General features: G+C 44.5%; 11 protein-coding genes across 11 annotated transcripts; 9 read left to right on the top strand and 2 right to left on the bottom strand.

Moving 5' to 3' along the window:
- The first annotated feature begins 9,231 nt into the window (after positions 1-9,231).
- Positions 9,232-12,443, top strand: LOC128718744 (uncharacterized). Its single transcript, XM_053812364.1, has 4 exons — positions 9,232-9,360; positions 11,142-11,429; positions 11,500-11,969; positions 12,053-12,443. The coding sequence occupies exons 1-4, from the start codon at positions 9,232-9,234 to the stop codon at positions 12,441-12,443; spliced, it is 1,278 nt and encodes a 425-aa protein (XP_053668339.1).
- A 2,846-nt stretch (positions 12,444-15,289) lies between these two features.
- Positions 15,290-16,675, bottom strand: LOC128710164 (protein 60A-like). Its single transcript, XM_053805206.1, has 2 exons — positions 16,461-16,675; positions 15,290-16,388 (listed from the first exon to the last, which is right to left on the bottom strand). Exons 1-2 carry the CDS (start codon positions 16,673-16,675, stop codon positions 15,290-15,292), a joined length of 1,314 nt encoding a protein of 437 aa, XP_053661181.1.
- Positions 16,676-18,948: 2,273 nt separating this feature from the next.
- LOC128710163 (mRNA (2'-O-methyladenosine-N(6)-)-methyltransferase) lies at positions 18,949-21,584 on the top strand. Its single transcript, XM_053805205.1, has 3 exons — positions 18,949-20,843; positions 20,911-21,054; positions 21,296-21,584. The coding sequence occupies exons 1-3, from the start codon at positions 18,949-18,951 to the stop codon at positions 21,582-21,584; spliced, it is 2,328 nt and encodes a 775-aa protein (XP_053661180.1).
- Positions 21,585-25,194: 3,610 nt separating this feature from the next.
- On the top strand, positions 25,195-31,233 carry LOC128710063 (E3 ubiquitin-protein ligase mind-bomb). Its single transcript, XM_053805101.1, has 7 exons — positions 25,195-25,275; positions 26,767-27,759; positions 28,542-28,649; positions 28,718-29,782; positions 29,880-30,234; positions 30,316-31,013; positions 31,093-31,233. The coding sequence occupies exons 1-7, from the start codon at positions 25,219-25,221 to the stop codon at positions 31,231-31,233; spliced, it is 3,417 nt and encodes a 1,138-aa protein (XP_053661076.1). The 5' UTR covers positions 25,195-25,218.
- A 613-nt stretch (positions 31,234-31,846) lies between these two features.
- LOC128710064 (28S ribosomal protein S31, mitochondrial) lies at positions 31,847-33,109 on the bottom strand. Its single transcript, XM_053805102.1, has 2 exons — positions 33,078-33,109; positions 31,847-32,987 (listed from the first exon to the last, which is right to left on the bottom strand). Exons 1-2 carry the CDS (start codon positions 33,107-33,109, stop codon positions 31,847-31,849), a joined length of 1,173 nt encoding a protein of 390 aa, XP_053661077.1.
- Positions 33,110-33,909: 800 nt separating this feature from the next.
- On the top strand, positions 33,910-36,187 carry LOC128708915 (dynein regulatory complex subunit 6-like). The gene is made up of 4 exons (XM_053803895.1): positions 33,910-34,125; positions 34,193-35,689; positions 35,769-35,975; positions 36,095-36,187. The coding sequence occupies exons 1-4, from the start codon at positions 33,910-33,912 to the stop codon at positions 36,185-36,187; spliced, it is 2,013 nt and encodes a 670-aa protein (XP_053659870.1).
- A 499-nt stretch (positions 36,188-36,686) lies between these two features.
- On the top strand, positions 36,687-38,825 carry LOC128709169 (uncharacterized). The gene is made up of 4 exons (XM_053804154.1): positions 36,687-36,914; positions 36,984-38,180; positions 38,257-38,460; positions 38,526-38,825. The coding sequence occupies exons 1-4, from the start codon at positions 36,687-36,689 to the stop codon at positions 38,823-38,825; spliced, it is 1,929 nt and encodes a 642-aa protein (XP_053660129.1).
- A 1,382-nt stretch (positions 38,826-40,207) lies between these two features.
- LOC128718743 (dynein regulatory complex subunit 6-like) lies at positions 40,208-42,008 on the top strand. The gene is made up of 2 exons (XM_053812363.1): positions 40,208-41,836; positions 41,940-42,008. The coding sequence occupies exons 1-2, from the start codon at positions 40,208-40,210 to the stop codon at positions 42,006-42,008; spliced, it is 1,698 nt and encodes a 565-aa protein (XP_053668338.1).
- Positions 42,009-42,337: 329 nt separating this feature from the next.
- On the top strand, positions 42,338-44,521 carry LOC128718742 (dynein regulatory complex subunit 6-like). The gene is made up of 5 exons (XM_053812362.1): positions 42,338-42,400; positions 42,491-43,696; positions 43,865-44,068; positions 44,143-44,349; positions 44,429-44,521. Exons 1-5 carry the CDS (start codon positions 42,338-42,340, stop codon positions 44,519-44,521), a joined length of 1,773 nt encoding a protein of 590 aa, XP_053668337.1.
- Positions 44,522-45,386: 865 nt separating this feature from the next.
- LOC128708980 (uncharacterized) lies at positions 45,387-49,029 on the top strand. The gene is made up of 3 exons (XM_053803962.1): positions 45,387-45,494; positions 45,561-46,763; positions 48,511-49,029. The coding sequence occupies exons 1-3, from the start codon at positions 45,387-45,389 to the stop codon at positions 49,027-49,029; spliced, it is 1,830 nt and encodes a 609-aa protein (XP_053659937.1).
- A 13,547-nt stretch (positions 49,030-62,576) lies between these two features.
- Positions 62,577-66,977, top strand: LOC128719556 (T-related protein). The gene is made up of 5 exons (XM_053813183.1): positions 62,577-62,875; positions 64,653-64,773; positions 65,352-66,254; positions 66,320-66,504; positions 66,578-66,977. Exons 1-5 carry the CDS (start codon positions 62,577-62,579, stop codon positions 66,975-66,977), a joined length of 1,908 nt encoding a protein of 635 aa, XP_053669158.1.
- The last annotated feature ends 1,673 nt before the right edge of the window (positions 66,978-68,650 follow it).

The raw sequence follows: 68,650 nt of genomic DNA, 5'->3' as shown, positions 1-68,650 counted from the left end.
AAGCCATGATATGGTTAAGAACTGAGCTAAAGTGTATTGTTAAAATGTTGCAGCTAGCTTGTAATGTGTCATCAAAATCTTGCTCCATTTTGTAAGTGTTCCAATATTTGGTTAGTTAGAATAGTTAAAATGGAATTTGTTCGCAAATTTATGCAACAAACCACATCGGTCAATATTTGTTTGAAACTAGTTGCACAAAATGCGGTCCCACCCGGAAGACCATCTTCAACCTTTACTTACCAGCATGACATTTGTACACCACGACAGTACAGTTCTCAGTTTTCCCATCTTCTTTAAACCACAAAGAAAAAGCTTTTCGCCTGGCAAAAGTTGTACATCAGAACAGATATCGTTTCAAACTAATTTGGCAAAAAAAAAAACAAACCAAAACTGTTGCAAACCACTTTTGTTTCCCACCCGTTTGGGGAGTGTAGTGATTTTCGTCTCAACATCAGCATGATCATTCACCATCATCATATTTCGCTGCTGGTCGGGTGGCCAAGAAAAGTGGACTTTTATGCAATCTTTGCTCTTAACTTTTGCTACACTTACGCTCGCAGCTGGTTTTTCTTCTTGTCGCATGAAAAGTGTGTCCCGTAGAGCGAAGAAAAACATCCCGATATGAAATATGAACGCATTCTACGGGACACACACACAAATCGTTCCTAGAGCTGCACAAACAATGAGTGTTCCTGTTTGGCCAACATTTTAAGCTATTCGGCGAGGGGGAAGGAACGGGGACCGGGTTGAAGAGAATGCTCCAACTCCATCTAGCTGACATATCCGTAGTGGAAATAGAAGCGACAATCCATCGCCGGAGTGGAGTGGAGTAACACGTTGGCAGCGGTTTGTGCCAACGGAACACTTGCGAAAACTAGATAAATAATTCAGATGCCATTCCGGAGCCACTCTTTTTCCCGGGATTTCCTCGGCATTCGTGGTTTCCCCGGTAAAGGCCACCGAGCGTCAGTGGGATCGCGTACGATCTGCTAAATTTGAAGTTATGTTTCTTAGTCCCCTTGCTCCTTCTGCCACTTTCGCCCTGGTAGCTGTCACATAACTGTCTCGCTCTCTGTGCAGCTGATAAATCACACCGATATCGAACCGGCAATATGCGTGCGAGTGTGGGTGTGTGTGTTCATGGTTTTTACTCATGCCGACAGCAGGTCAAGGGTAAATCAAGTCTGATGAAGACGATATCCTGCCCATGTGGTTAATATACACCCGTCCTTCTAGCAACGGATACTATTCACGCACACACACACATATAAAACATTAAGCCGATGCTGATGGAAATTAAATTACAAAATAATCACGGTTGCCAGACTTTTTCTCGACCTAACCCCGGAAGCGCTAACAACTTGAACCCGTCCATTTACCTTCCATCAAGAAGCAAAGGGTTGGGTGAATGAAAAAGTTTGTTGCTTTATTTAGTTATAGGTATCTGATAATTTAAATCTGTTTCTTTTACGTTTAGGCTTTAGACTGCTTATTTCTATACTATTATTCCTTCAGGTGGCAAATTGAATTCTTATTTCGTGGAATTGCGTGATACTCTCGTGAAGCTATGTTGACGTTTTTCCAATTTTTGTAATATCAAACGTACATTGAAATGTATAAAAAAAGAATTTTCGTATACACCCAACGATAAAAGCCTACACAGCAACAATACAACAACCATGTAGAACGAACGAAAGCTGCGCACCGAACAGTGGACGGATGTTGTTAAGCGCACTAACTGCAACAAAGCACGGATTTAGTTTTTCGCTACCAAGCAATAAACAACGCAAAATGGCAATCGGAAATAAAGCACACTTATAGCACCCGTGATCATTTGTGCAAACGGGCCGTGCAGAAAAAAACCCCTGATAACCGAACGAGCCTTACGCTGGTATGCGGAACCATTGCCTACCGATTTGTTTGGGGAATATTGAAGCTATTTTTGGGAATTCTGCAACGAACAGAACTACGGCGAACGCTGCAGTTACTAGTACCGCTAGCGAACCAGCCAATGCTGATGCAGAAGTGATTGAATTTTCAAAACTCAATCATCATTAGCGTTCAATCGTAACGGCACCAAGCAGCAAGGGAAATAATTCGTAATTAATTCATAAGCCTGATCGGTGGTATGAACACATCAGGCTATGTGTATGTATGTGTGGTTGTTCGATGATGGCGCCTGACTTGATTAGAGTCATGCTCATGTATGGAACGCCGCTGGATGCAGCAGGAGAATTGCAAAATGTTGGATGCAGGAAAGATTGATGACAGGAATCACTCATACCGGGGCAGGACTTGCAAACATCGTTTTTCTCCCTTCTTAGCCGAGTAGGAAATCAAAATTCAATTTTTAATGTTTGCCTTTCATGGCGCGGAAAGGATCGATCAACCAAGTAGCGACGAACATAAATTGTAGCATATTCTATCAAAAGCTACATTGCCGCAGGGGTTTTGTTTACTTGAAACAGTTCGCCACAAACAGGGTATTGTAATTCTATTTCTATTCTTACATTTTCTATTTCTTCCATTGGATTTTTGTTGTCTATGGAATCGTTTGTTTACATGAGAAAACAAAAAATTGCTTTATAAATTCGATTTTCTCTAAGTGGCCGACCTAGGTGTTTTTGATAAGTGTATTAATCACATTACAATCATTATAAGACTTGCTTACATCAAACCTAGTTTAATTTTATTTGTATGTCTTGACGCACGACTAGCACTTATTTTAAACTGCGCCCCAGATATGGTAAATTGCTAAACATATGTCATTTGTTTCATCGCTAATTAGGGATGGTGTTCACTGGGTACGTCGCTACCAATTATCGTTTTCTTTCAAAATGACATCCAAATGCGTTGCTTTACACAAAACAATCAAATACTTTCATTTCCGCAAACGTTTATGGCTGGTTCATGCACAGTTTACCCAACCGTTCCTAAAAACAAACGCCATTGTCATTAGCATTATGAACCCATTGTCCAATTATACGTACGAACGCGTTTCACAGTCCACTGCACGTTTGCAGGCAGATAAAGTTCAAAGTATGCTCACCAGGGGGCGTCCTGTTTTACCGCGCCGCCCGTTTCGCAGCGGAGAAATTAATTTAATTTCAACTGTTAAATACCTTAATTTATTTACTCGCTCAACAGTTGGTGTGAATCGGATACGCCGCTTACAATGTTTCGCCCCTGCACTGCACTGCAATTGCATTAAACGAATCTGTTCATTAGCCTACGGTTTTAAAGCGTTGCAACTCCACCGAGCACACCCGACTGCGCTGCCAACCATCGGTTCATTGTGTGACTTTTCCATTCATGTCACCGATTGAGCACATCCAACAAATGGTCCTTGAACAAAGTTGTCGCTTTTGAACGTGGACTGGAGAGAGGAAGCGGAAGAAGGAAAAAAAAACACATCAAACACTGCTGCAGCTGCTGGTGTGCGGACAAATCGTAGAACAAACGGCTGGAAAGAGACCGGTGAATCATTGGGAAATGCATTACGGAAAACTATATCCGCATTGCAATGCGAGTGGATGCATATTTGCTGGAAAACCACTGCCGGGTGGTTCATATTTCAACGGCAATTAGTCCACCGGGACCGGAAGTGGTGACAAGAGCCCGTCAGGTAATGGATCCGTGCACAAGCAGCACTGCTGCAGTTGCAATCGAATGCAGTTCATTAACTAACTATAACTGACACGGCCACGATGGAAGCGGACTTTTGGACTTGCGGGCCACACGTGAATGGATATGTAAATACCGGGTGCTCGGTTGATACCACGCCGGTGATGTGGTTGCAATTATCTGCTGCGTTATTATGCGGTTATAAGTAGCACGTGCTGGATTATTGTCAGCTTAGAAAGAGTAATTCGATACGGTAGACAATTTCATGACCAAAACCTATTTCCAAGGATTTCCAATTTGCTCCATGGGAGCGTACAACGTACCGGGGGAAACGCTATTGTCGGCGAAAAACAAAAGGCGTTCACTTCTTTTTCCCATTCGTGCGGTTATCGTAAGTGGCGGCGCACAGGTACAAGGACAAAGATATTGCTAAGCACCCTTCGCCAGCCCTTCGCGGGCCCTTCCACATCCGATTAACCGTTACCGACCACTCCTTGGGTTCGTATTAAGCGCAAATAATCGTGATAATCATCTACCATGCTGCCAATATTCCCAATACCCGCGTGGCTACCGTTTACCGGAATTAATTTCCCAAGCGACACATATTTTCACTTTCATTTTCTCCCGCGCCCAGCCACAATTTGTAGCGAACCGGAGATCCTATTCCCGGTACGATACCGTCCAACCGTGGAGGAAACGGAAACACTTCTCCGATCGCCGCGTTGTGCGAATGGAAAGACTAAAACATGGGCAGCGGGCCCATGTGGTGATGTGGGGCCGGGTGGTTCGTAAAATGAAACCGTGTCGATTAGAAAAGCAAAAATGGAAAAAAATGAAAAACCTACCGGAATACGGGCCGGACAAGGCTGGTTTGGAAGGAGATCGCGCGCCAGTACTGCGATAGATATTGCAAGAGGATGGCTTTTCATTTCTCGTTCAATTGCAGTTGGAACTGTAGCTCTAATGGGCCGTTAGGACGCTTTTGAAACTGTTGGAATGGTGTGGAATGAAAGGGAATGGAGAGAAGAAATAAAATTTTCTACTTTATGTGTATGCAATTTTTTCTTTCGGCAATGAAGAGGGGGTTTGGAAAAACATAAAACATTCAAAATATTTAAAGGTTAAAAACCCCATACTTTCAGCACATTATATTACAGGAGACACCATTTTGAATTATTAAATTTAATAGCATAACAACATCATGAATAGTCCAATACATAATTCGAGAGATACCTAGCATAAATTCTCAGGTCCTTCAAACGTTCCGCTGTCCCAGAGGATAGGACCTTAACACTGAGAGTCTGTGAACCATGCCATATGTCCATACATATGCATATAACAGCTATACATATAACAGCCTAGAAAGTTGGTAAACCGTTACCAAGTAATTTCAGTAATTTCTTTGAAATTGTTTTACTAATATAGGCAAACCAATATCATCAAACTCAAATCCAACATTAAAGGCACCGGAACGTTGTATGTAACGTAGTTTAAGTTTGAAGTTTGAAGATAAGCGAATAAATTCACGTAAAAATAATGACTCTTAGAAAAGAACAAAACTCTTAAGCACGTGGACTAATTATGCGTTACTTTCCCAAGTAGTCACACTGCCGAAAGAGTATTCATTTCACTTCGATAATAGTAATGATATTTACAATTTCATTGGTGACTAGAGGGCCTGGTTCGCTATTGAATCATTAAGCTATCTACAACCGCGGAGCTAGACAACGACATCGGTGGCACGATCTTCTACCGGTCTCTACAATTTCTAGGCTTCGCGAATGAATTTGACATCATTGCCAAGAGGACAGTGAAGGTGTGTGAGGCGTACACCAGACTTGAACATACAGCAGCAAGAATTACATACAGATTCAATGCGACGAAGATGAAATACCTACTCGTCGGAAGCTCAGCCCATCATAGGACGCAATTGGGAGGCAGCGTATCAGTTGACGGCGACCACCTCGAGGTGGTAGCGGAGTTCTGCTATCTTGGGACGTTAGTCTCCTGGGACAACATCAGCAGCAGCGGAATCCACAGACGCAGGAGATTCGTGTATACTACGGACTTCACCGGTTGCTGAGATTCATAAAACTTTTATACGGCAGGAAATGTGATATATATCGCACATTGATTCGCCCGGTGGTCTTCAATAGACAAGAGTTATGGAGTCATCCAAGTGGAGGATGCAAAAGCTCTGGGCATGTTTGAGCGACACATTCTCCGGACCATCTGTGGCGTTGTTTCCATGCATGTAGTGTGGAGAAGAAGGATGAACCACGAGCTTGATGAGCAGCGATCCAGACATCCTGACGGTGTCGAAGCTCACCCAGATACGATGGCCGTGGTATTTTAAGAGGACTCATGGCCCACCAAGAAGATGTTGGACAGCGATCCCCAATTCGACACGTTCATTAGCTGGGTTTGAAGCAGCAGCCAGGGACTGATCATCCTGGAGATTAATGGTTGACCGGGTCATGTCACGACGACGTGCTCGATCGTAAGCAGGCTAACAAGAGATCTTCCTTCGACCATCAGTTGAGATTACAAATATATTACTGATAGAGCCTAAATGTTGCGATTATTATGTGAATGTTAAACTCATACGGCACAAACTTGTTTCTGGGAGATTAAAACTGGACTATCACGTATATCGATGGATTTTCAGAAGTTCGAGCATAATTTAGGTAAAATATTATTAATAAATATTGATGAAGATATAAAAGTAACCAGATTTTTATTAAATTTATTGATCTAACAAAGAATTACATTTCACAAACTGAATAAATCAAGAAGTCCAATTCCACCTAAATTGAAAATTATTTAAAAGAGGTTCAAACAACAAGAGTTTAGTTCTTTTATTTAAAAATAAAACTTAAAAAAGTAATAAAAGTTTAAAGTAAAATGGAATGAAAATAATACAGCAAGACACTCATGTTTCTCATCAGTTTTCAGAATGTGCAACATTTTAATTAATATGTACTAAGAACGATCGCCACATGCGTTCCCACGCAGGCAGGTCAGCTTCACCATTCATCCCACGTACTGCAGTAGCAAAAAGGGAAAACAAAACTGTTGCATGCACCCACATTGACCAGCGAACAGGTATCGATGGGAAAAGCGCCCATGAAACGCACACTGCAGCTGGAATGCTCCACGTCCAGCGCGGCTCTGATGGATAATAGAGTTATTTATAAGAGAAGAAACGCCTACGCTGAACTGCTAGCAACCAACGCATGTCGCTATTATCGTTGCAATTCTTCCACAAGAGCGCCTCGGCATGAGCCGTGAACCATGAGGGAGCAGGCGAAAAAAAAAGTCGTCGACAGGAATGCAACTCCCGCCAGCCAGATACTATCTTGACCTCGGCCTCGTGCCGTGTTACCATTTTTATACTACACGCTAGGATGTACACCTTTGGGTTCGTTAGCGAGGCAATTCATAATTCATAATCAAAGCGCACGGTCGGCCCGGCCCGGGTCGCCGGTTTCAATGCCCCCTGGAGCGAATTTCTCAAACGCTTCTCGGTGTCCTACTGCTGCAATCCACAGGAGGATTTGTGTTTTTTTTTTTAGCTGTGCAGCCTCTTGACGGATTTTCGCAGCGATGCATTAAAAATTCTGGATGAAAATTTCACCCTTGGCCAACAGGTGATGATGGGATGCGCGGTGTGGACGGTTGGGTTTGCGTTGTCATTCCCGTTGATTCGCCAGGTTTTTGCTCAAACAAACCGAAAGCGAACTAAGCTTTCTCTTTTGTAGATGGTTTGATAACATGCTAGATAAACGAAAGATAGAAGGAAAAAAAAGGAAAATGCATGAACATCCATCACAGTACAGTACGGCAACAGCAAAAAAGGAAAAATCGTGCAATAGATGAAAGATACATTTTCCGTACCCATGTGGACTGTATCCGAGCGAGAAAGTGCTCCGGATTCAGGTGAAAGCTTAGGCGCTTTGACGTCACCACTTAGCAGACTGACAGCATCGGCTATGGGAATACGTCCGGCGGGTTGGGTAAATTTGTTTCTTTTTCACCGCCGAAGCTTCTCCAACCCAACCTCTTGTACCGTGGGAGAGTTTTTTTTTATATCCTACGGCAATAAAATATTTTGCTTGCAGTTTTTATTCTTGTACGCTTTGTTCGCTGCGGACCCCGATCCGGTGCGATCCCCGGGAGAAATAAAAGTTGCACCGGCACACGTTGGCGTATCATAATGTATCATCGTCACATGCCTCCCAATTTTGTACCAAAGTCGCGCAGTGTGTTACACATTTTGTGCCAAATGGTTTTCGGTGGTTAATCAAAATTTAGAAAATTAGACTCGAGTGTTAAAATAATAAATAAAAAGGAAGGTGTGAATAATGTGCATAAATTTGCTGCTTAGCTTCCAAGCAAATTTAGTATTTTCTTAGCTGGAACACTAGTCCACTAGTAGTAGGTACACGGGAACAAGGGTGGACTGTGTCAGACAATGTGTGATTATTGTTGAGCTTAATGAATCTTTTGAGAAGAGTCATTAATATGAATCTATGAGTACTTGTCAATCTTCGGAGATCCATGAATCTTTGATCAATTACTTTGAAGATTCTTGTGTGTCTAATATTTCATGAATCGTTGATGATTCATAAATCATACAGGTCTTTGAGGGTTCCTGTATCTTTGAAGATTAATTAATCTGTAAGAATTCATGAATCTTTAATTAATCGAGTTTGCTTGAGGATTCATGAATCTTTGGGGGATGAGATTCAGATCCATTCATGCAGCTCAAAGAATAATACAGATTCATGCATTCTGCTCAAATTCAAGGCGCAGCCTCCCGAAACTGATTCAGATTTACCCAACATTAGATTTGATCAATCACCAGTATCGAATATGGTTATAAGTGTCGAATTGAAATTAATTAAAAATGCCAGTACTGTTGTAATATTAGCGAAATGTTTTTAGACTTATTGGTGATAGCAAAAAGTTATGATAATAATTACTTTAATAATAATAATTTTATTTTCAATAAAAGACAGTTCAAAATATGGTTTACGAACTTATAATGGCTTTGGTTTCTGTTTATATGTTTTATTTGTTAGGCGTTCTCATTTTTAATAACATACTTAAGCATTTGTAAATACGATAAGCATAAAATATTACCTAATCGTTGTAATAAAAATAAAATAAACCATATGTATATGAAATATGAGGAAATAATCTTCGGAATTCATTCATTTCTACTCATGATTTGGATATTCTTTTGAACAACATTTTATGATCCGTACATTTATGCATTAACTCAGACGTTCCATCATCAATAGAGTTTCTTTAATTGGACAATTCTGAACATCGACAAACCGATCCCATAATTTTCACTCAAGCTCAATTGGTTAAGGCAACACGTACATATGTCTATCCGGTAGACGATTGTAGGTTAATTCTACTGCATTGCACCGAGCAAACTGCAATTGCAATCCACCGCGCCACACTGGCACACACGAACGATCCCCATGGAGTATGAAGAGAAACGGCATGGAAGACGTTGCATTCAATATTAATTAAATTTAATACTTTATGCAAATCGTTCCTGCTACGGTCCGATGTGAATCAGAACCCGTCCATATGTCGGATGACTTTGCATGCATGCATGCTTCCAATCGGTTCAGTTCCGTGGAAGCACCAACAGCGTTAGTCTTGTTGCCGATCGCCGACCTAACACCACCGTTGCCGGAACTGACGGCATTAATGCCGGTGAGCCGGATACAATCGGATCAGTACGGTGTGGAAAATGGGATAAAAATTAAAAACATATTTCCGTTAAATCTACCACCGTATCGACGGGTGCCGTCACCAATCGTGTTTGTTATTTACTTTCAGCGGTGTCGCTTCACTTCCCGGGGTTTTCGTAACGATTAATTATTGGGATATCCTTTCACAGTTCCTATATAAAAAAAAGGATATAGCTTTAAAAAATAAACAACAACAAACACACCTTTTCCGTGTACTTTTAAATAATCTGCGCGGAAAAGGTCAAGCACAGTGGATGAAGATTTATTATGATGAGCTTTGGCACTCGGCTGTCCCAAACCGTTAGGATATTTGCGTAATTTTTTTTGGAGGGATTCACCTGATTTTTTTAACATTCTACGCTTTTACTCGCGGTCCCTTTTACGAGGACGATTACCTTTCGCACATTGATGACCGCTGTGAAGGGAAGCTTTAACCACTGACGTCAGAATTGGAGCCCCAGCATCGTATGGGAGATGGTCCTAAGATGCGGTGGATTATACTATGAGCGGAGAAAGAAAATCCGGTAACCATCCTCTCCGCGGTCGTAAACATTCATCCTACCATTTCGGTTACGGACGTTTTCCACTGAAAAATCGTCGCTGTTTGCCATGAATTTCGTGCTCGGTTTGCTTCGCGCTTGCAACGGTTCGGGCCGGGGGCCAATTTTAGACCGCCGACTAAAGTTTAAGTCCCAGCAGAACCATTTTGTGATGAGCTTTGCAGGGTTGCAGTGGATGTAAAGATGCATTAAGTACGTACAGTACGGAGCGGTGCCGGCAGTTCAGCAACGCTGTATTGACACATACTCTTTGGGTGAGCTTAAAATTTGAAGTGCTTTCTTTGATTCAAATTTTATGGCATGATTTGGTTTGTTTAAACATTTTGAATAGCATTTTGCAAAATCCATGAAAGTTGGAAAACAATTTAAAGCTTTTAATTCGTCGTAGTTATTGTGCAAAATATTCTGTAAATATGCAAGTCTCTTTAAACATATTTAAAATACTCTGAAATCTTAAATAATATAAACTGAATTTGTGGAAATGGTTTTTTGATTTCAGTACTCATTGATCATCAGTCATTGATGAAGTCCCTGGTTCAGTTCGTTCAGTTCAGTCAGGACGCGCAGTTTTGTAGACCAAATGTCGTGGATTTAAACTTTTCTAAACTAGATTTTTGTGAACAGACTGTACTAAATGACCGGGCTACGTGTTATAAATAAGTCTATTGAGCCATTGTATGTCCGTCATGTCTTGGTGGGACGTTAAGGCAAATAAAAGAGAAGAACTCTTCGCGGTTTTGTTTAAGAGCCAGTTACTTACTAACTTATCAATCGCTACAACTGCTTCGCAACAAGATTTCTCTATACCGCTGACGGTCGAGTGCCATCATCAGCCAATCCATTATCCATTCTGACAGACGCATTAACGTCATCACTCCATTTCGATTTAGGTCCACCACGCCTACTATATTTATGGTTATTCATTACAACTCGAGTTATAAAAAGCTTACGTTTTTTACACTAATTTTCATTACTTTGTATCTTTACTGTTTTTGTCTCAAATTTCAATCCTTCTCTTTTATCTGTCAGTACTATATCACTATATATAATATATAATATATATCACAGTATATGTATTATATAATAATTATCAATCTTGTTCATCATTTCTGTAGAAATTTCATTTGATTTTACCAATGAATGACCAACAATTCTTGATTTTCTCTTTTAATTTCGCAAACAGCAACAGGAAAAGCGACGAGAGCTGCGTTTGAAACGATTCTGGCGCACCACAACCAAACCGCCGACGTCCTCCGAGGAGTCCGGCGGCTGCGAAAGTCCTACAAAACTCGGACGAAAGGCGTTCCAGCAGCCGTCCGGGACGGGTACGACCGCCAGCAGCAGCAGCGATAGTCCACCGAAACATCCGGCCTGTTCGCTACCGCTCCTACAAGTTTGGCCAAGCCAGGACTCACCTCGGGGCGAAGCGGACGGACAGAGTTTTGTCTTTCCCATCGTAGCAGACGATCAGGTTGGTAGTGGAATGATGCAATTACCAAGAACCTCGTATGTAACCTCCCTCCCGTTTCGAATTCCTCCAGCAACAAAGCTCCAATGGGCGGCGGAACTCGTTGTTTGTGGATCAGTTGCAGGCGGGTGACTCTGGAATTGACTCCGTACAGGCGTCACCGTCGCCGATCGCAATGCCGTGCCATCCGCTCGTCGTATCCAATGCCATCTCACCAAGTGCATCACCTACGGCCGGTTCACCGACGCCCTCAGTAGACCGCACCACGAGACGTCCGTCGACTTCGCTGCTCCATCCGGACCATGCGAGAATATTCGCGCTTCGAGCACCTTCCTCCCCAGACCAAGTGAGCCTGGCCAGCCTGCCGTTGTTCGACAATCATAGAACCTCTTCCACGCCACCCCATCCATTGCACACCTCGCTCGAAGACAGTACCGAGTTCAATGGGGCCACTACCAGCAATCATCTCTGCACTGCGAGCTCCAGCACGACCTCCTCCCTTACTTCGGTAGCCGTAGCGACACTTGGACATCATCCGCAGCGGTAAGCATTAAAGAAATACGATCGAGATCGCGTGATCTACACGTTTCTCTGTGATCCTCACATCTGTTCTATGTCGTACTTAGATCCTCCGACCCATGGCTACGTCCGGAACGCGACAAAGACAACCCAGAGCTGGACCAACGGCGTGCCTCCACGATGACGGCCCGGTTGTCCCTGTTCGATGCGCTCGATCTAGAGTACGCCTTGCTAAGGGCAGCGGCACGCGGTTCTGTTGGTCCGTACTCCCTCAGTGAGTCGCTGCACAAGCTCACCTTCACGCAGTCGCTTGCATTTCCTGCGCTGGCTCGTGGTCTCGCGACCAAGCGACGCAACTCGACCGAACAGAGCTCGTCCCGGCCGCTGAACCCGAACGAATCGGGACTGAACACATTCGCTAAAGTTGTGACCGCGTGCGTGCTAGTGATGGTGAGCTTTCTCGTGTTTCTGGTAGTGTACAAGTACGTGCGGACGTGAGGTTTGCTCCTGGCCCCGACAGAGGTTGCCACCGTACAGGCGACCACAACCATCGCCACGACGTTCCACCAGCACGTCGCGAACAAAACGATGGTGTCGGGGTTCAGGAAGCTTTTCAACATTGAAACGTAACGCCAGCTAGTGATGATCGACAAAGTTAATGCTATGTTGGTGTGTGCAAGTGTGTCTGTATCTGAAACTGTGCGCTGTGCATTCCCATGTTCTTATGGCATCCGCCAACATGGCACGTGGACCCGAATTCCAATCATTTTCCCCTAGCGATAAATACTCGAATCGGAACAAGTGCATTCAAAATGCTTCAAACTCGAACCGTATATCTTACACATTCTATCAAATGTTTAAAGCTAAGACCAGTGTGAGTGATGTGGGGGAGGGCTGTGTTTAAAAAGAAAATGGTAAATCGGTTTCTGTAGTGCAAAACGAGGTGTGACGCATTCGCTATAGGCAGTGCGCGTGATGTTTGACTCGTCTCGTTCCGTAGATTTTTGGCGATTTCTTTCATCAAACAATCAAAGATCCTCGAAAAGATCGCACTGCATCTAGAGGCATATCATTCGTTGATGAGTTGTCACGGTGTTAATTGTAGGAAAGTGTAGTGTTACGCACCAGCATTCGATTTCAAACATAAAATAAATATTCATGCGTGTGTTTTTGTTATTACCAACGGACGACAATAATCTACTGATTTGCAGATTTTTGCAAAGATTTTAGCTATTTCATGAAACTTAGTTTTTGAATTAATTGAACCCGATTGTTCACCAATGCGCTGTACAAAGCGAGAAACACAGTAACACAGTTGGTGCATTGATATTGCCTAACTTTAGGCGCTTTCATCTCAAAGTGCATACTTTTCCGGTGTTGTAGTCAAAAAGGTGCCTAAAAGTATGCAATTTGAATGTAAAATCCTCTTTGTATTTATAATTACAACACATATGAATTTTATTATAATTATTTAAGTTTTTTTAAAGCATTCTTGACGAGATATAACACTTTTTATTTTATTTTATATATTATTCCAAAATTACGGCCTTTGCGGTATTTTCAACTTTTTAAAAAGTTAAATGTTGAATATTGAAAAAATGTGTAGAACTATTTGATTTAATCTTGTTAAAAAATCAAATGTATGGGTTGGTCTTTCTATTGCTAAATTAATTGTTGTGAGAAAAAAAATTTTTAAATAATTGATATTTCAATTTTTATATCAATGTTGACAATATAATTTTATAAGTAATTTAAACATAAAATCTTGGCTTTATGGTTTGTCTATTGCTACAATTTGCTCTCATTATTACATTTTAAAACCATATCCACCATACTGTTGAATCATCCTGTAGCCAAAGATCCCTCAACTACCCTTAGACAAGACTAAGTCAGAGGAGAATATGAAGCTACGTTCGTGATGCGCTTGCTGTAAATAGTATTTTAGAGGATATTGAATAGAATTTAACATAAAATAAGCAAATCATAACGATAACGTTAGGACATATAAACATATTCTAAGCGGGACTGTGCGTGTGTGTGGTAACGCTCCCAGGCGAAGCCAACGCTCAGTTACACGCGAAAAGCAACTCTACTCTGTGATCAATACACGCTAAAACATGGGAGGGAAAAGAAAGGAACAAATTATTAAATTAAAAAATCGCCCTACAACGGATACACTACACAAACAACACCCTCCATGGTCCATGGAACCAACGTTCTTTAGCGTATAGTGGCAAACGGATATCGATTCCAATTTCTTACCATTGTAAGTCCTAAGTACCAACCCTAAAAATTACTCAACACAATAAGCAAGGAAAGTTGTTAACATTTCCTTTAATTTTTTGCATAAAACTTACATAAATTAACCATTTCTCATCCGCTTACTTCCCGTACTAGCAGCATTTTTCCACCCGGAGTGATGAAAGCTTTCCCATAAAGAAAAGCGCATTGAGATTCGTACAAGTAACGAACGAAGCATGTAGGATTTTTTGCTATTTCGTTAAACGAAACCATCCAAAGGAAGCTCCATTATATGCTTTAAAGGATTTAAGGAGAGAGAGAGAGAGAGAGAGAGAGAGAGCGGAAGGGAGAGTTCGAGTAGAAAATTATTCAATTCCCCATACCATACCAACATTGCTGTACATTTGATTCGCTAACGAAACGAACCCGGCCATGTTCCGAGCACACGTTTCAGTTTTGTCCATTCGTAATCCAACACTACTTTCGATACTTTTAATACAAATTTTATCCAATCAACACTACAATAATGCGGCGGGGGAAGGAAAGCGAACGAATCAAGCGTGTATATAGGAGAGGAAAACATGAATAAAAACCCCCCAATGGAAATGCCATGTAAAAAAAAAAAAAGGCGGCTCAAGAAAGCGACACACACGGCAAAGCGGTTACACATTTATCAGCTTTAAACATGTACAACAAGAACAAATCATAAGGAGTGATGTAACTGGAGGGCCAGCAAAAGCAAGAAAAAGCCTACCAAAAGTGCACCGTAAGCGTAGAATGCAATGGAAAATCGTGTCGTACGTGTGCGGAATGGCTAACAGCAACAAATGAACAAGTCGGGTTGTGGTTGCCGTGTGTGACTTTACGGTGTATTTCCCATGGCAAAGAGGGGGGCTCCAGGTAGATGGGCCGGTTTAAGCGAAGAACGAAAATAAAAGTTACAAAATCAACTACCTACACGGTGTATTAATGTCTAGTTTAAAAAAGAAACGAACTTAATTTATTCCCATTTACACGCCCGTTCGATGCATCACTGGAAAACCTTCACGAAATACCTTTCCGTTGTAAAATCTCTCTATCCCTCTGTCTCCAATTTCCCTTGCTTACAAACATCCGCAACTTTTGACGACCATATTTTTGTACTTTTTCAAATTAATGTTCGCATCGTCGATGTGGTACAGTACCGAGATCGGGTTCAGCTTGGTGGGCGCACAGCACGGTTTCGGCACACGGGTCGGATGCATCAGATGTACGAGCGTCTGTATGAGCGCATGGTTGGTCGCGTTCATGTGCGTGTTGAGCGGGAAGTTACACTCGCCAAAGCAAAAGAACGCCCCGAACCCGTCCGGTGCGATGATCCAGTCCTGCCAGTTGAGATCGCGGAAGCTCACGTACAGCGTTTGAATTTGGCAGCTCTTTTCCCGCTCCGTCGCACCGGCGAACCGTTCGAGGAAGGGATTGCGGATCCGCTCGGTACGCTTACCGGCGGTGCGCCGAATGCTACGCTTCGAACGTCCACCGGTGCCGGTACCGCCGGAAATGGATGCCGTGGGTTGCACCAGCTCCGGTCCCTTACAGTAGCCCACGAGAAATGGCTGATAGCGTCCGAAACGGTTCGATAGGATTAGGCCCACCTCGTCCGGTAGCAACTCCTTGCGAGGACTCTCCGCATAGTACACCTCCACGAATATGCCCTTGTTACCGACCCGATCGACAACCCACCGTTGCATGGCCTGGGTGGCATTAAGCTCAACCCATCCTTCGTAGTTGTAAGGCACCGACTGCTCACCAATGTACTCCAACCGGTGGCCATCTTTAATCGCGTCGTACCCACCGATCAGTGAAGCCCGCACCACTATCTGACGACCGCGTACGATCGCATCCCAGGGCCGGTCGGTGCTTCGGTTCTTGTACATGCGCAGGCTCGCGTACAGCAGCTGATTGGTGTCCCCACCGGCACCGATCTCTGTCGTGTCGAACCAGAGCCGATGTCCATCGCGGTGATGCCGAATCTTGGGCAGATGGCGGTTGGCTTTGTTCAGGAAGGACATGATCACGTCACTCTCGCCGATCGCCCGCTCGTCGGCGATCGTGAACAGATTGCTACCGTCTGCGTACCGCTTTCGGCGCGTTCGGTGTCCGCCGTTCGATTCCTCCGTGAACTTGTGGTAGATGTTCAACAAGAACTGTGGCGCTGACTTCCTGCAAGTAAAAATAGAACAATAAACGGTTAGTTTAATCGTGATCATATCACAAACGGACGGTATCCATTACCTTAACGAAGGATGCACGTGCTTTTTATTAGGCCGATCTGGAAGTCCGAGCAGTTCGAGAATTTCATGTTCAATTTCCTGACGTTCGTGCAGCTCGACGCTCTTCTCCCGGACGGTCTGATCGACACCGTTGTCGATGTAGAACCCGGTCGACTGCACCATTCCGATTAATACGTACAACGGAACCACCACGCTGCACAGTTTGAATTTAATCATTGTTTTCCGTGCGTACTTGCTAGCCTTCGAACAGATCACCGTGCGGTTTAGATCTTGTTTGATCTCCGTTTGCAGTGTAACTGACTACGAGCAGTGCATGTTTGGAATGTTTTTATAACAAATCCATAAATTTGTTTTGCGTACCCCGGTAAGGTGAGGCGCAGAAAAATGGACGTGGGTAAAGGCGAGAAGAACACCCACCGTTTAAAAAATTAACCATGGCGCCATAAGCAAGAGACGAAATCGAGGTAAGAATGGGTAGAAAATCCTGTAAAAAACGCCCCGCTTTCAAGAAGGATGAATTGTTCCAACTGAATTAAGGGTAGATTGTTATGCCTTTTATTTTTTATACCCGCTGTGACACGTGCGTCTGGTAGAAAGGAAAAAGTACAGATGTATTTGTTAAAACATTAACTAGAAGATTTCGATTGAAAAAAAAACTTGTTTTTAAGATTTAAAACTTATTTTATTTTATAATAAAAAAATATTAAAACGACTCGTTTCGTGAGACAGCATTTTATTTAAAAAACAAACATTTTCTTCAAAGTTGTTTTTGATAACTTAAGAAATATCACATTTCATTACAGAAAAAAATATTTAGAACAATCTTACGTACAATTAATTCCAGCACTGTAGCCTAGTGAAAATGCTATTGCAAATGTTTGACAAACAGAATATTTTTTTCCTTTGCATACGTTTTTAGTACAACTTCGTTGCAGTGCAATATGTAAGAATTTCTCTAGTCATTTTTATATACAATGTACAATAAAATTTGGATATTTAATGTACTTGATTGTTCAAGGTAATAAAGTAATTTTGTAAATCATAAAAATCTCATCAAATGTACAATAATTGCCATCAATGCCACACGCACACAGTTTTTCCAGCACCGAACCAACCGCTGTAAACGGAACGCATCATCGCGTTTGGCGTAGATTTTTCACTTCCAAATGTTTACCGTATTCAGAGAGAAAACGACAGAAAAAAAATGCAAATGGCGTACGAAGGAGGGCTGTAGTGAATTTTTCTTCGTCATCCGTTTCTCGTGTTGTGCGATATTTTACGTGATGTTTTGGCGGTCGAATTGTGCACGAAACTAAAGTACAATCGATGACGAAGCGGAGCACACTGGAGTACGCCGATTCGGATGCGGTTTTGTGTGAAAATTCGCTGGTGCATCTTTTTACCGTGCATTCGCATCGTAGTGGTGTAGCTGCCGTTGCAGCCAGCGTGAAGCTGGTGGGCAAGCTCGCAAACAGTAGGTGCGTCGTCGCATCAAAACAATCCGTGACGCGTGTGACCCGTGTGTGTGATCGGTTGGTGGTGGTTATACGCTGGCTGCGCAGTAAACAGATGTACGGCATGTGGTGGGGGAAAGAATTGCAGTCATTGCTAACAGCTTGAAACTGCGTGCAAACAAGTGCCATATCGAACCGACACCGACGGAATCGGTGGGTGGGCCTCGGTAGCGGCCTAGCGCGTTCGACGACGGCGACAAACCGTTTGCAAAGTGAGCAATTTTTTCGCGGGTTTTTGTTTTTTGTTTTCCTGTGCATGCGGCCAACCAAGACGACGATAAGGGCCTGTATTCACGACTACTACATTGCAGGAAAACGATCGCAGTGAGCAAAAAGAAATAAAGCGCGCCTTTTTAAAACGATCTCGTTGCCGAACAGAAGTGAGTACTGAAGTGGCAATAGTTCATGCGTGCTCATGTTACGTTTTCAGGTGATTTTAGCAAACGAAGTAATTTCGATGTGTGTCATAGTGAATTACAAATTAATTAGGCAAAATCGGTTTATGATTGAAACGATACAAATGGAATGCTTTTTGTTGCAATCAGTTGCAAAAACACGGCCACCATGTGACATCTCGGCATGCATCGCGTATCGCCGAATGCGCACGAACCTACTAACAGGTTGTGAGAGGATTATCAAAAACCCATTACAATACGGGCCAAAATAGCTATTATTGTTTATTGATTCGAAGATCTACTTCCGCCGGACAGGTGTTGAGTGAGACAATGCATAATGGAATGAGCCCTTTGAACTAATAATTTTGCTGTAAGCAGATCAAGTGTGGTAATTTTTAGTTTGAATTAAATTGCTATAACCATTAATAAATATGTGTTCATAATGAATTTAACAATGGAGGAAGTGCATGGTGATTAGATGTAATAACCTACAAATTAGATGTATATCGTAATTATCTAAAACAAAGCCTCTAAACGCATTCTTTTTTAACGCCATTGCAGAACATAGCAGGCCACCAATATGAATGACGTTGGTATGAACAGTAAAACCGAGAACATACTTTCGGCGGCCCCATCCGCATGGGATCAGTTGACGAACCCTTCGCTGGCCGAGCAACACCAGGCACAACAGCAACAGCAGCTGCCGCAGCACCAACAACAGGCACAATCGCCACAAATGCAGGCATCCAGTCCCACCACGGTCAGTGCACCTTTGCTAACACCCACGAAAACGACACCACCCGATGTGGCTCACATACCATCGGGTGTAGCGCCCGGTGCCGTTCCCGGTGCGGCGATCGGAGCCAACTTCAACGAAGAGCTTTCCCCCGAGCTTACACAGCAAGGTTGGCGCAAATTTTGGTCGAAACGCGAAGGACGACCATACTTCTGGAACAAACTGACCGGTGAATCGCTGTGGGAACCGCCCGGTCTAAACCGTGGACCGCAGCAGTTCGATCCGTTAACGGATCCGCTCGGTATCTGCAGCAACGGACCGCTTCCGCATCCGCACAACAGTTACAACAATTCACACCCATCGCCTCACAACCACAATACGCTGAAACGACGTGCCTCGGAGGATGCCCAGCATTCCGGCCACCTGCCACCGGGTGGTGGTGGAACTGGTGGGCCACCACCGCTGAAAAAGTACGTCCTGCCCGGTCCCTGGGATCTGGAGGTGCCCACGAACGTGCTCATCTACGAACGGTTGCCCACCACCTTTCCGCAGCCCTACCCGGAGGTGGAAGCGCTCCGTGGTTCACTCACGCTCCGGCTGGCCAAAACGTACGAGGATCTGTGCAATAAGCGGGAATCGATCGCACCGCCGAAAGATTCCTTCCAGCGGTGGCTGATCGAGCGGCGAATCATCGACCAGGGCGTGGATCCGCTGCTGCCGAGCCAGTGCCAACCGGAAATCTCACAACAGATGTATCGCGAAATACTGCGCGACATTCCGATCAAGATCGTGAAGCCGAAGTTTACCGGTGACGCACGGAAGCAGCTGTCGCGGTACTGTGATGCAGCGAAAAAGATCGTCGAGCGGCGGGGCGCCAGCGAGGAGAGCAAAAAGATCGTCAAGTGGAACGCGGACGAAGCGTACGAGTGGTTGCGGCGAACGGTGGGCGCCAGCTACGAAGACTTCCAGGATCGGCTCGCACACCTGCAGCGCCAATGCGAACCGCACATCATCGCAACGGTGCGCGTCAGTGTGGAGCAGCTGTGTGCCAAGCTGTACCACCTTTCGGTGCAGCACGCGCGCAACATCCGCGAACGGCACGCACACATCCTGAAGGAGCACGGCATCCCGGAACTGACGGCACCGTTACAGCCGCCCGTCACGCGCAAGGTTTGGTGCTACCCGGTGCAGTTTGCGCTTCCTTCACCGCGTATGCCCCAGATCGATTACATTAACGACCGCGATCACATGGTCATCAAGTACACGAACTCCGCGGTAATGGCAGCACCCGATACGCACGTGGTAAACATATCGCACCTCCAGAAGCTGGAGCAACTGTACCGGTACAACTGTTTCGATGATAAAAAGTTCGATTTCTTCATCGGGCGGGCGTACTGTATGTTGAAACGATACGCCACCTTTCTGGGGAACAATGCGAACCCGAACCAGCAGGAACCGGAACTGACGCAGGCCGCCCTACCGGCGGTTGTGTTCGAGTGTTTGCACCATCACTTCAACGTGACGTTTGAATGTTTTGCAAGCCCGCTGAACTGCTACTTTCGGCAGTACTGTTCGGTGTTCGGGGATACGGATTCATTTTTCGGCTCGAGAGGTTCGTTTCTGGATTTCAAACCAGTGTCCGGTTCGTTTCAGGTGAATCCACCGTACTGCGAGGAATTGATCGACGCCAGCCTGCAGCATATTGACCGCTTGCTAACCGATTCGGTCGAACCGTTAAGGTAGACACGTTAATTGAAAAAAACGGTTGATAGTAATTCTAATCAAGGACGCTTCAATCCCTTTCAGCTTCATCGTGTTCCTACAGGAATGGAAAGATCCGCCGTTAAAATGCCTCTCGAAAGTCGAGGACAGCCCGTACAAACGCAAACAGGTGGTCGTGATGGGTATGGAGCATGAGTATCGCCATGGGCTGCAGCATTGTATACCAAAGTAAGAACCTTAGCTATACAGTAACGCGCTCACACGCTTATAAATTGGAACCAAAGACTTAAAATTGGAACATTAATTTCTGTTTTGGTTTGGATACATCTTGAGTTATTTTGTAACTTTGTTAATTAATTATTGAGGAAATGTTATACAACTGTTGCGAGTAATACAACGTACACGTGGAAGGATGCGAAAGCTTCGAATAAAATCTATACTCTAAACAAGCAAACAATCCTTTCCTCAGATCGGAGGTGAACTTTAAAAGCATCGTCGGTACGATGGTGGTGTGGTTACAAAATGCAGCCGGGTACGCACGATGGGCCCCGACCGAGACACGTGTCGACGCACTGCTGGAAGCATTCCGTCCGGGTCGCGAACGAGATCGGGACAAGGCGACCGCTACCACCGTACCTGTACAGCCGAGCTGTTCTGCCAGCGCGAGCTCACCCGACGTCGTACCGCCCGGTAACAGTAGTGCCGGCGACATCCCGGCCACCGGGCCCGGTAAACCATCGACCCCGGCCACTGTTTGAATGGATGGTGCTAAGCTACAGCTGTGGTAGGATAAACAGGACGCATCAGCTTCAGATTAATAGCAGCGGATGAATGCAAACATCCAACCAACTACCAGTAACTTACCAACAGCAATCATTCACAACCATGCAGACAATGTTTACGTAATGTTTCGTTTGGAAGTACACAAATAGCCTATAGACACGTTAGCCGCTGGCACGTTCTTGTGTCGCGATCACAAATGCTTCCTTTCTTAGCTTTTAAATGCAACACACAGACCAATACTACAACTTTACAGCAATCATACCATGAGCAAATGCACGTTTTAACCGAGGACCTTTTAACAGTTGCCTAGAGCGCAGATGGGAGTTGTGTGAGTGGAAATAGTTTGATGTGTCCTGTTTATTATTATTATTAAAAATATTGCTTTTCTTAGGACCGCTCGTCGACCGAGCAGGATCGGATGGAGTTCAGAATTTAATATAAGTAAACCAATCATAAATGTACGTCATAATGTAGAAACCCATTTTCTAGAACAAAAAAGAAACAAAACAATACAAGCAGCAAGTAGAAGCAAGATCTTGGTAGGCCACATGTGTAGAGGATTCGCGGCATTGAGGCACACCATCCCCGGGCCGAAACTATCACCCGATCTCTATTGACTCTACTCTCCGTCAGGCGGATAGTGTCGCGTTTTGGGGCAAAGCTCCAATCGGGCCATATTCAAATAATTGTACAGTGCAAAGTATATTATCTTAAATTAATGGTACGTACAGCGATTCATTAGCAAATTGTGGACACTAATTCTCATGCAAACTGCACCAAGCGGACAAGAATTCGGATCCAAGTGGAATACAGATTCGTGGGTGGATTCAAATTGAAATTACGTATTGGGTTTTAGTTAAAATTATACACGCTCAATTATATTTGAAAGTAAATAATCAATTTATACATTTGACACACGAACTAGATACTTTCATTATATATTTTATCATTTTAAATCAACCAAATTCTTCTAAAAGCTTAATGTTTAAATCCGTTGTTCTAACGCCATTCAAATTTGAACATCCTTGCAGTTGCTCGGGAGTGCATGAAAATTAGGGCCAGGCAATGGTACATCGCATAACAATAATACTTTGAGCACAGGGAAAAATAACGGAAAATCCGAAAAAAAAAACATAAAAGTTAATGTAAAAAAATGTTGTTGAAGCAAATTAATCTTATTTACTGAAATCGAAAGGAGAGGGGCTCTGTTGTTCAAATTGCTCTCCCGTTTTCGTTATTCAGTATGTGGTCAACCTATGCAATATGCATATGACATAGGAAAATGTAGTGTTCAATTAAGGGACAGTTACATGTATAAGTATATACATATATATATATATTTATTACAGTATCGTTCGTTCGTTCGATTAATGCTTAGTTGTTTGCTTAGTAAAACATCCACAAACAGGAATACACGTGTTGTGCGTGTAATGTGTACGTAATTACTGGGTATATATTAGAGTAACGGGGTGTCGGATACGGGACAGCAGCGTAATTAGGCATACAGACAGTACAGTACTGAGCTGTGTAACGGTGGCAATTTTATGTTTAAATAATATTACTAAGATTCAATCGGATCATGTGAGATTACACCCTAGATCTTATCAAACCTTCCCTCGCTGGCCTAGTGTGTGTGTTTGTGTGTGTGTATAGCATTATTACTTCCAACTATTTAATTTTTGCAATTAAATGGTTAGTTCAGGCAGCGCATATAGACGAGAAGGATGTGTAGCGTAAGCAAGCAGCGGTTTTATTAAGCGAGGTAGACCGAACTGGCGAACAGTGTTAAGGTCAAATCTATGGTCTTGATAAGGGTGCAAGAAGAAGAGTAAAATTTTGTTATTTAAATAGTTTAAACAATTAAATATTACATCGTTTATAGTCGAATAAGCTTGTACCAGCTCGTACCGATATCAAAAGGCACCATCGTTTTAAGATCTATTGCATACGTACGTACAACAACACACACGTCCTAATGTCTATTTCAGTAGGCAATTGATGGAACTAGTTCAACATAAAAAAAAACGGGAATCTACGGCACGTCGACCAAGGGGAAGGCGTTATTTTGCCCGTTGTCTGTTCAATGAAACAATGTACAAATTAAAAATTGCACCCTCTTCTCTTAGAAATCGAAATCTAAAAGCAAAAGTCCAGCTTTACGGGACACTGGATTACGAAACGGTCACATAGCGTCGTAATAAGCTTATTATTACATATTATAAACTCAGTTTTTAGATCGGGCCCCAATGTTACAGATTGAACCAATAAACAACAAAACCCTATTTGAAGATTCGGTATACAATGTTTGAGTGTGGAGAAAGGGATTAGTGTGTGATGTGGTTTGTGAGTAATATTAATTCTTCCACCTTCTTAAGGTAGGCCCAAATCGAGATGGAGTGATGGATTTGATACGTCCGTCAGATGGATTGGCCGTATCACTGGCGCTTTACCATGATCGATCTTGAGGACTCCTGCAGCACAACCGCGAACCAGTTATTCCAGCGTCGAATAAATAGCTAAGCAATATTGGACCAATTATTTCCTCTTGATTGATCTAAAATTTAAGCTCATATTTTCCTCCTCTCTTTTGTAGAAAAATGTTATGTTAAGATTCTAAAATATGTTAAAAAATATACTTTCTTACACTGAAATTCGAATTTTCTTAGGTACATTAGTCTAAGATAATGGTCTAATGTGTTTTATAAACTACAAAGTTTATATATTTAAGAAGCAACACAATTAATAAAGAGATGGCAGAGAATTAACAGACAAATAATTTGAATTTCACAACAAACCGTTTTGCACCTAGCGATTTGACGTTTTGCGCAGTGTTGTCAAACTTCGGCATGTTGAAACTTCGGTCAGCTTCGTGGATTTTTTTTTTTCATTAAAATCTCTCCCGCTCACTCGCTGTCGCTCGCTCGTTCCTGCTCATTCCAACCGTGTTCGAAATATGCTTTACAAAGTGCAGGTCATTTCTGTGAAACTTTAAATGAAATAACACTCAAACTCCTCCGGATATGGGGTAAAAAGTGCACTGTTTCATTGTAAAACTAGTGCAATATAGTGAAAGGGTCAACATATCGGTGCAGTGCACGATATTGGCGTGAATGATAGTTTGTGCGTTTGCGTTCCTTTCTACGTTGCAGAGACCACCCTTCGCACAATTCAAGTTCCATTGGTGTTGCTTTGACACTATTTTCCCAACGCACATACACACACGTAGCACACGCAGTAAAGGTAGGGAAAAGTGGACTGCATTAGAGAAATACGGGAAAAGTTGTGTAAAAAGTATAAACATTTGGCAAAACGCTGTTCTAAAAAGCAATAGTAGTAAACGTGTAGCAAGGTGCAAGTGAGACCACATAGCAGCAACATACGCAGGAAAGGAAAACCATTCCCTGCTTTACTGCCCTTGTTCGCTCGATCTGCATTGAGTGTATCGAAAGGTGGAAAAAGAGGCTGCAGCATCCGGATTGCGTCCATAAATTCCGATGCACACTGGACACGACGATGGCCTGTGGTAGTACGTCCTCGACAACCAGCATGGAATTGGTCCCGGCGGGTCCAATGAATGTCGCAGCCGCAGCACGACCTTCACGCTTTACGATGGAAGGTGTCGGATCACGGGTCATCCGTGGACCGGATTGGAAATGGGGCAAGCAGGTGAGTAAGCGACAGTGACACATCTATGCGAGAACATTCCGACAGACATCCGAGGTGTATCTTGATCCGGCGGGACAACTGAATGATTTCCAGCGATAGGTTCCGTTTTGTTTGGAATAAATCATAGTTCCGAAACGCGCACGGGAACATCGATTTGAGTCGTAAAATAGCGCCAGGCTGGAAGATCCAAACATATGCGTATCCCACCCATGTGTATGTATGTGCGCGCCTATGGAAAAAGGGAAATGCTGCTTTACCGTAGACGTATGCCCCTTGTGAACTGCACAGGTAGCGACATTAAATCCGATTTTGTACGTTTTAGCTTGAAAGCCTGCAAGTACGGCAGCACGGTATGGTGGGTTTCATTGCATCCTCCGTACGAAGGGCAACGAGAGAATCATCTTTCTCACATCCTGGAAGAAGCAGAATCCGCTCGGGGATTTATGAAGAAGGCCACCAACAAAAGGGAAGAAAAACATAATGTACAAGATAAACGGCAGATTTCGTCAGCTACAAAGCGAAACAAGCGCACGAAGAACGATGTAGCAAAGAAGGCCACGAGAAAACTTCAACACATAGTGGTGTTGGTGTGCGTCCGGCTGTTGTGTTGGGCCGTGAGTGAAGTGTGTGTTAATTTAAAATTTATTATTTCATCAATCAACAACAACGATTGCACGGAAAACAATTCGCTGTGCTACGTCGGAGGGAACCTTTTGCGACATTGAGCGTTTCGGCAGACTGATGAGATTCGTCTACTAAACGGCAAGCTAATTAGAAGTGCAATTGCCGGGCCCTCTCAAGTGAGGCCAATTTTCTCATGCCCTCATCACGCGGCATCAGACTTGCTGTCTGTACTACCAACCAGCTCGTAACTCTTTAATGATTTTTTTTAATTACGGTAAAATGGTGCTTTGATTATTGTACACCAATAAACTGTGGACGGGGATTGTCCTAAGCCGCACTTCTCAATCTGATCCAAATGCACAAAGACAGCAATTCAAAAATTTGTGATTAGCTTCCCCCGTTACAACCCACTTGGGCTCCATTCCAGCACCAAATGTGACTTTATAAATGGAACGTGATTCTTACTTACGCAAATGCCGGTTTCGTTGCCGTTTGATGTCTAATCGATCGTCTAGCGACTGGGAAATGAAAACAACAATCCATTGCCGACGTGCATCTCGTCGCCGGCATAAATGATGCAGTGTTTGCTTACAACTCGAATCACATACCGTCACACACAAACACACACTCACACATCGATCGTACCATCCCGGCCTCCTTCTGCCGCGTGGTTTTTGTTTAGATCGCGTACAAGATCATGCTTTGCTGGTGATAAGAATGAAGCGGAGTAAATATTTCCGCCTTGCAGTTTGATTGGGTTTTGCAGCAGCTGACAGGTTTACGTACACTCTTCTATCGGGTGTTCCCTTCCGGCATTGGATTATTATTAGTAACGCTGTTTTCATCACTTACTTTCACTCATTGCAGGACGGTGGCGAGGGGCATGTCGGTACGGTGCGCAATTTTGAGTCCCAGGAAGAGGTGGTCGTCGTTTGGGATAATGGAACCGCGGCCAACTACCGATGTGCCGGTGCGTACGATCTGCGCATTCTGGACAGTGCACCGACGGGCATTAAGCACGAGGGTACGATGTGTGATACGTGCCGGCAGCAACCCATATTCGGTATCCGTTGGAAGTGTGCCGAATGTAACAACTACGATCTGTGTTCGATCTGTTATCACAGCGACAAGCACCATTTACGGCACCGGTTCCACCGTATCACCACACCGGGTGGTGAGAAAACGTTGCTGGAACCGCGTCGAAAGTCGAAGAAGATTGCAGTCCGAGGAATATTTCCGAGCTCGCGCGTTGTGCGCGGCGTAGACTGGCAGTGGGAGGACCAGGACGGAGGCAACGGACGGCGCGGCAAGGTGAACGAAATCCAAGACTGGTCGTCGGCTTCACCCCGGTCGGCCGCGTACGTTGTGTGGGACAATGGGGCGAAGAATTTGTACCGTGTCGGATTCGAAGGTATGGCCGATCTGAAGGTAATGAACGATGCAAAGGGTATGACCGTGTACCGGGATCATCTGCCGCTGTTGGGCGAGTACGGGCCGGGCCGGGCACCGAACAACTTCCAGATCGGCGATCAGGTGACGGTGGATCTGGACATTGAGATCGTACAATCGCTACAGCACGGACACGGCGGATGGACGGATGGAATGTTCGAGTGTCTCAGCACCACCGGTACGGTGGTGGGCATTGACGAGGACCATGACATAGTGGTCGCCTATCCTAGCTCCCACCGTTGGACGTTCAATCCGACCGTGCTGACGATCGTGTCCTCGCCAATGATGATGCTCACCGACAATCAGCCGCAACAGTTTGCGGTTGGTGATTTCGTTAAGATTTGTAGCGATCTGGAACGTATTAAGATTCTGCAGCGCGGACATGGCGAATGGGCGGAGGCGATGGTGCCGGTAAGTTTAGTTTCTTTTCAATTAAACCTCAGATAAAATGTTATTGCTGAATTTTATCACTGATCTTCAGAGGGTCTTGAAACATATATAAGCTTTAAAATATTGAACTCTTGAACTAATTATGACGGTTTTATGGATTATGTTCGAATATTTTTTGGGTGGGCTATATAATGGGTATGTGCATGGTTCAGGCATGGTACAATTGTTAAGGCAAAAAAAAACAATGTAATTTAAGGAAAGCATTCCAGTCAAAATAATTGATCTGCTAGTACTAGTGTTAACGCCACCCTTACTACCAGTTATGATGTCTGATCTGGGACCGAATTATTTTGCTCTATCAGAGGCCCGATTTCAATTTCTCTTGCCGTTTCAAGTTCCAACTTCCCATTCACTATTCAAAATTCTTTTTTATTTCGCCTGATAAAGGTGAACCCCAAGCGCAAAGGAACGGATTCGCTTTATGAAGGTGATCTCAAAGAGCCGGGATCGCCTTACAAAGGTGATCCCGGTGCGCTATTGACGTGAGACACCAGGGAGAAAATTGATAATTGTTTGACATTGTTTGGTAATGAAAATATGTTTAGATGAACGTCTGATCCCATGTTATTGGATCGATTAAGATTTTTAATGCCGTTCCACACCTTCAACATTTACTTCACTAGCTACTACTGCGCTATCAGCTGCTATAATTCCCTGAGATCTGTTTGCATAGCTGTAGGCGTCAATAGCATCCAAAAGAATTTGGGATGATTAATTTAAAACATGCTCTATTCCTAATACAGACACTTGGTAAAGTGGGCCGCGTGCAACAGGTGTATCATGACAACGATCTGAAGGTGGAAGTTTGCAACACATCCTGGACCTATAATCCCCTTGCCGTGACGAAAGTTGTAAGTTTTCTGAGTACATTTCAAAAGTTCCTTGTTGCAATCCTGATCTAATTTCTATGTTTTGCTAGGCTTCCTCCTCCGATGGTGCTACTGCTGTGACAACGAACGGCGAACGGCTGTCAGCGATATTGAAGAAACTTTTCGAACCTCACACATCGGGCGATACCACCGAAGAGCTGGTAAAAGCCGCCGCCAACGGTGACAAAGCGAAGGTGGAGAAGTTTCTTACCGGTACGACTGCCGAGCAGAATGTGACACCATCGTCCTCCAGCATGGGCGACACACAGCCGGTCGTGAAGGTCGATGTGAACGGTGTCTTTGCGGGACATACTGCGCTGCAAGCAGCTAGCCAGAACGGGCACCTCGAGGTGATCGAGATACTGCTCCGTCACAGCGCCGATGTAGAGATTGAAGATAAGGACGGCGATAGAGCCGTTCATCATGCAGCGTTCGGCGATGAACCGGGTGTTATGGGAATGCTAGCGAAGGCCGGTGCTGATTTGAACGCACGCAACAAACGTCGTCAAACGGCGCTTCACATTGCTGTGAACAAGGGACATTTTAACGTGGTAAAGACACTGCTGGAGCTAAATTGTCATCCGAGTTTGCAGGACTCGGAGGGCGATACGCCACTGCACGATGCGATCTCGAAGGAGCACGACAATATGCTCGCGCTGTTGCTTGATAACGGTGCGGACATAACGCTGACCAATAATAATGGCTTCAATGCTTTGCACCATGCAGCGCTGAAGGGAAACCCCAGCGCGATGAAGGTTTTGCTTACGAAAACGAACCGCCTGTGGATCGTGGAGGAGAAAAAGGACGACGGATACACGGCACTGCATCTGGCTGCGTTGAACAATCACGTGGAGATCGCGGAACTGCTCGTCCGCATGGGCAAAGCAAACATGGACTGCCAGAACGTGAACCTACAGACGGCGCTGCATCTAGCGGTCGAGCGGCAGCACGTGCAGATCGTGAAGCTGCTTGTGCGCGAAGGCGCCAATCTTAACATTCTGGACAAGGACGGTGACACGCCGCTGCATGAGGCGCTGCGCCATCACACCCTGTCCCAATTGCGCCAACTGCAAGATGTTGAAGGATTTGGAAAAATACTGATGGGATTGAGGAATGTAAGTTTTTTTTCTCTCTAATCGGGGTGATTTGTAACACGAGAGATTAATTCAATGTTCCATAATTTAATGCTTTAATTAAATTTTTACATTCCAGAATACGGACAAGAAAGCGTCGGCATCGATCGCCTGTTTCCTAGCAGCGAACGGAGCTGATTTGACGGTGAAGAATCGCAAGCTGCAAACACCGTTGGATTTGTGTCCCGATCCGAATCTCTGCAAAACGTTAATCAAGTGTTACAACGAGCGTAAAACGGACGATATGGACATGATAGCGGCAAGCGGTGTTGGTGTCGGCACTAGCATGCCGCCGAATGTGATACGAGCTGGTCTCCGAACGAACGCTGGCGAACCGACCGCTTCGACGTCAGGCTCGTCTTGCAATCCTGGCACGAGTGGTCTCAGTACCGGCGGATTGAATCATGCACAGATCGATGCTACGCTGCTTATGGGTTTGAGCAAAATGTCAATCCAACCGAGCGCGGCCGGCGAAGCGAATACAAACATGAGCGTTAATCACAGCGCTAGTGGAGGTGGTGCTGTCGGTGGCAGCAGTGGACCGCTGGACGAATGTCTGCTCTGTTCCGACCAGAAACGTGACACGGTGTTTAAACCGTGCGGGCACGTCGTGTGCTGCGAGAACTGTGGACCACGGATCAAGAAGTGTTTGATTTGTCGCGAGTCGGTGCTGTCGCGGGAAAAGATCGACGAGTGTCTCGTTTGCTCCGACCGGAAGGCGTCGGTGTTCTTTAAACCGTGCGGTCATATGGTTGCGTGTGAGCATTGTGCACCGATTATGAAGAAATGCGTCCAGTGTCGTACGCAGCTCGAACAGATGGTACCGTTGTCGGTGTGCAGTGGCGGGCAGGGCAGTGTCATCAACATTCAGCATCACGTGGATGACGGCAAGAAGGATCTGCTGCACAATCATAACGCATCGCAGCAGCAGCAGCAGCAGCTGTTGCAGGGTACGAACAAGGCAGGCCTTGGCGTTGCCATGAACAACACAATGTCACCGAACGCCAGCTCAATGACGGGTGTGTCAGCAGGTGTGCTGGGTAATAATGGACTGTTGACGGGTGGAGGAGGTGGTTCTTCTAGCAGCAACAACGCAACGCCACTGACCACCACCAACAATACCTCGGTTGCGTCCGGTGTTGCACCGAACAATCTCAATCTGGTGGACGATTTTCAGAAGCTACAACAGCAACTGCAGGACATTAAGGAACAGGTTCGTATTGCTTCTACGGGAGGTCCTATTGTCGCGCTAGAAACACTAACATTTAATCCGTTGCTTCTCCTCACAACAGACAATGTGCCCGGTTTGTTTCGATCGTATCAAAAATATGGTTTTCCTGTGCGGCCATGGTACGTGTCAGATGTGTGGCGATCAGATCGACGGCTGTCCGATCTGTAGGAAGACGGTGGAGAAACGTATTCTTCTATTCTAAGCCGGAATGTTGCGGGAAAGATTCCATTCCACGTAGAATTTAATTAACGGCAGTACTCCTTAGTTCTAAGCTTACCGTTACTGTTGAAGAGTTAGAGTTAGTTAGCTATATGCACATCAGTTTACATTCATTCTTATGTTTTAGTCTTCCTCTGCACAAAAAAGGCCCCTGGCACTTATTGCAGGTTTGGTGTGCCACAAACAAGGATATTTATTTGTGCTTGTGAGGCAATGCGACACGAAAAGCTTTAGTGTGTTATATAGGCTGCATTTTACTTCCATTTTATCGCACATTGCACGTTCCGTGGTTTCTTTTTAATTTAAAGTGCTTTCTACTGCTACGCACCTTATGTAGAATCGTTAATTATAAACAGAACAAAAGACACGCGATCGCATGTGATCGATGAAGCATGTTACGGCGGACGCATTTACTATATGTTGAACGTATATTGCTTAGCGTACTCACTGGCTGTACCCGTGTTCCACGTAGACGAAGAAAAAGCGATAGAAATACAACAGAATAAATCGTTGTAGTTACAACTTTCGGAGAAAAAGTAACACAAACATTGTGTGTTAGTATGTGTTTCAAATGTTACGCTGCTACTTAGTTAGATTTATTGTTCAATCTCCTTCGTTTTACCACCACTCTCCGTTACGATAATGTCCTTCAGTATTTCCTTCTTCTGCTCGAAATAATCCCGGAACCAGCAGATGTGGTCACGCTTTTCCTGTGCCGTGATGTAATGATTTTTCGACAGCCCAACACACACCAGCTCCATAAAGTGTCGAATCGGACCCTTCTTCGGGCACCACGGTTCCAGATGTTCCTCCAGGAAGACGTGCTCGGTAAATGCAACCTTCGCCTCCTCCTCCCGGTCCTGCTCGTTGTTAATAGGGAACTTCCATAGTTTTCCCTGTTCGGTCCAGAGTGCCATCTTTTGGAAGTAATTTGATGGTGGATGCGTCACGGCTAACCGTAGCTCTCGTTCGCTAAGCTTTTCCCAGGTACGGAGCTTGTCCGGACTTTCGTTCAGCGAAGCAAGGTCCGTGAAAATACCCAACGGTTCCTCCTCGAACAGTTTCACACTTCCCGGTCCGCCGGGCGCTTGTGGGGGTTGTTTCGGGCTGGGACGCTTACGTTCGTACCGTTCTTTTGGTGAGGCAGCACTGCGTGACTGTTCCCCATCATCCGTGGGACGATATTGCTTTGCTCGCTTTGAATCGATCGATTTCTTCACCAAGGTGCTTCGCGTCGGATCACTTTCAGTGTGTTGCATCTTTTTGTTTTTATCAACGATCATGCCCGTAATGATGTCCGTAAGATTGCTCTCGCCAGGGGCGGATGCTGAGGTCGTCCCAAGCAGCTTTGAAAGCAGTTCCGATTCTGTGCGCTTGGCATCACCTCCAAGAGCGGTGGCTACGTTGCGCGTTGCCTGTGCGAGATCTTTGGGACGCTCCTCATCGTCAGAGTCCGAGTCCGAGTCGGCTTTTTTCTCCTTCGATTTCTTCGATTTTGGGCGCGGCAGATCTACCTTCTTGACGAGCTTCAACTCACTCTCGGTGTTCATCATGGCGAGCAGTTCGTTCAGCCGGTTAAGGGCAGCAGATGATTTTTTTCCTTCATCTTTACTCTTTTCGGTTCGGCGTACCGGAGCTGGTGACTTTGGTTTATCGCTACCATCTCCCGGTGCGTTTGAATCGGACGAAAACCCATTGCAGGACAACAAAAGCCGGATGCTTTGTGTCTTATGTAATCTGACCAAACAAAATACACGACACCAACATCCAAAAGAAAGGGAAACGATTAGTTAACGATATGAGTGAAACAGAATAGATAACCCTTACCTAAATAAAGGCGCACGTGCTATTTGGAACATTGTTCTAAAGTTTAGTTTTTAAAGATACTATTCTCCCACAGTACCAACACCGGCCGCGCGATGGTCAACAACTCGTGGGTTTGTTTACAATTTTCACCACTTTTGCTGATTGGTGTCAATGCGTGCTGTCAAATTCAAAATTGACAATTCGTTCCATTTTTTGACCGTTGTTCTGTAAGGAAGGAAAAACTAAACATAACATAACAAAGTTTTCTTTTACAATGACTAATGAAACAAATGCTACTCGAAAATTGGTTCCAATTTAGACCAACAATTTCAGATATTTGGCTATCTAAAATTATACTTTTCACTACTTCGTTCAATAAACCCTGTTCAACGAATATCACGCACCATTTAAGCTCGTACAAAGAGAGGGAAGGAAGCTATTTGCTAATTGTTACCGCCCAGTGTAACATTCTAACTGAAATGTAATCGACAAGAACAAGGTGTTATTTTCACTACACGCCACGTCGTTCCGCACGTACAATAGCCATGTAATGTGCGAACGACGCAAACACCCCGGCAAGCCGGTCCCCTATCGGTCGGAGCTTTTACATTCGTTAGATTTCGCTTTTTTGGCAGCGTACCACGCAAACAACAAATCACCGTCTTCGCCTGTTCCGTTTAACCGGTTTATTTTTAATTGTACACCGTACAACTCGCCGCGGAAACTTGGGATGCCTTCCGATGGTTACAGTTTGCGGGCGAATGCGGCCTGCCTAGAGCCAGTTAATTGAGTGAGTTCCAACGATTAGGACGTTGCCCAACAATCTCTGTAGTGTATCACAGTTGAAGCAGAAATGATGGATTTCTTCATTGCAAAAAACCACAACACTCCTGTCGAACCTCCGGCACCGGTAGTTGAAATGCTCACATTACCCTTTCCAAAGCAAAACATTGAGCCGATCCATACAAATGGTATCGAGGAGGTTACCAAGGAGTTGCCCAAAATTGCACCAAAAGAACCGACTCCCGAGCCAGAAATTTTCACCGGCTTCAACTATCTGCCCATGGAGGTAAGTTGTGTTTTTGCTCAGATTATGTGCGGTGAAGTTGTAAAATAATTGTTATGATACCCTGCAGCTGCTGTTAAAAGTAATGAAACAAATCTCCGTCGATGATCGGCTAGCCTGTGGTCAAACGTGTCACCGGTGGATGGAAGCGGCTCACTATTACCTTCCATTTAGCCAGCGTATCATCTACAAGTTTACCAACGTCAACTTCACCGACTACGAGCCCCCGATCAAGAGCTTTCTCGGTGCGTTCCGCATTTTCCCGCGGATCGCCATCAAGTCGTGTACCTTCTACGGCAACAGCCAGTTCTGGCCACTGTTTGGAGATCATGTGATCGAGCTCACGATAAAGAACTGTCTGATCAAGGATACGGAGCTGCTGTACATCTTGGAGAACGTGCCAAATCTGCGCCTGCTCAAAATAGAGCAGTGCGACGAACTGTTTCGCTCGTGGTATTTCGAGAAGCGCAACAGCTGCTGCGAATCTCACTTTGTTCTGCCGGACCTGCTAGATGTGTCGCTTACGAACAATGACTTCTTGGACGAGCTGCACTTTAACAAGCTGATGACGCTCGCTCCGAATATTGCGCATTTGGACCTTTCGAACTGCTTCAAGATGATCGCTTCCCATCGGCGGGTCGCGATGGTGGAGCATATAATGCGCTTCATCAACATGCACCAGTTCCAGCTGCAGACGCTAAAGTTCAATGGGACGCTAGCGATTGATGACATCTGTCTCAGCACACTGTCCATGATCGATGGGTTGAATCTGGAAACGTTCAGCATGACGTTCTGCGATAAGATTCCGGCCGCGATCATCGATCTGCTGCGCCGCCAGCCGGATCTGAACATCACACAAGACCTCGAGTGGAAGGTCGGCCGGCATCCGATAAAGGCGCCCGGATTTATTAGCTTCCTCGTGCGACAGACCAACATGGTGCATCTGGATCTGACCTCGTCGCTCGGTATTACCGATGAGGTAATGGAGCTGATCACGACCTGCCTGCCGAAGCTAAAAACACTCAAACTTCGACGGTGCATTCTGGTGACGGATGAAGGTATTATGAACATTGTTAACCTCGAGCATCTGGAGGTGCTGGATCTATCGAACTGCTACCGCATCTCCGACCGTGCCATGTACCATGGGGTAATTGGGCGGAAGGTGAAAAATCTGAAGGAGCTGTACCTGTGCGAACTGCCCACGCTGAGCGATTACTCGTTGATCCAGGTGACGCTAAATTATGAGATGCTGCAGGTGCTCGATTTAAGCAACAGTCCGAACGCGGCAACGGACGCCACCATGCAGTACATCAACTATTATTTGGTGTCACTGAAACAGCTGCATCTGTACTGCTGCACGAAGCTAACCGATTCCGGCCTGACCGGGATTGATCTGCCCGTCAAACCGATGATCACCTGGGATCACGAAGAAACGTTCCCGCTCGATCGTCTGTTCAAGCTGCGCGTCCTCAACCTGATCGGTTGCTATCGCATATCGGATCTCTCGCTACAGAACGCCTTCAAGTTGGCCGAACTGAAGGAACTCCATATGGCACGGTGTTATCAGGTTAAGAAGCTTGTTTCTTTTTCCTTTAGGCGCTTTTTGCGGAATGATTGAGTTTGTTACTTTATTCTTCACATTGCAGATATCGGAAAACGGCATCGCCGTTCTTAGCCAAAATGCAAGGGCACTGGAGTTCATCGACATCAGCGAGTGTCCGCTAGTGAACGATAACTGCATCGAGATGCTAACGTCTAACCTGAAGCGACTACGTAACCTGAAGGTGAACAAGTGTCCCCTGCTAACGAACGCCTGCCTGGAGATAATCGGACGAAACTGTAGCTACTTGAAGGTAAGCTTCGTACCCGTAGTGTAGCGTACTAGTGCGCCGTTTCGTCCGTATCCGTGTGTATGGCTGCTTACAGCCGCTCTGGCCACAAATTTCCTCATGCGCTTGAAGTTTTCCTACAGTTTCTGCACGTAAGCGGTTGTCGCCGGCTGAAAAAACCTCGTGAGCGCCTCGCGCACCTTCCATCGCTGAAAGCGGTCTATGTTGAGTGGTAGAGCGTAAGAACGTACTATTTTACTGCTAAGCACAACAACAATAAAAACCCAGGATCAAGCGAATCCTATTTTAAAACCATAACAATGAATGTTGCATTAGTAAGCCGCACCGTGAAGCTTGTTACGAAATTCGTCACCACATTCCGCATGAATGCATGCGGCGGAGATGGATGTTGATCGTCCACCGACAGGGTAGGTGTATTGTTTGTAAACAAATTCTATCCTTACGCAAAATGCTGATCAGAGGCGGTGCTTTCGCGCATGCGCTTCTTCCACCACCGCAGTGTCAATGTCTCGGACAAGTAAAAGCCCGCCCGGTCGGGATCCTGAGGTGTGATCGTCGTGTGTGGTACAATAATAGACACCGATCGATCGTTAGTCCGTACGATGACCGCAGGCGGAAATGATTGGCAGAACGGTTGTGACTTTCATCCGAACAAGCTGCACACTCGCCTAATCGCGATCTCGTAAGAACAATTTCCTGTTTTCGTGGCAAAGGATGGAGATGTCTATAGAGAGTTGGTTCAACCTGCACTACTACGGGTTCGGGCATGGTGAGGAATTCGACTACTACGATGAGGAGGAGGAAAGCGAAGAGGATGAGATTGAGGTGCAGGAACCGATCGTGGAGGTAGACGATCGCGAGTTTCCCTTTCATGATGATGTGTTTTACATCAACCTGAAGGGACCTCGCGTTCGCACCGGATTTGACAATCTTCCAATGGAGGTAAGAGAACATGCGAACTTTCGCCCGATCTGGTCTGGCTTGTAGCAATGAAATTCTCTCCCGTTGCAGATCCTGCTGAACATATTTCGCTTTCTCAACTCGGTAGATCGCGACTCGGCGGCCCTCGCCTGTAAACGTTGGTTCGATGCGATGGGCTATCGGGAGTTTCTCGATGAGGTGTGCTTCCACTTTGAGGAAGTGAGCATCTGCGATGGTACACATCCGATCGCTCTGTTCTTGCGCAGCTTCCGGCACTTTTCCAACATCAAGCTCACACGGGTCCATTTCAACGGGTACAGCGAGTTCTGGGATGTGTTCGGGGAGTACATCCGCGAGATCACGTTCTGCAACTGCATCACGCTGACGAAGTCCAAGCTGACGATGATACTGAAACGATTGCCCTTCCTGGAGTGTCTAGCGCTGGAGGAAGCGGACGAGTTCTTCAAAACGTGGACACCGGTCGAGATGAAGCGGATCGAGCCGGTGTGTCGTTGTTTGCGCAAGCTGGCACTGCGCAAGAGCAACGCGTTCACGGTGGAACATCTCCACTATCTTGTCGCGATGGGACCCAACATAAGTGCGCTGGAAATATCCAAATGTCTCAAGCAGATTGATGCACCGACGCGGGTGAAAATACTCACCACCATACTGGCGATCATGAAGATGCGCAAAAAGAAGCTACAGTCGGTCGACTTCAGCTACACTATGTACGACGATCTATTTCTGAAGCAGTTTGCGGAGATCGACAACATGTCGCTAAGCCAGATGAGCTTGTCGTTTTTTGAACGGGCACCGATTAAGGATCCGGGCATCATTGACATACTGCGCTGCCAGTCGGCCATCGTCCATCTGGATCTGTCCTCGTTCCTGAACCTCACCGATTTTGCGCTGATCGAAATTTCCACCTCACTCCGGTTGCTGAAAACGCTCAAGCTGAACGGATGCTGGCTACTGACCGACTTTGGTGTCGAATCGATCTACCAGCTGGACCGGTTGCAGGTGCTCGATCTTTCCGACTGTGATAAGATCAGTGATCGCGGTTTCATGAAGGCAATCGTAGACCGACGGCGGGATGGTATGAGCCAACTGTATCTGAGTATGCTGCCCGGGTTGACGGACAGTGTGATTCTGAAGATTTGCCTAACGCTGCTCAATCTCACCGTGATCGATTTCTGCGGTTCGGATTGCATGAACGACACATCGGTACAGTTTCTCTTCTGCTACCTTAAGTGTCTACGAACTCTGCGACTAAACGGATGCGTTAAGGTTAGTTCCCGTAAACTGACATTAGCTTGCATCAGAAGTAGAGAATTTAAGATGTCTTATCTGGTATCGCAAACAGATATCTGATGCAGGCCTAACCGGGGAGGATCTTCCAGTGGCGGTGATCGAAATCTGGGACACACAGTCGACGTTCTCGATCAGCGAACTGCGCAGTCTGCAGGAGCTTCAGCTGTCCGGGTGCTTCAAAGTGACCAACTTCACGCTGACACATTCATTCCGATTTCGAGAGTTGCGTGAACTTAACCTAGCCCACTGCGTGCAGGTAAGCAGTACGTCATTGAGGTCGTCTAGTATTGATAAGTATATGTGTTTGGTTTTGTTTTCTAGATTTCTGAGCCAGGTATCGAAGCAATGTCCCTCAATTGTCCTGCACTGGAGCAAATAGATTTGAGTGACTGCTTCCACGTTAATGACCGCTGTGTAGAGGCGCTTGCGAAAAATCTTTTAAGGCTTCGTTCGTTGAAGCTTGTCCGACTGCCTCTAATAACGGGTGCGAGCGTGGATGCGCTTGTGCAGTATGCGAAAGTGATCCGATATTTGTACATACGCAGCTGCAACAAAATACCGAAGGATGCACCGGAACGGTTGAGGAAAATAGCCACCTTACGTAATATACCCAAGTGTTAGTCGATGTTGTCCTGTGGTGAATCTGTCTGGTGTGGAACAGCAAATGTCGAATGTTCACGTGTCCAGTGTTTAGTGTACTTTATGGTGTGTTGTGCGTGCTCTGCAGTATATGAAATGCTGTTCCATTACTCTCATTTGCAGGCATGTCGGAATGAGGCATATCAAAATCCCGGAAGCCAATCCGCTCTATCTCCCAATCGTCCCAATTATGGATGGTTGAGCAATCCAATTTCCAGGAAATGTAAGGAAAATGTGTTTCAAATTAAAAATAAAGCACGGTATCTAAGCAGAATCCTTCAGTCTACAATGTAATACCAAATCATGGTTCCATCCATACTTCATATTCTTACCAATTTGTAAGCCGCATATCACTGTAAAGTCCCAAGAGAACATTTAAAGACACTATGCAGTCTTTTCGGCGGCCTTTTTTGTCACTATCACACGACAAGACTGGTCCGAAATCCCATTTGCGCTAATACGCCGTATGCAGGACAAACTATCCAGCTACGGGTAAATGAAATCAAAGAAAATCAGAAATTGCAGACCACCTGAGGTTGTTGTTCCGGTAAAGAAAAAGAAGAATGACTTTTTTCAGGTCAACCTTCAGGACAACTTGACAAAGCTTGTAAATTTGATTTCAATCGGGACAAAGACCCTTTACCACCACTAACGAACTGCTCTATAGGAAGCAACTCGACGTTTCCTTTTTCCTCTGGAGACATCTTCGGGTACTATTTATGGGGGTTTATTGAGGAAATTTTAAATTTCATGTTGAGCCAGCGCCGGAAGCACAAATCAATAAAATTTAAATGAAATTTAATTTAGAAATGGTGGTTTTTACTGCGACATTAATTTACTTGCGTTATTAGATAAATGAAAACAAATGAAAATATAAAATCCGAGTATAAATCATAAATTTCAATTAAAATTTGAACATTTCACGCCTGCGTACAATTCTCTTCTTTAAACATTTGAACCCCTTTCGATTACTTGTTTTCATTACAAAAAAAAAAATCTATCAACCTCAGGGGACCCTGGCCATTTATTTCCCCGAGCGTATGCAATCGCGCGACTAACCCTTAAAGGCAGCACTGCAATGGGTGGTGCGAAACAAAACCATCAGTTTCGACCCGATTCAGCATCGTTCGCAAACACTTTTGCTTTCCTTTCGGCACCGCACATTATCACGATAGCAGCGCAAAAGCAGTTGCATAATTCGCTTACCGATCCGATCGGCAAAATGTTCGGTTCGATCCGAACGGAATCGGGGGTGGGCACAAAAAAAAGGATCTTCAATAATAGCAAACCGCTGGCCGGAGCGTTGGGCAATTCGGTACAACGCAGTACATCGATACCATCTCGTCCGCATGCATCAAGACGCGATGGATTTTGTGTGTCCCGTGAGTGTGTTCCTGCCCGCGCGTAAAGCTCCTGCGAAGGGAAAACCGGACAGGGTGCTGTCTCGATCAAAATCGCTCGATCAACCGATGCCGAGCGGGGCGGAAAGGAACGTTGGGACGGGCGAGGGAAAACCGAGCTTGAGTGATCGAAAATCCAGCACCGGCAGTGGCGCGAAATCGAGCGCCTCATCTTCCGGATCGTCCAAAAAGAAACCCGACCCGAAGGTGGAAATGGTGGTGGAAAAGCGTAAAAGAGACAGTGTTTTCACGCTCTTCCCGAGCGTGCAGTGGAAACCGACGGTGGAAGAGAACGTACAGCTGCCGGTACAGTACTGCGACTGGATGGAATCGTTCAGCTGCGATGGTCGGTTTACGGCACGGTACGATCTGCTGCCCATGGAGTTGATACTGAAAATCTTCAAGCAGATCAACGCTAGCGACCGACTGGCGGCGAGCGAAACCTGCCGTCGATGGTTCGAAGCCGCACACTACTACGAACCGTTCCAGCGCCGGATGTACTTCAACTTCGATCGGATCGAGTTTAACGATGAGGACGGGCCGATAAAATATTTCTCCAATCCGATCCGCACCTACCCGTACCTGACGTTCACGTTCGTCGAGTTTACCAAGCACAGCGATTTTTGGTTGAATAATGGGATGTACATACGCGAACTGACGCTGCGCTGTTGCCTGATACGGAAGAAGAAATTCATCACGATCATGAAGAATTTGCCCATGCTCGAGCGGCTCGAGCTGATGCAGTGCGATGAGCTGTTCAAGCACTGGACGCTCGACTACAGCACGGATGAACCGATGTTCCCTTTCACGCTGCCCCACCTCAAGCATCTTTCGCTGGCTGCGTGCGACTACTACAACGAGTATCATTTCGAGCGATTTATTGAGGCCGCCCCGGCACTGGAGTCGATCGATGTGTCGAACTGCTTCATCAACCTGTACCTGGCGCGCCGCATGACCATGATATCGCGCGTTATGCGTTTGGTCAGCAAGAACCGGAACATTATGAAGGCACTTAACATCAGCGACATTCCCTGCTTCGATGACGTTGCGTGGCATCTGCTGGCGGAGATGAACGGTCTGTACCTGACGCACTTCACCGTCACGTACACCGACCGTATACCGTTGAAGGATCCGGGAATTTTGAAGTTTTTCAGCGTACAAACGCGCCTCACCCATCTCGACCTGACCTCGTCGATCGGTGTGAACGATGTGTGCCTGCAGCTGATCGTGGAGAGCTGTCCACTGCTGCAGGTGCTGAAGTTGCGCCGGTGCTGGTTACTCTCGGACGAAGGCGTGCAGGATCTGCACACCCTGAAGCACCTGCGGGTGCTGGACGTGTCGAGCTGCGAGCGGATCTCCGACTACGGTATGCGGGTGGGCATTATTGGGAAGCGTGCACGCCCGGTGGACGAAGCGTACTTTTCGCTGCTGAGCACGCTGAGCGACTACACCATGTACTATCTGGTGCTGATGTTCAAAAACCTGCAAGTGCTCGATCTGGACAGCAATGCGACCATTACGGACACCTCGCTGCAGTATCTGTGCTGCTACTCGCAGGAGCTCCGCAACTTGAATCTCCAGTCCTGTGCCAAGGTAAGCGAGTGTATCACAGTTGTTTGTATGTTTGCGTTCTTTAATTCCTTGTTTGGTGTAACGCTACTTAAAATACTTCACGCGATGGGATTTGCTTGAAAAGGGAAAGCCACAACACCACATTACGGCATCGCATCCGCACTGTCACTGCCAAGGTGGATCCTCAAAATAGGCGCCGCGGTGCAACGAAAACAAAGATAGTTCGCTTTCTTTGCCCGCCGCCCACCGGCATCTCAGCACGCAAATGGCAATTTCAAACATGCCATCAGTTCATTTGCATGCGGGGATGCTCTTGCGAGGTAGTGCTTTCCTCGATTGGATGTCTGTTTTATTTATTTTTTATTTTGGGGTGTCCCCAATCGTACGGCATCGGCCCATGACGGCCTGTTGGTTTCCTTGTTCGATCCGAGCCGACCGAACCTCGGCGACCACGAGACAGATGTTATTTAACCGATGATCGCACTCACTGTTCAGTACCCGCCAAACGGAGCGTGATCAAGGATGCGCTACCACAGAAAACCGTTGCCAATATTTCGGCCCCAGTTTGAACTGCTGCCGGTTGAAGTAAGTTGAAGCATTGTTTTCGCGGTGGACTACTGCGGTGCACAGTGTTGGAGAGTAATAAACGTATTGCTTGGACATCTCACCCTCTAGCTGGTCGTACAGATATTTAAGTATCTCTCCCCAAGCGATCGACGATCGGCGAGTTTCGTGTGCAGCCGCTGGTACGAAGCGTCCAAGTACTGCCGGTTCGCTGAGCAGATGGTTCTGCATCTCGTCGGCGTTGATTTCGATGACTTCAAACCGCCGGTCATGAATCTCATCCTTGCCGACCGGAAATACCCGCTGATCAAGCTGTCCCGGGTGAAGCTGAACGTGCAGAGCAAATTCTGGCAGAACTATGGACCGTTTGTGCGCGAGATCACGTTCGAGAAGTGCATGATCTGGAGGGAGCGTGTGATCTCGCTGTTCAAGCAAATGCCCAATCTGCGTGTCGCACGCTTTGTCGAGTGCGATCTGCTGAGGGACGATCTGTTCCGTACGTGGAAGTTCTTCGACAACGGTCTGTACACGATCGATTTCCCGGGCGTGGAGTCACTCTCGCTGGCCAAGAACAACTTCAGCCAGCTGCAGTTCGAATCGATGGTGGAAATGATGCCGAACCTGACGCGGGTCGACTTTTCGAACTGCTTCCGGCAGGTGGAAACCGGTCGGAAGATGTTTCTGCTTGGCTGCATCCAGAAGTTCATCGTGCGCAGACAGTATGTGTTGCGTTCGGTCAATATCAGTGGCATTCCGGTGGATGACATTTTTCTCCGAGGGCTAGCAGATGCAGCGGGTTTGCTGCTGGACGAACTAAGTCTGACGTACCTCGAGAAGATGCCTACCCGCGAACCGGCCATCATCGATCTAGTTCGCAAGCAGACGAATCTTCGCTGTCTGGACGTGACCAGCTCGACGGGGATAACGGACTTCTGTCTGGAGCAGATCGTGCGACACATGCACGGGTTGCGGGCGCTTGTCATGACCGGTTGCTGGGGCATCTCGGACTACGGCATCAAGCAAATCTTCAAGCTCCAGCACCTGGAAACCCTCAACCTTTCCAACTGCATTCGGATGTCAAAACACGGCATCATCGATGGGGCCGCCTTCAGCAATCGGGCCATCTTGAGGGAACTCCACCTGGAGCTGTTGGACACGCTGGACGAGGAGTGTGTGGTGAAGATTGGTGCCAACTTTCCCAACCTCACCGTGCTGAACATCGGTGGATCGTCGACCTGCATGACCGACTGGTCAGCGCAGTACATCTTCTGCAATCTTGTTAATCTGGAGCATTTAAACATTGAGCGTAGCACGAAGGTACTCACTAACTTACTAAACGCGTTGTGCATGTAATTAACACCTCAAGCAGCCTGGGGAGAAGATACGGAAGGGCGGGATTTTCGAACGAAACGTGACGTTTCTAAACGTGTTTTCTTCCTTCTCCTCTCGTTTCACTCTCTTCGTGCGTGCCTCTCCAAACTGAAGCTAACTGATGCTGGGTTTACCGGGATCGATCTGCCCGAGAAAACGTTCTCAATCTGGGACGTGGAGGAAACGTTCGCGATCGATCGTTTGAAGAAGCTGCGCGTACTGAAGGTGTCCGGTTGCTATCGCATGACAGATTTTGCGCTACGCTACGGATTCCGGTTTACCGAGCTGAAGGAGCTTAGCCTATCGCGGTGTCACCAGGTGAGTCGGCTGCATGGTCCATGGTAGATGGTACTGACAGGTGATCTAACTCGATTGATTTGGATTTTTCTTAGATTTCCGAGGCCGGCATTGAACGGTTGGTATCGTCGTGCCCGGCGCTAGAGTATCTGGATCTCAGCGAGTGTCCCAACATCAACGATAACTGCGTGAAGATGATCGCCAAACAGCTGAAACGCATCAGCACACTAAAGTTAGCCAACTGTCCGCTGCTGACCGAACATTGTCTGGACTATTTGGTGGCATGTTGCAAAAATTTGAAGGTAAGAAAATGGTGACAGCTGGTGAGCGGTACAAGAGTGAAAGTTTAATTTTTGTTTGCTCATCATTCTCATCTTCTAGTATCTGTACGTGAGAGGGTGCTTCAAGCTGCCGCCAGACATTGCGGAACGTTTAGCGAAAATACCCACCATGCGGCAGGTTTACAAATCATAGGAATAGTATTTTTATTTTTTTTTTATTAATTAATAATTAAGTTACGGATAACAAAACAAAGATAAACGTATAAAGCGAGGAAATATGATGTTCTTCTGGATATGTTCTATTGAATACAAGGGTCTTTTACAAGTATTTGCGTTGTAGATTTTCTTTACCGTCATTTCCCACAACACGCAAATATTTATCTTTGAAAGCAATTATTAGAGTTTTTTTAATAATTTATATCGTATAGAAATCCAATTTACTTAACAAGCGGTTTGCACTGATTAATAAAATCAAATTTATGAACAACGTCAAAGTACTGCTTTTTACAAGACAAACAAATGTTATTGTCTGATTTGGTTCGATATTCGTCGCTTCTACAATCAGCTGATACACTCCGTCCTTCGCAAGACCACATAAAATAAACACCGACCCGATCAACACGTAATAGAACGCTTTCACATGCGCAGTTGGTTCTCTTGGCAAGCGATACCGAATTCTGAACGATTTTCACCTGAATGTCATTCATCACCGGCAAGCATCGTCGTCATTATGTCATGGTGCAAGAACTCGATTAATTTCATTTTCCCTTATCGTCGCAGAACCTCGGTCACGAAATGGATCGTGCGCCCGAAACGAGTGCTCCGTCGAGCTTCATTCTTAGCAGCAGGAAGTGGACACATACACTTGTTGGGACACTCTCAATTTTAGTCGATTCACGTTCACTGACACGGACGGTTGAAAGCTTTGTCGTGTTCTGAAAGGTGAAGCTTTGGCGCTTGGCACCGTCGCTTTGTTTTTGTTGTGCCAAAACAGTAGATCACGCTGTGGGTTGTTTTGTTTGTGTTTTTAGTGTGTAATCCGGTATATCCCTCCCCGAATGGCATTGGCTCGTCTGGTGGAGCGAATCGAGCGAACGCTCTACGTGCACTATGAGGATAGCTTCGTGTATTTCTTTGAGCCCAACTTTGAAGCACTTCCACCGGAGGTTGGTACGGTTAGGTGTGCGTAAATGCATTCAACACTAACCATTAACCACGATCTTATTCCACAGCTACTGATCCAACTGTTCCAGTATCTGAATCCCAGCGATCGTAGTGCGGCGGCACTTGTCTGTCGGTCCTGGTACGATGCGTTTCGGTACATCAAGTTCCAACGAGCAGTACGCCTTCACATCCACGACATTGAGTTCGTCGACAACGGACATCCACTGAAGGGACTGATGACGTCCTTCCGCTACTTTACGGACGTATGCATCACCAAGGTAGTGTTCGGTAACAAGAGCGAGTTCTGGAGCGAGTTCGGCTACGGCATTGAGGAGCTCACGTTCGACAACTGTGTCATCTGGAAGCACAAGCTGGCGTCGATCTTGAAGTACATGCCACGGTTGCATCGTCTCAACATCTTCAACTGTCCGGATCTGTTCAAAACCTGGAAGCTGATCGAGAACACGACGGTCACTTGGAATCTGGTGATGCCGGAGCTAAGGCACATCAGTCTCGCCCGAAACAACCGCTTCCTGGAGCATCATTTCGATTATCTGGTGCAGCTGGCACCTAACCTCGATTCGATCGATGTGTCCGAATGCTTCAGCAGTATCGAAGCCCGACAGCGAGTGCTAATGCTCAACCATATACTCGACTTTGTTCGTACGACCCGGACCCGGTTGCGGCATCTCTTCCTCTGTGGTACACCGATCGACAACGTATTTCTGCGTGGACTGGCCGATGTTCGCGATCTGTCACTCCGCAGTTTGGGGCTGATGGTTTGCGAGAAGATTCCCACCAACGAACCGGGCATTATCGATCTATTGCGAGCACAAACTGCCCTCACGCATCTGGACCTATCGAAGTCGCTTGCGTTGAACGATTCCGCGCTGATACAGATCTCCCAATCGATGCCACAGCTCGAAACGCTAATCCTCAACCGGTGCTGGATGATCACGGACTATGGCATCACGGCGATCAAGCGTCTGGTCCGGCTGCGCCACATCGATCTGACCAACTGTGAGCGCATTACCGATGTCGGGCTGGTGGGCGGTCTGTTCACACATAATCGCCGAAACGTGCGCAAGCTGTATCTCGGGCTGCTGACCAACATGAGCGATGCGGCACTCACGAAGGTGTCGTTCGAGTTCTGTGACCTGGCGGTGCTTGATCTGGGCGGATGCTCGAACAGCATCAACGATCTGTCGATACAGTACATCTTTTACCACATGACGAAGCTGCAGGAGCTAAATTTAGACTGCTGTGCGAAGGTAAGTGCGACGACCACGAGCCTTTCGATCGTTGCCATTGATGCTGTTGTGAAGTGTGCGACGTGACATTAACATTCGTTTGGAAGCAAAATTGAGCAACTATAAATAGTTTTATGTTTCCAATGTGGTGTTGATAAGATTATACAAATCATGTAAAATATTCGTAACTCGAGAATCAATCGTTTGGGAAAGGATTTCACGAGCTAACACAATTGTGTGTGCGTAATTGATTTGTGCATTTTGGCAAACATTTCTCCACTTCAGTTTACATGTTATGGTTTAGTACTTTTTTAAATTTAAACTTTTCAGACTTTATCAAATTTCATATTTCAGGTTATTTGCAATAATTTATATTTTATACCTAATATATTATGTAAAATACATTTTAATATTTTGTTCTGTTTTATCGTTATTTGCTAACATTATATATTCCGTCTAAGTAATACCCTGTGTTGTCATTCTTTAACCTGTGTGATCCTGTGCAATTGGATTGGATTTGTTGGACTAAGATGAAGTCCACATTTTGCAAGAACCAGTCTGGTCAGGATAGCTTGCTCTTTATTATTACAACTGTTCTCGTACGGGGAGACTGATGTTTTGTTCATACGAAGCTGGTTGTCTTTCAAATTTCACCATTCGTTGTGCCATGCCCAGACAATATCATCTTTTGCCCGTTTGTTAAAATACTGCATGGAAAGAGTTACGTCATGTACTGAGACAGGTTCTCGACCTTCACTAGCTTCTACATTGTCTTTTATACCCCAATGGCCTGGTGCTAAGGTGATTACGGAAAATTTTCAAGGATTTGAATTAAAGGATACGTTGATTGCGACCAAAACACGCGCACTATTAGTAAAAATAACGTCAGGTTTGCAGGAAATTGTTGTTTCTTCGGCTGCTATGATCATTTTCAATCTTTCCTTGGCCTGCTATAGGCTGAGCACGTCGTGTAGACATGGTCAGGTCACCAATCCGCTTCCAAGAAACTCTGTCCAAGGCTGCATTCCTCCATCCACCAATCTCCGACAGGTTCGACTCCACCTGATCCAGCCACCGAACGGGTTGCTGACGAGCACCTTTGTGGTAGGGCATGAGACCGGTGCCCCAACCATCGTATCCTTCCGGCTTTGACTACCGTAAGGATATCAACTCCGCCATCAGCTCAGCGTGCTCGTGGTTCATTCTCCTTCTCCATACGCCCTGCTCGCACACACCGTCAAAGATGGTCCGTAACATGGCAATCACTTATGATCCGGTATGATCCGGGAGCTTAATTGGACATTTATCCTTTGCCGAGACAACTCCACATCCCGTACTATATTTTGAGCCTGAAACATCCGTATATTTTTGGTGGTGGACTCGACATCATACAGCAAATGATTGAAGTTTTGCATTCCCATAACCGATTTGATAGTTGTTGGTACTTTATTCTTCATCGACCAATCTTTTCTTGGGAATCTGTTGAATCAAAAGCCGATCTCCATCCGTGTTAGTATTTTGATGCAGTGTATCCCGGTGGTTCGTCACCGGGCATTTTCCATGAAGGCATTTTTAGTTCTTCTCTTATAATTTGTCAGCATTCAGTACCGTGAGCAGCGGATCTGACTACCCTAAATTCCATTTCATTAACCATTATCACAAAGCAATCCTTTTAATTCTATGAATCACATGGCAATAAACCATTTGATACAAATACTTAAATAAAAATATAAATAAACTTGATAAAAATATTCTTTTCGCTATCCAGGTGTCGGATGCCGGCATTACGGGTGTTAACCTAGAGGAGAAAGCATTCGCGATCTGGGATATCGAGCTGTGCTTCTCGATCGCCGATCTAGTCGGTTTGAGGTCGTTAAAATTATCCGGCTGCTACAAAATAACTGACTACTCCTTTGAGCGGTGTTTCAACTTCCGGGAACTGAAGGAGCTCAGTCTTGCCCGATTGCTGCAGATCACCGAGCGTGGACTTAACCGGCTCGTGCTCGGCTGCCCATCGCTCGAGGTGGTCGATCTCAGCGAGTGCCGCACGATCACGGATCGCTGCATCGAGATCATCACCAAATGTGAGCCCCGTCTAACCACACTCAAGCTCCAGAACTGTTCGTTGATAACGGATAAGTCCATCAAGTGCATCGTCGAAAATTGCCGCGTACTGCGTGTGCTGAATATTCGTGGATGCATTAAAATATCGTCCTACGCAGAATCGAAGCTGTCCGCGGTGAAATCGTTGCGACATCTACACGGAACCACACCGGAAGTTATTTAACCTGAGTGAAATGTGCACGGTGGTGCCACCGGTAAAGAGAATATGGGTGTGTGTGTGTTAAAAGAAAATAAATACCGCCGATGGTTGGTAGCCAGCGCGATCGATGACGGTAAAGTGTTCGTTCTCTTCATTCCGAATGTTGCTCAAGGTCAATCTTTTTCCATTTTTTACGGTGCTATTTCCATACTTCTCAATGCTCAACGGTGGAATTGATGACCAAGCACGTAAAAAACCAACGCACGGACCAACAAAGTGCAGCATAGTGGTCTCCACCTCATCCAGATCCTCGGTTTTCCCCACCGGTGGATTACCGATCGGCCACCTAGGAGCCAACGGTGGTCCACGAGATCGAAGTAATGATCAGTGAAGTTTTTTGGTTAATTAGTCGGTGATGCTTGAGATAAAAGATCAAAGAAAAAACTGCCGACGAACATCGAACCGGTGGCTACTGGTACTGGGCCGCCCACCACTGCTGCCTCCCATGGCACTTGTCCCGCAGCACAACGAGATGCCGCACCGGTTTCGGGACCGAGACAAACCGAGACACACCGTTGTCGGGTGCAAACATTCTGGTGCCGTTGGAAAAGTGCACGCACTCACGATAGGGGAATCGACAAATCCCTGTTCCCGAAAAGCACTTGCGGCCGCCGGTCACACTGGACAGGAATTGGAAGGAAGCCCACAAGAGAAGCCGAAACAGGGGCAACATGCAGCAGTAAGTTTATATGATTTAATAATTTTATTGCACGCATCTCCGGTGTTTTTTTTTTTTTGTTTTGTGTTGTTTTATGGTACAAACCTCAACGGAACGGATTCATCGTCGCCGTGGTCGGTGTAGCGAAGACAGAGTGTTTCGTACGGACATCATCGTATCGGCCACTCGTCAGATCTTGGTGCCGACTACGGCGATGGTCAATTGTGTTTTTTTTCTTGTTTTCGTTTCAGTTTGATGTTTCATGTCTGCTTCCGTCTGTTTAGACATTTTTGCCGCCTTTTTTACCTTTACTGGGTATGTTTCGTTCTATGGGTTTGATGGACCAAATGCAAAAAAAACGCTAGCAAAAATGTGTTTTTTTTTATTTAAACAACCAAGAAGCCGGCCTGTAGTGATAGAAATAAACAAGTGGAAGGTACGGACACTCACTCCCTTTCTTGAGCACCGTTTTTCATTAAGTTCGTAACTTTTTTGTTCTGTTTTATAAATGGGTTTTTTACACAATATTTCTAATTATAATAACTCCGATGGTAGATTTGCAGATTTTCAGTTTGGTCTGTCGATGCATTGCCGGTGTGGTGCAGTGTTAAATTCCAAGTTAAATTCCCATGTACTAAATTCCAGCGAAACTGCCAAGTTTCGCATCACATGATTCAACGAATCTTATTCATTAATGTATTCTTCGATTGAAATATTAGCTCGATAAACCATGTTACGAGAGACATTATACTTTCAAGTAGTAAAAGTATAGTAAATATATTGAAGAGGAATAAACGCATAATAAGGATTGCGGAAGGTATAGAACCGTCAATAGGTGACTTTCATCTGTGAAATATTCACGAAACTGGTTGTGATAAGGAAAAGGACACGATTCTCTTCAAGTAAGGGTCTAGTCTTCCCGCTTTTGGGTATCCAACTGTTTATGAATTTGTCAGGTTCGTTTACATGAACATTAATTAATTTTTGCTTAATTTTGGGAGTTAATTATATTGCTCTAGTTTTTATGTATTCTAGAAGTTTCTATATATTTCTAGAAGGTTTATGATTCCTGTAATTCATTAATTTAATTAATGAATTAATTAATTGAAATCGGTTATACAGGATTTTAAGACTAATTAACATATTAATACTCGTCAGTGTACGGGATCTTTAGACGATTTATCATGAAAATACGTTAAAACGAGAGAGATATTGCTAATGTAGTTAGTATTGCTATTACTTGCAGGCTTAGCACGACATGAGCCAAACTTATCGATCTGGGGTGATCCGCCATCACAAGCTGTTAGATATGGTTGGATATGACAAGAGTATTTAGCTCAAGAATTTGTTCTAGCAGGATGAGAACTGTGTAAAAACTTTCCACAAACTGTGATTTTTTAATATAAAAGATATGGGCGCGCAAAACTTTAGATTAAAACTTAATTTATAGAACTGGAGTGATCCGCCATGACACGCTGTAAGATATAGTAGACTACTACTTTGCACTCTATCCTGTCTTAAGATGAAGAACAGAAACAGTTTTCTGCCGTTGTCTCACTGTTTTGATGAAGGCTGTTACTAATTAAGTGATAAAGCTGTCAAATTTTGGTTGTGCATACTACGATAGCCACCAAACACTAAACAGTGCTACACTTTTTACTAAGGTGGCAGGAAACTGGTATGAAAAATCATTGCAGTTTTTAGCAAAATTTTTAATGCATACGTTAAAAATGGTTGTCTGAAGTCGATTAAATCACTCTTTCATGAGAATTAGATAAGATTCCAGTTATGATGATTGTTTTACAATTCTCAAATGCTGGATTCATCTCAAGAGTTAATCGTTCTTAAAACAGACGTAAACTCCTTTCAAGAGCACGCACGCTTGTGATTTCTCATTTTAGACTCCTTTTTTTTTATTTTCTATTGACCTTAATCGAAACAAATGTTTTTTTTACTTGGTGTACTTTAAGTAAAGGCATGCATTAAGCTCGTCCCTGCACTGTTGATCTTTGTTCAAACTGGGGCACTCTCGGAAAAGACGGAAGGGTAAATAAGCCTTTTCTTCGTATTTGGTTCGCCGGTTCGAGGATCAGGGCAATAAAATCGATCCCAACAACAGCAACAGGAACAACGACGACGACGACGAAAAAAAAAACACAGAAAAACAAACCTCTCCAAACAATGCACTTGGTAAATAGGCAATATATGCGTACCGAGCAGTTCGTGGCAAAACCGGAGTAGCCATCCGTAGCGGATGCTGCTAGATGGAGGAAAAAGCAAATTCCACTTCTGCCCCGAAGCTGACGTCGTTCGGTCGGCCAGTTGTTTGTGTGCACGCGTATGTGTGTGCGCGTGCGATTGTGACGATCCGATCATACAGATGGTGTGTTTGCTCATGCTCAGCATAACGCAAACAATTGAAAGACGACGACGACGGCAACAAAATGGAATCGTTGCGCGACATTGACGGCGACTTTGGATGGACCTTCCCGGCCACCCTATTCGATGGTGACTGTGGGGTTTGGTTCGCTTGAATTAATTTCAAGTCACGCCAAAACCTTTCAGCTCCATCTGAAAACTCGGGTGGCAGGAGCTAGCGCACCGCGGTGCCGGTGTGGAACGTTGATGCTTTCGTCGGACTTTTCGGTGACGACCTGCTCCATCAATCTTGCAGCCCGCCATTGCCAACCCCTTGGGCAGCAGCCGGCAACGTTCGACCTGAGTCAGAGCAGCGGCAAATGTTTGTTGGAGAAATTAGTGAGGTTTAAAAAAAACGGTATCACGACAACGACGACACGACCACCGAGTGACGGTGTCGGATGCTGGGGAATGCTGGGGTTTTTGTACAAACGACTTCGATTGAACGTTTAAATAAGATCACTACGGAGCTTTTACCGTGCAGTCTAGAATTTCCAGAAGATGAAATGAGATATTTCATTTTCATAATGAGGTGTCCGGTGTTTTGTGATGAGCTGTATTGATTTTAAATCTCGTTTGGAATCTGTGTTAGCACTTAATAGTTTTGATGATTGCAGAAAAAATGCAACTAACAATAGTTGATGGATATTCAGTATGCACAAGTCCTTATCAATAGTGATCGTAAAACTATTTTCTATAAAGTAATTTCTATAAAGTTAGTTAAAAAAGGATTTTTTTAATGATTTTTCTCAGTCACACTATATTAACACTGAAAAAAAACATGTGAAACTTTTAGAACAAATAAAAAAGTATAAAAAATATAAGAAAACTTTAAATGTTTTCATTATTATCATTAAACATCGTTACACAAATGCAAAATATCGAAAATAAAGAGAAAAAAATATAAAAAAAACTCAAGAAAACAATCTGATGTAACAGAATATATTTTTTTTTAATCGTAAACAAGAACTTTTAAAAATATTTGTTTTTAATCGAAAGATATGTTCACCTTCCATAAGATAACTTTGCTCAAAACATTTAGTTTCTCAGGTTTTATGTTAAATGTTTGAGTTGAATGTTTAAAGTGATCATTTGCCACCATGCAGCGTGTTTGATTGAAAAATGTAAATCACGCGCGGGCAAACAAACAGATCTGCAAAGAAAAAAACTAGAAAGGCGACGAAGACGAAACAAAAATGTTTGGCATAAAACGGGGTAAAATAGAGATCAACGTGCTGAAATTTTGTAATAATGACGGCACCAAAATGGTATTTTGTAATTTAAGGTAATAAAAACGTGCTGAAAATATTCGCACTGTTTGAAATTCTACTGCTTTGAAAGTACTTGCTAAATGCACCGCTTAAAAAACCTACTGATTGTGCGCAGTGTAAGGCTCGAGCAGTAATACAATGGGGAAAATAACCACAACCCAACACTGCGCTGCAACAATTCGTACCAGTGGCCATAACAGTTTTTACCATCGATCCCTTTTTTCCGTGGGTTTTCCAACGACCAAAGGGAGGAGCTAACCATGATCGATCACCAAATGATCGTTGCCAAAGCAACCAGCACACCTGATCGAGAGCGATCGGTGGTAGCGCGAGAGAGATCGCCAGTGGTTTCTCCACGGCTCGAAACACCTGAGACAGGTTTCATGTTGTTTTACTGTTTTCTTTTCAAACATCACTTCCACTAGCTGACTTTGAACTGAGAGTTTCATTCTTCTCGTGCACACTCTGCTGTCGGCCATCATCGCGTCGAGGAGACAATCGCAGTAACAGCGGCGTTACGCGTGAGTTAAATTCCTTCCTCGATTCGTCCGTTACGACCGATTGCCCGACGGAAAGACTTCTGCGCACCATCAAGCGGCGAACCTTTCGCAAGTGACGTGTCGGTTTTGTTTTTTTTCGTGGCGAAGAACAAAAGTTTCGAGCCTGCACGGGAAACAAATTCGGAGTCGAAGGTATATTGTTTATGATCTCCCACGTACAGTGATTGCGTGCGTGCGTTTGTGAGTGCGTGTGTGTGTGTGAGTTTCATGTGTGCCAAACAGGAACCTCGCAAAAGACCCACGCCCGGGTAGAGTGTGTCAAGTGTCAATCGGAACAGCGTTCAAACTCCGGGTGACAAAACGGCGAGAAAGAAAGGCGTGAGCGTGTAGGAAGATGTTGATTATTTATAAAACATTTGACAAACCCATACTAATTAATTAGTGTATATCCATAGCATTATTACAAAGATTATTATTAAAATTGTCCATATTTGTGAATCGATGTGTGCGTATGCGTGTATGTGTCCGGTGTACGTGATGTTTTTTTTTTGTTGCATACTTAAGCTTCATTCATCATTTCGTCTAACATTGAGGCGTTCGAGTGTGGTGTTTGATTATTTTGAAAAGTGAATGATCTTTAACACTCCCCCCTCATTTCAACACCTGTGCAATAGAACAGCGGTCTTAACGAGGTGTAACTTTGTTTTTTAGATGGTGCGTACGTGTGAGAATTGTGATCGTTACACATGTGGTTGTGTGTTAGTAAAACCGAGCGGCTAATCAATTTACGGTTTTGCGAATTTTCATACTAATGTCGTGATATTTCAATGATCAATTTAATCAAATTTCGTGTGATCATTCAACCGATTCCGGTTTGCATAGGGTGAGCGCCGATGCTGACAGTGATACAGTGACAGTGATTGAAACGATTTCGGTTAAGTTGGAAACAACATTTCAACTACCGACGGTCAGTGACACAGTCCACCACGCTTCTTGACCGGAAACTTTTCGCAGCTTGACCGATTAGCGGGTGCCAAACGGTTCGTAAAGAGGAGATAATTTTCCTAATTGCAACAAAAGCCTTCGCACAACAGTACCACTGTGCACGGGTGATTAACAGAATCCAGCCAATTTCATCCCCGTATTCCCCGGTCCGGTTCTGAACTAGCTGAACGCAACATTCGCACGCAGTAGACGCATCGATCGGTGGTGCGGGTGTCGGTAGCACCAGACCAGACAGGGTAAGTTGATTTATTGAATTTTAAAATCAACATTAAAACACTAATCCTTCGGTATACGGCAGCAATCGCGAATCGTGCGTGTGCCACCATCGTATCGAGAGCGTGAGAAAAATGTGTTACACCAAACGATCCTCAATTTGTTCTGCGGGGTAAAGCCAGCGGTTGCGGACCACCCAGTAACCGTGGGTGATTTGGGATCGGCTGCAAAATATGACACCATCCGTTATTAGCAAATAACAATAAGATACACCCCTCTTGGGTGTCAATCCGGAGAAACAAATGCTGTGTGCGTATGCAAATGTTGGAAAACAGCAAATCAGAAAAAGTGTAATGAAAATTAGCGGTGAAACCTGGACGAAGATGACGAGAAGTTTGAGATCGTTTTATGAAAATTATATTTTACAACAGATAGGTCTTGAGGAAAAGTTTTGAGCTTAAAAGAACATTACATAAGTTGGTGTTTATTTATTTTTATCTTTTTTTTTTGGCCAAAACGCCCAACCTTGGTTTAATCACATCATGGAATTGTCCATCCATCCGTCGGTAAAATGCGCAGAAAGAACAAATTAAATAATTTTTAAATAATGTGAAATAGATTAAAAGATTTAAAAAAGTGACTAGGACAAGAAAATTGCGATGCTATTGATATCCGCTAGCTAAAAAGTAACATTATAATTGAATTAAGAATTAAGCTGGGAACTTTACTGCAGACGTATCCCGTTTTTCTTTATATTTTCATAGACAGTGTTGGCGATAACACTACCTAATTGTGACAGCATCGAGACAAGCCTATTAAAGCATTAAAAAATTTGATTATGTATTTAAAAAATTATGCGATCGTAGTGAAAAACCAATAAAGCAAATAATAATCAATAAGGTAACATTATAATGCAATCGGTCGACTACGATCGGTCAGTACACATATTGTAATATTTTAATGTAAACCGATAATATGGCGCCTTGCACACTCGAAAAACTATCACCTCAGCTTGTTTGTTTGTCCGTACCAAGTCGGACGGTAAATATTCCTGTTTTGGCATTTCCCAATGGGTTCAGATTCAGTGCGGAAACTTCAGATATACATTAATTTGTCATTGCCTTGTCGGTGTTCAACTTTACCGACCGATTTTATCGTTTTTTTTTTTCATTAGATTTTCATTCTTAAAAGCTATTGTAATTTCCGTTTGCTACATAAGCAGATTTTAGATTTTAAAATGAGAGTGCGCAGTACACTATTGTACGCCTTAATCTTGTTTTATAGACATTACCCACAAGCTATATATTTTAGTATACTTTTGGATTTAAACAGATTTCCAGCATTTTGCTTCCCTTCCATTTTAAGGCAACCATTCCGTATCTGAATATTTATTCGCATTGGTTAAAGTTGTTTTCGCAGCAAGTTAAGGGTTTCTAAAGGTTATGTTAATGAAAACGCAATTTTAGTATCTTTGAATGATTCATAGATAAATAAAAGCATTCATATATTATAAAGTTATGTTATATATTAGAATATTAGTTTTTTAATGTGAGTAATCCGATGTTTCTGCGGTTTTTTTTTACATTTTGTAGATACTTAAAAACTTCTCCCCCATTTACCTGATAGCTTGCTAAAAGCATTTTAAATTGTGCAATGTCTATAAAATACAAATTTAAGATATGTACACAGAAAAGTTTTGCCTTGCAAACGTAGTGTGTTCGTAGCGATCGAACCGGTCTTCACAAGACATGACCAGGAAAAATCCCATCCGGACCAATTATTCGTAGGACTGACTTATCGAGCTCCACAATATCTGAGAAAGTGTCAACATATTTCAGAATCCCTGTGAACACTATGGGACCTCTAACATCTATTTGAAGAATCCTATTTGACGACTGAATATTTCCAAATGAGAATTACAACGATGCATATTTTAGTCAAAAATAAAAGCCTTCTAATGAAAAATTGTATAAGTGTACAAGTGTACAGCGATCATAGTTGCATCTTCAACACTTTTCCAATCAGCTCTGCTATCGATGCGAGAATCATTGCACTAATTTTTCGCTCCTTGGAAAGTACGTTTTCTACTCATTCGTTCTTTTTGTTTCTCCTTCACGGTAACCCTGCCCTTCCAATGCCGTCCCCGCGCATCGTACGCTCGGATAGAAAATTCGGTCCGAATGTGTGCCCGCAAGCTCAGAAATGTATAAACACCTAATTAACACATCATGACATGTAGCCTGCCACTTAGCAACACTCGAAAGTGATACAATTCAAATTACGAGTTAATTTTTTACGACGGGAGTTCGGAACCGGTGCGTTGCGTGTTGCGTTTCCACCGCGTACCACCGCACCGCCAACGTCCCATCTCACACTCACCTTTTGAAAGATGGTGATGGTTTTCTTCTTGTCCGGCTGAAGTTTGTGTACCTTGATGAGATTTTTTCGATCGAATCCGTGGTTTGCCTTCACCGGTGATGTTCGATCGCGTTTGACCTCTTGCGAATCTTGCCTGTTCGGCAAAGCTCCTATTTCCATCCGTACGCTCGAGGATGGATTATCGAACCCGCGTGTCTTTACAACCATCGGAAATGTCTTAATTATTTCAGATCACCATCCACCATTCCATCGGTGCGCACTGCCACAGAAGCGACCGATATGGCGATATCGCGTTCCCCGATGGACTCGCCCGGCGATACGACTCGACATAAAAGAATACCCTGCCATATTACTTTTTATGGCAGTTGCGGGGAAACGGTCCACGGTTTGCCCGGCGTTCAAGTGTCCGATGAGGTCTCTCGAGGTATTGAGAATATGGTCTTCCTGCCTCCCGTTCTGGCATGTTCGGCCGCGGGAGTACTCTGGGTCGGACTTCCAATCGACCGAACGATGTAAAGAGGAAGCACTCGAACGCCGATTCCACTCCGCCAGACCAATATCAATATTTTATTATTTTTATCTCTTTTATTGGAAAATATCATTTAATTTTTATCGCTTTATGGCAACGGTGGTTCTGGTGCTGCTGTTGGTATTGCTGCTGCGGTGCCGCGTGAATGCGTGAATGCGCCTGCGCGAAAGGGTCCAATCTGGGACCGATGTACCGCCGGGGCTTTAAATCCGATCGCGAATGAGCGTACGATTGTAAGCGCGGGGTACACGCCACAAAACGGGACCGAAAGCACAGAAGCTGTCCCGCGGGTTCGGATGGTCATCGGGCAAGGTCAAACTGAGAGCCATTCGTCATCCGTTTACGGGGTCGAATTGACTCTCAGTCACCTTTTTTTCAAGGGTGAATTGATACACGAATGCCACGTTAATGAAGTTGGTGCAAAGTAAAGTCGAAGCAAGCAGAGAACTCCCAAGCAGAGAAAAGAAGGCATTGCAATAGTTGGATGTGGTAAATATATCTTTTTGAAGCTTAATTTTTGCATTATTTGCATACATTTAGGCTTATACTTGAGGCATGCTAAAGCAACCATGGTGACCGGCCGCAACTTCATGCGGATAAATGGGAGCATCGTTTCCCTGCTGATGCTGATGCCCCTTCCAGCTACACCACGCCCGAACACGCCCGAAGTGTAATTTACAACGCTTTAACCTTTTTCGGTGCGCACCTCGCCCATCGCCCCTTCCTGTCCCATCCACGGTGCCTTGGTGGGAAAACGAAATCAAAAGAACCCGCCGAACAGTTTCGTCCCATGTTCGAGGCGAGTTTGGTTGTAATTTTTTCATCCTTCATTCTCGCTCCAACTGGGCAATCGGACACTGCCGGCCCGAAGGTATCGTGCAATCTTCACCGGATTCGGTGACCACAGGGGCAGCACTGGTCGGCGCAGGGCACCAATCTGGGAGCGAGTTTGAACCGTGCCGCAAACGGTGCAAAAGCGGCCATAAAACCGTCCTGCTCGAGTGTTTTGTTGATGAATCAATTAATATTTCTCTGATTTATGTTCCACGCCGGTTTTCCGTCTCGCTCCGCACCGGTTAAACGTTCGCATTGCTCTTTGCTTTATTGGTTTCTTCTTCGGATTATGTTCTGGCGGGAGTTGTAGCGTTTTCTTTTCGGCCTCCTTCAACGTTCATCGAAACCGTTGGTATTTAAAGCCAGTTTGAAAGGATTGACAAAAAAAATCCGAGAAAAAACGCGAATAACAAAACAAAAAACAGTAACTCAACGTGAAGTAATTTTTCGGCGTTCGTCGCTTTATTGGACGCGGGAGTCTTTTGATTTTGGAAGCCTCTAACATCAGACAACCAGTAGCAAATCGTACATTTCGATAGCAATGGCATTTTTTTTGCGGATTACAATAATAATGACACTGCTGAATTTTTGCCGGTAACACAATACGATCGTTCGTTTTCAACTGATAAAAATTGCAAGCGTGCGATTGCGTGTTTCGTGACGTATCATTTGGAAAGGACCACGTGATACCGCATACGTCACATCAAGAGCATCCAAAAACGGAAGGCCAAAAACGAAAAGAAGCGCGACCACTATCGGGAAACCTTGAATCATCCCGATGCTTTTTGGAAGCATTCTTTTTTTTTCGAATTAAATTCAAATACGCACACGAGCGGCATCTGATCGAGAGGTGTCGTGCCGTTACGGGTCTATGTATGTTGGCAATTTGCGCCGGCGACGTAAGCACCCGCATGTTAATTCGTTTATAATGGTTCATCAACCACGCGGTAGCTAGCGGTTGATCGCACCGGTATGGACCGGCCTAATCGTGCGTAAAAACACTGCACAGAATAAAGGATTTTGATTTTGCCGGTGCGTTGTGAGGTTTAAAACGCGTTGCATTGCTTTGGAGTAGGGAACGTTTGCTTGTTGGTAAACTGCACTCAAACAAGAGCTACCATTGATGTTTTAAAGAATGTATCTGTCTTAGCTGGATCAGAACATGCGTTGTTGAAGATGTAGAAGACTTCATTTTCTGCATGATCAACAATGTTGCCTTCAAAATTATTCTCTAAATCTTATCTTACAGTAAATTTTATGTGAGACAAAAGTTCAAACATTTGCAAACTGCTTTGAGATATTTTAAATTTCTATACTATTATCAGCTGTGGTATTCCAAACAGTCTGTCATGCATAATGATGCAAATTCAACAATTTTTAACAATTATGCTAAGAATAACAGCACAACTCTGAAATATATTTTAAACGCTACTACTATCTAAAGTATTAATTGTTATTTAATAGTAGTTACTGTTGTGGAGACGGCTTTAGTTGCGCGACATCGTCATCAGAGTTGTTTCCGACGTACGACAAAACAAGATGAGAGCCTCATGTCATCCGATCCTCGTGGTAGGATCATAAGTACGACCATTTTTCTTACATCGACGTCGAGCTAAGACGTTGGCTCGGAGACGAGATTTGAGCGTCAGTTTTTTTAAGATCAAACAGGACGTGCGTGGTATGCGTGTTGCTTATAGTCTTAGCATAATAAAATTTGGGTTTTTAGCATTGTATAGTTGGTGATCTGTTCTTTCGTGAGTTGAGCTGATTCGAATAAGTTTCTTTCCTTTTTCGATGCGCTAAATATTTAACAATGCAGCTAGAGTTTTCGTTTTGAGAGAAGGTAAAAAACCTTTTCGACCCGTATTTATTAACAAATTTTTAGAACATCCCCATCTCTTCACCGAATTTTATTCGCTCCCCCGACAGTCACTTGTCGGAGGTTTATAAACTGTAAACAGTTGGAGCGTTTCGTAAAAAAAGTTACTTTACAAACAATTTCAAACACCTGCATTATGTTTTACTGTGTTTTAGAGTTCGTACTAAAAAATAGATATGTAAAAGCCATGCATCAATTACGATATGATTGTTTAACCCTAAAAATTATTGTGATAACATTTAAACATTGATGGTGTAAAGTTTTGGAGCCTATCCTAAATCATAACAAGAATTGCATTTTAACAGCTGATGGAAAAATTATGTGAAAGGTGTTCAAAAAAGTTCAAATGATGGTCTCATTTGGTCTACCTAGAGGACATAAATTTAAGAATACGAAGCACATTGTTGTACTTGCTGTTTTCTGCAGGGATTTATTTTTAAGTAGGAACCGAATCCTCGCCAATATTTTGAAAGACTAATTTTTGTAAGACAGTGACCATTTTGAAAATTTATGTATTTACTATGGAAGTTCTATGGATCGTCCATAACCTATACAAAACAGTCGTCTAGAAGATCCCCAATATTGGTCTTCTCTTTACCAACGCGAAGTTGTATTTCCCCTCTTAGAATCACCACTCATTTCCATTTTGCCAATTAGAATACGTTTTGTCATACGCTTGTCATTACGCTCACGCATAGGTAAACAACATTTGATGCGTTGCATGAACAATCCACCTACTTTGATCTAATCACGCTTTTAATTTTGTGATTACAAAACAGCAAGAACAAGATTACAAGAAGCTTGAACAAAATGCTTGATTCCTGCGCCGGTCATTGGATGCCCTCGTTGGTTGCTGCGTTTGAAATCTTCCATCTTTACAAAACATTATTTTACACCGTGAACGTAGACTTCCATTTTATGCGTACATTCCCCATTTTTTCTTACTTTCCCTTCGCCTTTTTTAAAGTTATCATCAAACATCACCACCGGGTTGTCTTTGCTGTCTTTCGTCGCCGATCTCTTTTCACCAGCCATTCCGAAGCGCACCGAGCGCAACGGACTGCGTGGTTGGGTCTGTGTGGTCCACGGAATTTGGGTTCCTTCCCCCAAAACAATTTCTTCTTTCGATTTGCTCACCACCGGCTCAATTCCAAGGATCGGATTCGGGCTCACACGGTGTGTAAACGGAGCTCTTGATACGTAAGCCTACGCGCGGAACCACTCGAGGGGAACGGGGGTCTGGAACACACCGTCACGCAGACACCGGCACGCACGTATACGAACATTATTTTACGATTTGTTTGCGTTCGACCGGATCGTTGTTTGAACAAACGATCATTTTTCATAAACGTTCCAGGTTAAACCCGTTGCTGGCCAGCGTTTGCTTCGAACCCACCTCTAGTACCGCTGGTATGGACGATGATCGACGTCCATCATCCACTCAAACCTGATGACGAAAAATTTGTACATTTCTTCGGAGTGTTTTCTCGCCAGTGTTTGCCGATCGAGGGCTGTTTGCCTTATAGCTCTGGCAGCATTAACAAATTGGTTAACTTTGGTGTAGTTGAAACACCCGTTCATCACTATCCCGTGGCCCGAGCCAGAAGCATATCATTTGCAGAAACTTTCCAATTGTGGTACGTCTTCTCTGTCTTCCGTTGTTCAAACCGACTGCGCGGACCCCAATCTGTTAACGCATTTCAGGTCACCTGAAAAAAAAACTCTAGCCGTACGATGAAAATGCACCATTTACCAGTTGTTTACTAATTTTGTTTGCTTTTCCAGCGTTTCGTTTCCCTGCTGCTCGATCCAGCCAGCCAGATCGATGCGATCGGTCGATGAGATGGCGACGTCACACATACTGTCCGCCATTGATCCAATTATAACCGGGTCGGCAAACACTCCGACGGGTGGCGGTATGAACGGTGGCGATGGAGGATCCGTGCCGAATGGGGCCAGCACAGGGGCGGGCTCGACCGTTGGTGGGACCTTGCTGCAGTCCGGGTCGACGGTTATGGGGCGCGGTGCAGGTGACCGCAGCCTCTCGGTAACGCTCGACGATCGGGACCTTTGGTTGCGCTTCCAGAATCTTACCAACGAAATGATCGTCACGAAAAACGGCAGGTACGTTAGTGCAAAGGAATTTCAACATAAACTTAAGAGAAGAACGTTTCCATTTGTCACTGTAAATATGCAATGTATAAGTCCTACAATTTTTTTGAAAATTAGATTCAAATTCTTAATTTGAGCGATAATTCAAATGTTTCATATTTTAATGTAATGACTAAAAAGTCAGTCTTCGGCATGCCACAAATATTATTATTTTATGTAGGTAATTGATAAAAGTATTAACTTTTCAATGCTATAAGTGCATCAATGAATGGTATGCAGCAGATAGCAACAAAATACAGGTTATTATCATCTTTATCAATATGAAGGCTTTTTAACAATTTTTAATCTACGGTTCTACGACTAAAGATAAGTTAATGATATATATTATTTTTCGAGATGTAGATGTTGTAAATCCAATAAGAACATCATTGATTCCATCGTAATTTTGATGAATTTGTTTCAGTCAATATGCGCTGAAGTAACTGTTCAGTAAAAGCGTTATATCATTCAAAGTAGCAATTTCGAAGAATGGTGTGTTGGCAGCGTGTCTAGTGTTTGTACTGTTACTAATCTCGTATATTAAAATGATGGGTTTGCTTCGTAGATTATGGGGACGGTTTGAACGGGGAAACCCGTTGCGAAACATGACGTAAGCGTGTGGAATGTGTTTTTTTTTTAACATTAATTCTTGCTATAAGCCAAATTAATATTCTAGGGGCGTTTTGTCGTTTTATCTCGATAACTACACAAGTAGAAAATGTAAATCTCTATCACAAGATCACAACGAGCACAACTTATAATTGGATATGTATGATCTAATATAGCGGGAGACCTATAGCTACACTGAGATGCTTTATTGAATGGGATTTACGATATTTGTTTAATGAAGCACTACCTCAATTAAACAAAAATCGAGCCTGTGGTACTTACTAGCATTTAGTCGATCAATATTCAGGATTTTAAATACAATCAATACCCGAGATACGCGGTTTCGACTTACGCGATTTCGGAGATATGTGTATTTTATATATTTGACATTTTGAGGAGTTTTGTATGCAGAATTCGTTTTTCGATCCCTTAATACGATAAATAAACGATGTTTTAGAGCAAACTCGAGATACGTGGATTTCTCTGGAACGCATTATCCGCGTATCTCGGGTATCGGCTGTATTTCCATATGGTATAACAGCAACTTATGTTTAGTATTTGATGAAATTATACAAAACGTTCTAAACTCTGGTATTTGACAAAATTACATGTGAGTAACTTAACTCTAGCAGTTTACGACCTGGAATTTCAACATTTCAATTGATGTTGAAAAAAAAATTGAATATAAAGTTTAATAACGATTTTCTGCATCAAATGGGTTAATATTGTGCAAATGAACCAAACAGAAATAGTTTTGAAAGCAAAAACCCCCCATCAAATTCTAGTCAATGCTGCAAAGCAATTCGGATGAACATTGCAACATTGTAAGACAGTTAAACTACAGGTCGTAGATAAATAACGTGTACCGAAATGCAAAATAATGAGTTTTGAGAACAAAGCATTCTCCCTTGGCTGTGGTTTGGTTGTTTGTCGGTATAGTTTTTGAATTTTTCTCATCAGATATTTCTTAGACTTAGAGCATCATCAATAGTAGAAACTCATTTTCAACGTGTTGAATGTATATTTCCCTTTAAAATACGTGAAGATATACATGTATAAGATAAGAGAAAACTCTTTTACATACTCTCTATTAACTATTTTAATGATTGATTTCCTTCTCAACCATGTTACTTCCTTTCAGACGCATGTTCCCAGTGGTAAAGGTGACCGCTACCGGGCTCGATCCGACCGCCATGTACACGGTACTGCTGGAATTTTCGCAAGTCGACTCACATCGCTGGAAGTACGTCAACGGCGAATGGGTAAGGAAGCTGCGGATGGTTTACAAGAACTAGGAGGAGCAGCAAAACCGAAGCTACAAAATGCACCCCCTAGATCCGGGACGGTGCATCAGTAATGATTAGACAAACACCGCTGTATGGAGTAGCGTTTTGCGAAACAGATTGTGCCACTGGCCTTCCCTCTGCATGTGGCTCCACTCTCCATCTTGATTTGCTTGGGCGGCAGTTTCCGTTGTTGCTGCAGCCATCAGTGCTGCCGGTGCACGAGTCTCGGAACGTCCAAAGGGCCTCGGTAAAGAATATCTCTAAAGAGCGCTTGTTTATTCCGTAACAAACTATTTACATTACGCTAATTAATGCACAGAAACAACAATTCCACCCCGAGGGTGCTAATGAGAATAGACCACACCGATGGCCGTATTGCAAGGGCTTTTCGTCCCGTGTGCTCGCCCTCCATCCTGCTGGTCCCGAACCGTTGCACCGCAATTTGCAACGAACCATCGCGGAAACCGTGATGCACAATCCGTTTGATGTTGCTTCCATCGTACACCATCACACGGTAACTTATTCTCTATTTCCTTTGCTTTTTCTTCCGCCAGGTTGCCGGTGGGAAAGCAGAAGCACCACCGCCGAACCCGGTCTACGTGCACCCGGAGTCGCCAAACTTCGGACAGCACTGGATGAAGGAACCGATCTCCTTCGCCAAGGTGAAGCTCACCAACAAAACCAACGGCAATGGGCAGATCATGCTAAACTCGCTCCACAAATACGAGCCGCGTGTACATCTGGTGCAGGTGGTGTCGGATGCGCGCGATCAGCGCAACGTTCACACGTACCCGTTCCCAGAGACGCAGTTCATCGCCGTAACGGCGTACCAGAACGAGGAGGTCACCTCGCTCAAGATCAAATACAACCCGTTTGCGAAGGCCTTCCTCGATGCGAAGGAGCGGCCCGATTCGGTGTACTCGCGTGAAAGTTCTACGTACGGATGGTTAAACTTTCATCCTTCCTACGCGACAGCTCAATCACCCCTGCAGGCGCAGGTGGATCGATCCTACCAGCACTCGCACTCCGTTGCCCGGACGAATCGTGTCGCTCCTTACACCACCCAACGCTCACGGAACACCAGCGGAAGTTCCTCGCCCCAGCACAGTTCGTACCTGCCGCTGGACTCGGTATCCTCGCCCGTCTTCTCGTCTTATCCGTCGACGTGGCAAACACAAACCACACCGAGTGCCTCTTACTGGAGCAATCCAACCGGTGCGGTGCAACAACCGCTCGGTACCAACCCGGGAAGTCCAAACTCAATCGCGCCCAACATCTCTCCGACACCTTCGAACGGGTCACCGTCCTATGCGACCTCGTCACCAACGTACCCGGCAAGTCATCCGGCACTGACACCGCAGCACCCGCAGTACATTCCCGTGTCCAGTGCGCAGATGGAAGGGATTTACCAACCAGCTGGATCACCCCAGCAAATCTACACTCCATCCAGCCATCAGGTAGATGCCGGGTTACAGCGCAACCTGTTTATGGGTACAGTTTATAACACGATTCCCCATTACAGATTTACCATCCAACCCCGACGCAAGTTTCTCCAAATCATCAGCTGTACGGGAACGTTCTAAACGCGCCGTCCATCACAAATCTAGGCTACTCCGCCTCTTGGCACAGCGCCAGTGACTTCAGTGTCTACCAAAGCACGTACCACTATCCGACGGCCGAGTACATCCCCATGATAGGAGAGATTAAGTACGTTTTTGATAATTAGCTTCACGGTGGGTGAGATCGGTGCTTGACTACATACATGCTCTTTCAATCGTAGCACTTACAACCATCCCTCGGATATAACCGAGCTGACCTCGGTAGGAGCAACGCATCGGCATCTGGAACCGGCGGCACCATCGCCACTACAGTACCACCACCACGGGCATCATTTAAGCGAAGGTTCTGCGATGATCCCAACGCATCACCATCATCATCATCAGCAGCAGCAGCAGCAGCTGCACGGCACTACGAATGCGCAATGTGCCGAGAATCAAAGCCCCGAGCCAACACCCGGTACGGTTACGACCAGTGTTGCCAGCTCGCTCAGTTCGGTCGTTTCGTCAGCCAATGCCGTAGGATCGGCGGGACAACTTTCCCACAGTCCCGGTCGAACGTCGCTTAATGCCGTCGGGAGTGCCTGGACACCGCTAACACCACCACAGACAACCAGTATCTGATCGCGCTAGAGCGCATAATGCTATTCGAACACACAACAGGGATGTACCATCACTTTTCAATTGTGCCCTAAAACCAGTGCGAGAATTAACAGTGTACACTACCGTTTGGCTCTATCTGGAAGGTGTTGTAGGAGCGTTAAAAAGTGTTAGTTTTAACTAGAAATGCAATTTTAAATTAATCTTTACCTAGATAGAATAAAGCATAAGAATGTGTGAAATACAAAAAAATGAATCTTCTTTGAATTGTTCAATGAGAAAAGATACACTGCCAGCAAACAACTTGGTATGATGTTTCTAATTAGTAGACTCTGCAGATTTTCTCCCGGGAACAATTGACTCTTTCTAAAAATTATGTGAACGATTCATGTCTGCCATTGAACCAACTTCTTTCGTTGCAGCTTTTGCGGTAGAGACATGATGATGTACGACAATAGAAGTAACTATTTTCATTCTTTTTAATGATGGAAATTGGTGTAAGTTGACACACCTGCTGAACTAAACTTTATCCAACTCAGCAGCGAAAAACATTATTGATAATACACACCTCGGTACCTGGTACGTTAGTATATTGTAACAACCTCATCATCTCACGGGCCTCTGTTGGGTGGCAAATGTTCGCCCAGGCTATCGAATTGCTCAAAGAGAACTGAGAACAAGACCTTTTTTTAACCATATACCAACATCTCGTTGAAATTATAAACTTTTCCGTTAGCAGCTCTACGTAAAAGATGTAAAAATAAAAACTACCCGGTAATTGGTTCGTTGAGGTTAAAGCTATTGTTCAAACAATTTTTATTTTAAAGATATGAAGAGAAGAGGTTTTAAGGATGCCATGTAGATCGTGATTAGGTTTTTATGCTTAATTTCATGCAAATGCTTTTCCTACACACTGCGCTAACATTTAGATTTTATTTTTTTTACATTGCAACAGGCTTGCACAGGCATTCCCTATACCGAAGCTTATACGCCTAAATGTAGGCTTTATTGCGCGCAGGCGATTAGCAAAACGAACAGATCCAACCAATGATCCACAGTCAGTCATTGACAAATTCATCTTGCCCAAATGGGTTAAGTCGTGTAAATAGAGTTATTGCCTAGTTAAAGTCAGCTTACTACATGTATGAACACCCGCAACTATGAACTATGACTATGAGTAATCCCCTACAAATAGCTTAATATGTTTAGTTTATTTAATATGTGAATTGCAATCGTATGACCCGTTGATGTAAAGACTATATCTAAACACAACGGTTCGACAAGCGGAACATGTATACATGTAAATGGTGGATTTGGATAACATTTTCTAGAATGTCTTGAATACTCCTGTTAGTCACAGAACAATAAATGATTCGGGATTTCCTGTTTATTTTCTTATGAATGCAAATATTGAGTGTAAAATCTAACTAATAGCAAAGCATAGTATGAATTAGACCAAAAAATAATATCAATTAAACAAACAGTTAGAATATTTGTTCGTACGTGATAAGCGTATGCATAGTCGTTTTACGCATAACTGAACAGTCGGATTCGGAATCTAGCGTGTGCCTGTTCGCTTCCAATCGGAGTGTACGGAGCTAACCAGTCGAGTTTGTGATAGTTCTTGTTCGCATCTAAAATATAGTGTAACAAGTCTAAAATAATATGCAAATCGAGTGAACGGAATTCTAAGAATA

The sequence above is a fragment of the Anopheles marshallii genome, chromosome 2 (genome assembly GCF_943734725.1).
Source record: "Anopheles marshallii chromosome 2, idAnoMarsDA_429_01, whole genome shotgun sequence".
Lineage (NCBI taxonomy): Eukaryota > Metazoa > Arthropoda > Insecta > Diptera > Culicidae > Anopheles > Anopheles marshallii.
The sequence above is the reverse complement of the archived record's forward strand: the minus strand, read 5'-3'. Positions and strand labels throughout refer to the sequence as shown.

Bases quoted from the DNA above. Each gene is read 5' to 3' on its own strand.
- LOC128718744 (XM_053812364.1), top strand. From the start codon at position 9,232: ATGTCGGATGACTTTGCATGCATGCATGCTTCCAATCGGTTCAGTTCC. The intron at 9,361-11,141 runs GTGAGCCGGATA...TTTCGCAAACAG, and splicing joins AACTGACGGCATTAATGCCG to CAACAGGAAAAGCGACGAGA. The intron at 11,970-12,052 runs GTAAGCATTAAA...TGTCGTACTTAG, and splicing joins CTTGGACATCATCCGCAGCG to ATCCTCCGACCCATGGCTAC.
- LOC128710164 (XM_053805206.1), bottom strand. From the start codon at position 16,675: ATGATTAAATTCAAACTGTGCAGCGTGGTGGTTCCGTTGTACGTATTA. The intron at 16,389-16,460 runs GTAATGGATACC...TTTTACTTGCAG, and splicing joins CACGTGCATCCTTCGTTAAG to GAAGTCAGCGCCACAGTTCT.
- LOC128710163 (XM_053805205.1), top strand. From the start codon at position 18,949: ATGAATGACGTTGGTATGAACAGTAAAACCGAGAACATACTTTCGGCG. The intron at 20,844-20,910 runs GTAGACACGTTA...AATCCCTTTCAG, and splicing joins GATTCGGTCGAACCGTTAAG to CTTCATCGTGTTCCTACAGG. The intron at 21,055-21,295 runs GTAAGAACCTTA...TCCTTTCCTCAG, and splicing joins CTGCAGCATTGTATACCAAA to ATCGGAGGTGAACTTTAAAA.
- LOC128710063 (XM_053805101.1), top strand. From the start codon at position 25,219: ATGGAAGGTGTCGGATCACGGGTCATCCGTGGACCGGATTGGAAATGG. The intron at 29,783-29,879 runs GTAAGTTTTTTT...TTTACATTCCAG, and splicing joins TACTGATGGGATTGAGGAAT to AATACGGACAAGAAAGCGTC. The intron at 31,014-31,092 runs GTTCGTATTGCT...TCCTCACAACAG, and splicing joins TGCAGGACATTAAGGAACAG to ACAATGTGCCCGGTTTGTTT.
- LOC128710064 (XM_053805102.1), bottom strand. From the start codon at position 33,109: ATGTTCCAAATAGCACGTGCGCCTTTATTTAG. The intron at 32,988-33,077 runs GTAAGGGTTATC...TTGTTTGGTCAG, and splicing joins GCACGTGCGCCTTTATTTAG to ATTACATAAGACACAAAGCA.
- LOC128708915 (XM_053803895.1), top strand. From the start codon at position 33,910: ATGATGGATTTCTTCATTGCAAAAAACCACAACACTCCTGTCGAACCT. The intron at 34,126-34,192 runs GTAAGTTGTGTT...GATACCCTGCAG, and splicing joins TCAACTATCTGCCCATGGAG to CTGCTGTTAAAAGTAATGAA. The intron at 35,976-36,094 runs GTAAGCTTCGTA...GTTTTCCTACAG, and splicing joins GAAACTGTAGCTACTTGAAG to TTTCTGCACGTAAGCGGTTG.
- LOC128709169 (XM_053804154.1), top strand. From the start codon at position 36,687: ATGGAGATGTCTATAGAGAGTTGGTTCAACCTGCACTACTACGGGTTC. The intron at 36,915-36,983 runs GTAAGAGAACAT...CTCCCGTTGCAG, and splicing joins TTGACAATCTTCCAATGGAG to ATCCTGCTGAACATATTTCG. The intron at 38,181-38,256 runs GTTAGTTCCCGT...TATCGCAAACAG, and splicing joins GACTAAACGGATGCGTTAAG to ATATCTGATGCAGGCCTAAC.
- LOC128718743 (XM_053812363.1), top strand. From the start codon at position 40,208: ATGGATTTTGTGTGTCCCGTGAGTGTGTTCCTGCCCGCGCGTAAAGCT. The intron at 41,837-41,939 runs GTAAGCGAGTGT...TTGCTTGAAAAG, and splicing joins ATCTCCAGTCCTGTGCCAAG to GGAAAGCCACAACACCACAT.
- LOC128718742 (XM_053812362.1), top strand. From the start codon at position 42,338: ATGCGCTACCACAGAAAACCGTTGCCAATATTTCGGCCCCAGTTTGAA. The intron at 42,401-42,490 runs GTAAGTTGAAGC...CTCACCCTCTAG, and splicing joins TTGAACTGCTGCCGGTTGAA to CTGGTCGTACAGATATTTAA. The intron at 43,697-43,864 runs GTACTCACTAAC...TCCAAACTGAAG, and splicing joins ACATTGAGCGTAGCACGAAG to CTAACTGATGCTGGGTTTAC.
- LOC128708980 (XM_053803962.1), top strand. From the start codon at position 45,387: ATGGCATTGGCTCGTCTGGTGGAGCGAATCGAGCGAACGCTCTACGTG. The intron at 45,495-45,560 runs GTTGGTACGGTT...CTTATTCCACAG, and splicing joins TTGAAGCACTTCCACCGGAG to CTACTGATCCAACTGTTCCA. The intron at 46,764-48,510 runs GTAAGTGCGACG...TTCGCTATCCAG, and splicing joins ATTTAGACTGCTGTGCGAAG to GTGTCGGATGCCGGCATTAC.
- LOC128719556 (XM_053813183.1), top strand. From the start codon at position 62,577: ATGCGATCGGTCGATGAGATGGCGACGTCACACATACTGTCCGCCATT. The intron at 62,876-64,652 runs GTACGTTAGTGC...ACTTCCTTTCAG, and splicing joins ATCGTCACGAAAAACGGCAG to ACGCATGTTCCCAGTGGTAA. The intron at 66,505-66,577 runs GTACGTTTTTGA...TTTCAATCGTAG, and splicing joins CCCATGATAGGAGAGATTAA to CACTTACAACCATCCCTCGG.